At 37.6% G+C, this 72,089-nt stretch overlaps 2 protein-coding genes and 3 pseudogenes across 2 annotated transcripts; all 5 read right to left on the bottom strand.

The window, feature by feature from the left end:
- Nucleotides 1-15,014: 15,014 nt before the first annotated feature.
- LOC101138618 (interferon omega-1-like) lies at nt 15,015-15,609 on the bottom strand (annotated as a pseudogene).
- Nucleotides 15,610-19,226: 3,617 nt separating this feature from the next.
- Nucleotides 19,227-20,205, bottom strand: LOC101138981 (interferon alpha-17). The gene has a single exon (XM_004047864.5). It carries the CDS (start codon nt 20,154-20,156, stop codon nt 19,587-19,589), a length of 570 nt encoding a protein of 189 aa, XP_004047912.3. The 5' UTR covers nt 20,157-20,205; the 3' UTR covers nt 19,227-19,586.
- A 2,607-nt stretch (nt 20,206-22,812) lies between these two features.
- LOC115935814 (interferon omega-1-like) lies at nt 22,813-24,910 on the bottom strand (annotated as a pseudogene).
- Nucleotides 24,911-31,046: 6,136 nt separating this feature from the next.
- LOC101139713 (interferon alpha-14) lies at nt 31,047-32,046 on the bottom strand. Its single transcript, XM_031014700.3, has one exon. The coding sequence runs from the start codon at nt 31,974-31,976 to the stop codon at nt 31,407-31,409; it is 570 nt and encodes a 189-aa protein (XP_030870560.1). The 5' UTR covers nt 31,977-32,046; the 3' UTR covers nt 31,047-31,406.
- Nucleotides 32,047-70,823: 38,777 nt separating this feature from the next.
- On the bottom strand, nt 70,824-71,393 carry LOC101140053 (interferon alpha-5-like; annotated as a pseudogene).
- Nucleotides 71,394-72,089: the final 696 nt, after the last annotated feature.

The raw sequence follows: 72,089 nt of genomic DNA, 5'->3' as shown, positions 1-72,089 counted from the left end.
TTTTCAGCACTTGACATAAATATTGATGTGTTGAATAACTGTACTAGAAATAAATCATATGATATAAGCTATTTGCATTGAATTCTCAAAGTCTACAAAACATCCTGAAGAACTGAGGATCAAACATAAGCAATAACCATAAGATAGTCAATGGCAGCCCAAAGGTGTGCAGGTTAAAGCCACATATTATGATAAGATTTTAAGATCAAGCAAAAATGGACAGAAAGCCCTCCTATCACAGTCTTCTATTTGCCATAGGTTTGTAACACTGATCTTGCAAATATTTTGTGTATCTTCAGGAACTCAATATCAGTGCTTCTCATGTGATACAGCAGAAAATCCAATGAGAGAGATGTACACTAAGCAATGAAATTTTGTTGGACAGAGTTGTTAGAGAATCACCAACTGCTGTAATGTGTTAGGTCTGTTTATACTTCGAGAACCCTTAGGAGAAGTATCACATAGACATATGTGACTTAGAATATATTATCATGTAAAGAATTAATTTTCAGAGTGGTCCTGAACTCTGACTCTACCTTTTCTTTTGCCTAAGAAGTTAGTTTGCCTCGGCCCTATAGATACTGAGTCTTTAAATGGAATGAGGTCTGCTTTAGCAAATCAGCTATTTAGTAAGTGGAGTTTTTACTAGTTTCTCATCTTTTCTTCTACTGGAAAGTGTTCAAGAATGAAGCTATTTTGCTTCCTCATGGCCATATTTGCTGGGATAGTAATAGACAATGACAAAAGTTTCCATTCAGCTTTTACTGAGAGTCAATAATGCCCATTTAGTTTACTGCTAAAACCACTGGGATTCTAGTTTTTTTAAGGTTCATGTAGATCTGGGATTCAAGTTGCAAGAGCAGCATAATATCATCCTTTGCTAGCACTATATTAACTATTTTTGGCTTCATCTCTAATCTGTCCTCTATTTTGTGATAATAGAAAATAAGTAGCCTGGTGTCAAATACAGAGTCACATATCTAATTTCAAACTCTCCAATTCACACAGTTTATAGGAATCAGACAATTTACTATTCCCAAAAGTAGGGAATAATAGCCTCTATCCCCCAAATAATCCTACAGCTTTCCTTCCCTGGATCAAATCCCCAGAATGTGTATGTGAACAGTAGATACTTGTGACATCATTTTTCCATCATTTATAAATTTCAGCTTCAAATCACGTGATAATCTTTAGATGACACTAGTAGAAAATTAGCCTGTTTATATAAAGGTAGAGATTATGAAATGGACCAATTTTAGAAAATAACCAAACACATTTTATTATTCATTATTTTAAATGATTCACTTAAATTCTTTGTATCATTGAACAATTAAAATATTCTACATTTTGAAATGTGCGCAGGGGTTTCCAAAATAGAGGAGCTTTCATTTCAGAAATGTATATTTTGTACATTAATTTAGTAGTTGATTCAGTCAACACATTTTTATTGAATTTTGGGCTAATCCTTTGTATCAGACCTGTACAATACAGGGCAATTTTGCCCAAGTTATTATTCTTAGTCTTTGAAATACTGGGGGAGAGAGTATTTTTTCTTTGTTCACTTGAGATTGTATTGGGAATTTTTGCATATTCATTTTTTATGTAGTATTTTACTGTGAAAATTTGTTTTTCTATACTTTGATTTCTTTCATTTTCATATTCAGGTTAGTGTCAATGAAAGAATATACCCAATAGTCATTCAGGAGCAGGTTGTTCAGTTTCCATGTAGTTGAGCGGTTTTGAGTGAGTTTCTTAATCCTGAGTTCTAGTTTGATTGCACTGTGGTCTGAGAGACAGTTTGTTATAATTTCTGGTCTTTTACATTTGCTGAGTAGAGCTTTACTTCCAACTATATGGTCAATTTTTGAATAGGTGTGGTGTGGTGCTGAAAAAAATGTATATTCTGTTGATTTGGGGAGGAGAGTTCTGTAGATGTCTATTAGGTCTGCTTGGTGCAGAGCTGAGTTCAATTCCTGGGTATCCTTGTTAACTTTCTGTCTGGTTGATCTGTCTAATGTTGACAGTGTGGTGTTAAAGTCTCCCATTATTATTGTGTGGGAGTCTAAGTCTCTTTGTAGGTCACTAAGCACTACTGGGTACATAACGAAATGAAGGCAGAAATAAAGATGTACTTTGAAACCAACCAGAACAAAGACACAACATACCAGAATCTCTGGGACACATTCAAAGCAGTGTGTAGAGGGAAATTTATAGCACTAAATGCCCACAAGAGAAAGCAGGAAAGATCCAAAATTGACACTCTAACATCACAATTAAAAGAACTAGAAAAGCGAGAGCAAATGCATTCAAAAGCTAGCAGAAGGCAAGAAATAACTAAAATCAGAGCAGAACCGAAGGAAATAGAGACCAAAAAAACCCTTCAAAAAATTAACGAATCCAGGAGCTGGTTTTTCGAAAGGATCAACAAAATTGATAGACCGCTAGCAAGACTAATAAAGAGAAAAAGAGAGAAGAATCAAATAGACACATTAAAAAATGATAAAGGGGATATCACCACTGATCCCACAGAAATATAAACTACCATCAGAGAATACTACAAACACCTCTATGCAAATAAACTAGAAAATCTAGAAGAAATGGATAAATTCCTCAACACATACACTCCCAAGACTAAACCAGGAAGAAGTTGAATCTCTGAATAGACCAATAACAGGATCTGAAATTGTGGCAATAATCAATAGCTTACCAACCAAAAAGAGTCCAGGACCAGATGGATTCACAGCCGAATTCTACCAGAGGTACAAGGAGGAACTGGTACCATTCCTTCTGAAACTATTCCAATCAATAGAAAAAGAAGGAATCCCCCCTAACTCATTTTATGAGACCAGCATCATCCCGATACCAAAGCCTGGCAGAGACACAACCAAAAAAGACAATTTTAGACCAATATCCTTGATGAACATTGATGCAAAAATCCTCAATAAAATACTGGCAAACTGAATCCAGCAGCACATCAAAAAGCTTATCCACCATGATCAAGTGGGCTTCATCCCTGGGATGCAAGGCTGGTTCAATATACGCAAATCAATAAATGTAATCCAGCATATAAACAGAACCAAAGACAAAAACCACATGATTATGTCAATAATTGCAGAAAAGGCCTTTGACAAAATTCAACAACCCTTCATGCTAAAAACTCTCAATAAATTAGGTATTGATGGGACGTATCTCAAAATAATAAGAGCTATCTATGACAAACCCACAGACAATATCATACTGAATGGGCAAAAACTGGAAGCATTCCCTTTGAAAACTGGCACAAGACAGGGATACCCTCTCTCACCACTCCTATTCAACATAGTGTTGGAAGATCTGGCCAGTGCAATTAGGCAGAAGGAAATAAAGGGTATTCAATTAGGAAAAGAGGAAATCAAATTGTCCCTGTTTGCAGATGACATGATTGTATATCTAGAAAACTCCATTGTCTCAGCCCAAAATCTCCTTAAGCTGATAAGCAACTTCAGCAAAGTCTCAGGATACAAAATCAATGTACAAAAATCACAAGCATTCTTATACACCAATAACAGACAAACAGAGAGCCAAATCATGAGTGAACTGCCATTCACAATTGCTTCAAAGAGAATAAAATACTTAGGAATCCGACTTACAAGGGACGTGAAGGACCTCTTCAAGGAGAACTACAAAGCACTGCTCAATGAAATAAAAGAGGATACAAACAAATGGAAGAACATTCCATGCTCGTGGGTAGGAAGAATCAGTATCGTGAAAATGGCCATATGGCCCAAGGTAATTTATAGATTCAGTGCCATCCCCATCAAGCTACCAATGACTTTCTTCACAGAATTGGAAAAAACTACTTTAAAGTTCATATGGAACCAAAATGAGCCCGCACCGCCAAGTCAATCCTAAGCCAAAAGAACAAAGCTGGAGGCATCACGCTACCTGACCTCAAGCTATACTACAAGCCTACAGTAACCAAAACAGCATGGTACTGGTACCAAAACAGAGATATAGATCAATGGAACAGAACAGAGCCCTCAGAAATAATGCTGCATATCTACATCTATCTGATCTTTGACAAACCTGAGAAAAACAAGCAATGGGGAAAGGATTCCCTATTTCATAAATGGTGCTGGGAAAACTGGCTAGCCATATGTAGAAAGCTGAAACTGGATCCCTTCCTTACACCTTATACAAAAATTAATTCAAGATGGATTAAAGACTTAAACGTTAGACCTAAAACCATAAAAACCCTAGAAGAAAACCTAGGCATTACCATTCAGGACATAGGCATGGGCAAGGACTTCATGTCTAAAACACCAAAAGCAATGGCAACAAAAGCCAAAATTGATAAATGGGATCTAATTAAACTAAAGAGCTTCTGCACAGCAAAAGAAACTACCATCAGAGTGAACAGACAACCTACAAAATGGGAGAAAATTTTTGCAACCTACTTATCTGACAAAGGGCTAATATCCAGAATCTACAATGAACTCAAACAAATTTACAAGAAGAAAACCAACAACCCCATCAAAAAGTGGGCAAAGGATATGAACAGACACTTCTCAAAAGAAGACATTGATGCAGCCAAAAGACACATGAACAAATGCTCATCATCACTGGCCATCAGAGAAATGCAAATCAAAACCACAATGAGATACCATCTCACACCAGTTAGAATGGCAATCATTAAAAAGTCAGGAAACAACAGGTGCTGGAGAGGATGTGGAGAAATAGGAACACTTTTACACTGTTGGTGGGACTGTAAACTAGTTCAACCATTGTGGAAGTCAGTGTGGTGATTCCTCGGGGATCTAGAATTAGAAATACCATTTGACCCAGCCATCCCATTACAGGGTATATACCCAAAGGACTATAAAGCATGCTGCTATAAAGACACATGCACACGTATGTTTATTGCAGCACTATTCATAATAGCAAATGCTTGGAACCAAGCCAAATGTCCAACAATGATAGACTGGATTAAGAAAATGCGGCACATATACACCATGGAATACTATGCAGCCATAAAAAATGATGAGTTCATGTCCTTTGTAGGGACATGGATGAAATTGGAAATCATCATTCTCAGTAAACTATCGCAAGGACAAAAAACCAAACACTGCATGTTCTCACTCATAGATGGGAATTGAACAATGAGAACACATGGACACAGGAAGGGGAACATCACACTCTGGGGACTGTTGTGGGGTGGGGGGAGGGGGGAGGGATAGCATTAGGAGATATACCTAATGCTAAATGACGAGTTAATGGGTGCAGCACACCAGCATGGTACATGTATACATATGTAACTAACCTGCACATTGTGCACATGTACCCTAAAACTTAAAGTATAATAATAATAATAAATAAATAAATAAATAAATTGAAAAAAGAAAGAATATAAATATAATGTTTAAGTGGGCTATACAATGTTTTTATGTGGCATTCACAACAACAAATGTATTTATATTTCTCACTTCATTTTTCCTGGAAGGTAAAAGTGGTCTGATTTTTCATCTTAATTTATGGGAACAAAAAGAAAACAAATGTATGTCTAAATGTGATAAACATGTAAGAGGAGAAATACCTAATGTAAATGACAAGTTAATGGGTGCAGCAAACCAACATGGCACATATATACCTATGTAACAAACTTGTGCGACGTGCACATGTACCCTAGAATTTGAAGTATAATAATAAAAATAAAAAAGAATGACCAGAAGGGAACTTAGAAAATATCTTGAGACAGATGAAAATGAAAACACAACGTACCAAAACATATGTGATGCAGCGAAAACAGAGCTAAAAACGAAATTGAAATTTGTAAAAGCTTATATCAAAAAAGAAGAAAGACTAAAATCAATGAACTAACTTTACAAGTTAAGTAACTAGAAAAAGAAGAAATAAACACATAGCTAGGAAGAGGAAGAAAATAAGAAAGACTAAAGCAGAAATTTAAAAATACAGAATAGAAAAGATTAAAAAATCAGTGGAACTAAGCATTAGTCTTTTGAAAGGATCAACAAAATTGACAAACCCTTAACTATATTAAGAAATAAGTAGAGAAAAATCAAATAAAAATCAGAAATAACAGAGGACACATAACAACTGATGGCATAGAAGTAAAAAGGATTGGCAGGGCGTGGTGGCTCACGCCTGTAATCCCAGCACTTTGGGAGGCTGAGGCAGGCAGATCACCAAGTATGGAGATAGAGACCATCCTGGCTAACACAGTGAAACCCCATCTCTACTAAAAATACAAAAAGAAATCAGCCGGGCGTGGTGGCGGGCACCTGTACTCCCAGCTACTCAGGAGGCTGAGGCAGGAGAATGGTGTGAACCCCGGAGGCGGAGCTTGCAGTGAGCCGAGATCGCGCCACTGCATTCCAGCCTGGGCGACAGAGTGAGACTCTGTCTCAAAACAACACATGGACACAGGAAGGGGAACATCACACTCTGGGGACTGTTGTGGGGTGGGGGGAGGGGGGAGGGATAGCATTGGGAGATATACCTAATGCTAGATGACGAGTTAGTGGGTGCAGCGCACCAGCATGGCACACGTATACATAGGTAACTAACCTGCACATTATGCACATGTACCCTAAAACTTAAAGTATAATAATAATAATAATAAAAAAAGTGGGGAACCAGCAAAACAACAACAACAACAACAACAAAGAAGTAAAAAGAATTGTAACAGACTACTATGAACAATTATACTCCAACAAATTGATTAACCTAGAAGAAATATATAAATTCCTAGAAACAAACAACTTACCAAGACCAAATCATGAATAAACAAAACATCTGACTAGACCTATAACTAGTAAGGGGATTGAATCAGTCATCAAACTTCCCAATAACAACAACAATAAAAAACCATAATCAGATGGCTTCAATGGATAATTCTATCAAACATTTAGGGAATTAGCACCAATCTTTCTCAAAATCTTCCAAAAAATTGAAGAGGAAGGAATAGTTTCAAACTCATTTTATGAGACTAGCATTTCCCTGATAACAAAGCCAGACCAGGACACTACAAGAAAAGAAAACTACAGATCGATATCCCTGATAAATACTGTTACAGAAATCCTCACTAAAATACTTATAAACCAAATTCAACAGCACAATAAAAGGATTATACATCATGACCAAGGGGGATTTATTACTTGAATGGAAGAATGTTTCAACATATGAAAATTAATCAATGCAATACATCACATTAACAAAATGAATGAAAAGTATACATAATAATCTCTATAGATACAGAAAAAGAAATTGACAAAATGCCATATCCTTTCATGATAAAAACATTTAACAAACTTGGAATAAAAGGAAGTTACCTCCACATAATAAAGGCCATGTACGAAAAGCCCACAATTAACATTGTATTCAATGGTGAAAAACTGAAAGCTTTTCCTCTAAGATCAGGAACAAGTAGGGATGCCATTGTTACCACTTTTATACAACATAACATTTGTAGATTTAGCCATAGCAATTAACAAAAAAAGAAATAAAAAGCATTCATATTGGAAAGGAAGAAGTAAAATTATCTTTTTACAGATAGCCTGATTGTGTATGTGGAAAACTCTAAAGTTTACACACACGCACGCACTCACATACAAACTGTTAGAACTAATAAACGATTTCAGCAAAGTTGTAGAATACAAAATTAAGATGCAAAAGTGAGTAGCATTTTTATATGCTAACAATGGACAAATCTGAAAAGGAAACTTAAAAAATAACCCCATTTGCAACAGCATCAAAACAATAAAGTACTCACGAATAAACTTAAAGAAAGTGGAAAAAGATTTATATATTGAAAACTAGCAAACACTGCTGAAAGAAATTAAGGAAGAGAAATTAAAAGACATTTCTGTTCATGGATTGGGAAGCCTATCATTGTTATGACATTCAAACTATCCAAAGCAATACACAGATACAATGCAAGCCCTATCAAAATCACTAAGGCATTTTTGGCAGAAGTAGAAAAATCTGTCCTAAAACTCTTATGGAATCTTGAAGGACCAGAATCAATCTTCAGAAAGACAAGCAAAGCTAGAGGTCTCACCCTACCTGATTTTGAAACACATTGCAAGGCTACAGTAATAAAAATGGTATCATACTGACATAAAGAGGGACATATAGGCCAATGCGAGAGAATAGAAAGCCCAGAAGCAAACTCTCACGTATACAGTCAAATAAACTTTGACAAAAGTGCCAAGGCTACACAATGGTTAAAGATCAACTCTTCAAAAATCAGGTTGTGAAAACTGTATATACACACACAAAGGAATGAAGTTGCACCCTTACTTTACACTATATGCTAAAATTAACTCAAAATAGATCAAAGATTTAAACATAAGACCTGAAACTATAAAAAGTTTAGTAGAAAATCTTCAGGGGAGGCTCAGACAATGGGTTTCACAATGAAATCTTGGATATCACACCAAAACACAGGTAACTAAAGTAAAAATAGATAAATTGGAGTATACAAAGATTAAAAATCTCTGTCCATTCAAGGACAAAATCAAAAGTGAAAAGGCAACCTTCAGAATGGCAGAAAATATTTGCAAATCATGTATCTGATAAAAGGGTAACAGCCTATTCAGAATATAAAAGGAACTCCCTCATCTCAACAAAAAAAAAATACAACTTCAGTAAGGAATATGAATAGATATTTATTCAAAAAAGATATACAAATGGCCAACAGGCATATTTCTCTGGCCTGAATGTTTGTGCCCTGCCAAATTCATATGTTGAAACCCTCTTAGGGCAATGGTGTTAGGACATGGGCCTTTTTGGGATGTGACTAATTCCATTGTGGCTCATTGTGAAATAGCACACAGGCCCCAACCACACACCAAATGTGCTGGTACCTTGATTCTTGGGCTTTCCAGCCTCCAGAGCTGTGAGAAATAAATTTATGTTATTTATAAACTACCTAATTGATGATATTTCATTATAGCAGCCCGAATGAACTAAGAAACATAGGAAAAGACCCTCAACATCACTATTAGGGAAATGCAAATCAAAGTCACAATGAGATTTGAATTCACATCTATCAAGGTGGCTACCATCAAAATAAATAAAATAACAAGTGTTGGTGAAGATGTGGAGAAACTGGAACCCTTGTGCACTGTTGGTGGAAATGTAAAATGGTGCAGCGCAGCCACAATGGAAAACAGGTATCTCAAAAAATTAAAAACAGAATTACCGTGTAATCTAGCCATTCCACCTCTGGATATATATTTAGAATAATTTTTAAAAGCAAGATTCAAAGATAAATTTTTACGTCTATGTTCATAACAATAGCCAAAAGTTGGAATCACCCAAGTGTCCATTGATAGATGGATTATATGTGATATGTACATATAATGGAATATCACTCAGCCTTATATATATTCCATTAAACATATCATGGACTATTATTCACTCTTATACCATGGATGATTATTCTGCCTTATCATATTATTCAGGAAGTGGTGATATACACAGATAATGAAATATATTCAGCGTAATTCTGACATATACTACAACATGAGTACCTAATGGAAGCCAGGCACAAACAGACAAATGTAGTATGATTTCAATCATATGAGTTATCTAGGGTAGATGAATTCATAGAAACAGAAAGTAAAATGGTTGTCAGGGGTGGGGATCCAGGGGAGAGGAGATAAGGAGCTGTTGTTTAATGAGTATAGTTTTGGTTTTCCAAGATGAAAAACTGACGATTAGTTGCATGGCAATTTGAATTTACTTAACACTGCTAAACTGTACACTTATAAATGGTTAAAATGGTAGATGTTGATCAGATGTGGGCATGGGTTCGAAGAAAAGCAAGCATTCCAGGTCCACGTTTTGGCTTTCAGATTTGCTGAATCCTGTGTTCACAGAGTCAAGGCAGACATATCAACTAACTCAGAAGAGTTTATACACAAGAAAGGCAAATTTTGGGGAGTCTAGTATTTTTTTTTCTGGGTAGTGGGCAAATGTTAATTGCACTAAATTCTTCCCTAGTATATAAATAAATTAAGCAGGTAAATAATTTGCTCATCATATGTCTAACAAGAAGTAAGGAAATAGATAATTGGAGACAATACTTCCCCCAACTTAATAGAGTTCAATAACAAAAATAATGTTAACAAAAATAACGAAATAGCTAAATTGTAGAAGATATTTACTGTCAGGCATTGTTAGTACTTACAAATCAATCCTCATTTTACCCAATGAAGAATAGGCCCCATGTTGCATACATGTTGAACACCTGTTATGTGCCCTGTGACTACAGCAGGCAGTGATAAGTTCTACTATTTTCCCCGTTTTTAAGAGAACAAACCTAAGCACCGGGAGCTATTGAACTGTAGAGCCACTGTTGGAACCCAGAAAATCCGATTTGGAGTACTCAGCTCTTAGGTGTGCTCTGGTAATATGTCATAAGAATCGGAGCTCATTTCTAAACTCTGGTCCACATTTTTTTTTCCAGCACAGCCCTACCTAAATAATGACAGAGTCCTTCTCTTCTGCTCTTATTCCTCTCCTCCACTGAGAAGATTCATTTGCTCATGCCAGACATGTTTTGTTATCAAATTGCGCCCCATGTTACTTACACATATATCCTAGTTTTGTCTTCCTGAGACTGTGTTTTCATAAACTTGAATATATTTGCCACTTTGTTCACCCCAGAATATATCCATAAGCAACTCTTTGAAACCCTACATATTTCTATCCATTTATGAAAATGTCCACAAGACTTTAGATTTCTTTTCTTTTTTTTTCTTTTTTTTTCTTTTGAGACAGAGTCTCCCTGTGTCACCCAGGCTGGTGTGCAGTGGCGCGATCTCCGCTTACTGCAAGCTCCGCCCCCCGGGTTCATGCCATTCTCCTGCCTCAGCCTCCTGAGTAGCTGCGACTAAAGGCGCCCGCCACCGCGCCCGGCTGATTTGTTTTTGTATTTTTAGTAGAGATGGGGTTTCACCGTGTTAGTCAGAATGGTCTCGATCTGCCGACCTCGTGATCCTTCCGCCTCGGCCTCCCAAAGTGCTGGGATTACAGGCGTGAACCACCGCGCCCGGCCAAGGCTTTAGGTTTCTATCTGTTTGCCACACACCTTTGTGTCATCACCAGGATATAGGCATGCACTAAAATCAGAACTAAACCAACCAAATGAAGGCTCAGAGCTCAGGGAGGGCACATCTAGAGGGGCTCACTAAAGGAATTAGAGATGTGGAAATGTAAGCACTTCTGGGGAAGAGAGGATAGCCCATTGCATTAGAGGAGAAGGACTGAGATGACCAAAGACTGAATCACCTCGCTTGGCAGCTGGTTGATGCCTTTTATGCTGTAGGCCAGGGAGTTTGCTGCTGGGTTGATTGCACATTCTGACTGGAGGAACCTTAATGGCTAAGGAACAATCTTTCAAACAGTTACATTATAGATAGAATTTTCTGTCTTCTGAAAAAAAATTAGGAATTTAATGAATGATTTAAATCAATTAAATACATTAACAAATTTTAAACCAGTAAGCTCTAGAATCTTGAAAATCTATTCATTTTTAACTTTTTACTTTGCAACAATTTTAGATTTACAGAGAATTGCAAAGATACTGTAGAGATTTTGCTTATGTCCTTAACCCGGTTTCTTCTCATGCTAACAACGTACATGACCATGGTATAATGAATCAAAACAAAGAAATGAACATTGGGGCAATATTACTAACATTCAGATTTTACTAAGATTTCCTCAGATTTTTAAAAACTGATGTCTTATCTTATTTCAAGAATCAATCCAGAATCTCACATTGCATTTTGTTGTCATACCTTCAGTCTCCTCCAATCTGTAACACATGCTCAGTCTTTCTTCGGCTTTCATGACATTGAAACTTTTGAAGAATATTGTTCACTTATTTCATAGACTGTTCACCAAATTGGATTTGTCTAATGTTTACTCAGGATTATGCTGAAGTTATGTGTTTAAAGGATTAAAACCACAGAGTTTATCTTATCATCTCATCACACAATATTCAAGGTACATGATATTGATATGTTTTATTACTGCTGATGTTAACTTAATCACTTGGTTAAGATGGCGTTTGCCAGACTTCTGCCCTTTTTGCCTTTTATACACTACATGGTAGAAGCACATCACTAAATACCAGCCTACATTCAAGTCTCTAATCTAATTTCTCTCATTCATTTTTATGTTATCTTACATTCTTGGTTATATAGTATAACTAGCTGTTTTAGGATTCACAAATGCTTATGATTTCATGAAGCCAATGCTCTCTATCTTAGAACAACTCTAAATTTAATCAGGAAATAATGCAAGCAATAATATCAAAATGTATAAAGGAATTCTTGAACTTAGGTAGCTCAACCAGAAGAATTAAATGAGTTTTAAAATATCAGAAGTAATATAAGTGTAGTAGTTAGTGAGTTTAGCAACCATATTAATACAGAAAAAAACCTCAAAACATTGTATTATCAGAATTAACTAGATTGATGGTAGAGCTGCATCTATTGTTAATAAGAAAGAAAATAAGATTACAATAGAATTTTCTACAATAATTGTCACTCTAACAAAAATCAATTTGGATTCTCACAGCATACGAAAAAAAGTATAATATACTACCTAATTAAATGTAAAAGCATATTTACAAGAAAAGAAGCTGAATATGTGTAAAATCAAAAGACTTGAGGCATGTGGTTCTATGTTCTAGACAGTGCTTGGAAAAATATACAAGGAACTGTTTAGTGCTTGGTACACACATGAAATAAAGAATAAGTATGCATCAAAAGATTATGGCTACAATGTATAGGAAATGTTTTGACAATGATTAGGAATTATAAAATTATCTATCAATAATTTAAACAATCAACATCGAAACTAGAGTAAATGAAATAACAGGTAAAATAAAATCAAAATTTTATAAAATCTTGATTGTAAAAAGAATTTAAACTAGCAAGTAAATGGGTTACTTTTGAAATTTACTACCAAGTAGTATTAATCAGAATAATGATAAATTACCATTTTAGCCAAATAAAAAGCAACATTTTAAATCAAATATATAAATAATAGCTTAAATAAATCAAATATTTAAAATGTTCAGTACAGCATGGGAAAAATAGTTAATAATAGTGCATTGTATACTTGAAATTTGGTAAGGGAGTAGATATTATATGTTCTCACCATGCACAAAAAACATTATAACTATGTTAGCTGATGGATGTGTTAATTAACTTGATTGTCAGAATCATTAAACAAGGTATAATTAAAACAAAACACTATGTTGTACACCTTAAATCCATAAATTTTAATTTTTCAACAATATATCAACAAAAAATGTTTAAAAATTTTGTTCAAATTCATCTATTCTTTGAAAATGATTTTCAGAAAACACTAACAAAATATGCGTGTTTTGTTAGTGTTTTCTGAAAATCTTTTTCGAAGAATGAAATATGGAGATGTTAACTCACATTCTCCTCCAGGTATCATCTTATTTCCCAATTCCACAAACAAGCTTCCCAAGATAATTTTTTGTATATGGAACACCCAAATGTCCTTACTGTATTTCCTCTTCAACCCACTCCCATCAAGTTTCTTTCCCATCCATTCTACTAAACCAAATCAACCCAAGGTCACTGATGGCATCTGTTTTCGAGTCCGTTAGGACAGGTCAGCCTTCGTCTTCCCTGAAAACACCACACTGTCTACCCCTCGCTTGTCTCTCCCTCATTCTTTGCTATTTCTCCTTCCAGCTGCACTGACCACTCCTCCTAAGTGCTCTTTGCCCTTCACAGACACTCCTTCTCTGCCCTACCTATAACTGCTGAGGATCTGCAGGACTAAGTTTAGATCCTGTCTCATTGTTCCCTCTATTTATAACTATGTTATAAATATCCATTCTCATGCTCTCAATACCAGACATGCAATAAAGAATCCCACATTAATACCTTTGCCCATGGTATTTGTTGTTCATTCTAAACCCATGATCCCAGCTGCCAGTAAGATTCCGGAATTACTATTTCCCTTGGTATCTCTGGGATTTTGGTTCTAAGACTCCACATCTGTCCTGCAGTGACCCAAATCTGTGCAAACTCACATCCTGCAGTCCCCTTCATGTATGCAAGTTTCCCATCCCACAAATATTGTATTTTCTATCCATGTTTAGTTTTACATGCAGAAAATGCAGATATGGAAGCTGAACTGTATTTGAAAAAACAAACAAACAAAGATGTATAAGTGGAGCCATGCAGTTCAAACCCACGCTGTTCAAGGGTCAACTGTATATATACCCCAAGTACCTTAAGAAGGACATCTAATATTGTTTTTCCCTTCCTGGCATCATTTGTACCTAAAGCTTCTGGTGTGAGAACATTGTTTTCCTTTACTTCTTTTTCTAGCATTTAAAAGAATTGCAATAAAGTAAGCATTACTACTGTTTTTACATCTCTTTCTCTGTAAGACTGAGAGTGCTTCATTCAATTGTATTTCTTGAAGGGAACTCTACAATCTGCCACTTACTTAACTTATACATATAATGTGAATGGAATAAATGAACAAATACATTTTATTGTCCTTTCTTCAATTTTGTTCAAAATTGCGTGTGGATTTTGTTTTTAGAAAAAAGGATTTCAAGACATTTTCCTTAATGAATAAAACAAATGAGAATTTAATGAATAAGACAAATGCAAATTTAATAAGATGGAAAGATGAATATATTTGTAAATTTTAATACAATGTAAAGATGAACATGTTATTATATGTAAAATATCTAAATATTATAAATGAAACAGCTGCAAAAAGAATGGAAATAAGTAAGTAAATAAAACACATCAGGGCAGTCATGTCTTAGGAACCGAAGACCAGAGCTGAATGTTTTTAACATATACTTGCTTACTATTGTTAACAAGGTATTTGCTGAATTTAATTCAATAAATTCTGTGACAACGGCAGAAATAAGTGCCTATTGAAATGGCCAAAGACACATGTGCAAGTGTGATATGGCAGATTAATCAAGGAGAATTATTTCAGGATGACCCCAGGTCTTCATCCTTACTTCTCAGTCCTTCTTGCAAGTTTATTGATGAAGAGAAGGATTTCATGATTCCACTCTGACAATCTCCCAAGTACAGTCACTGTATTTCTTTTTCAGGTAGATTCCCTGGATTCCCATGCATTCCCTGGAAGTACCTCCTCAAGGCCAGTGTAGGGCCACAATCACCCCCACAGATTCTTCCTCTCCTGTTGCCTGTCCTAAGCAAGACTCCAGGCATTCCAACTGCGGATGAAGTCCAGTGTGGAGTTGGTCCAGGAGGGTCATGTTCCAGGCAGCAGAGGAGCGCTCTGTGGGGAAGAGGCTGAAGATCTGCTGAAGCATCTCATGGAGGACAAATACAGCCTGGACCTTCTGCAACTGGCTGCCATCCACATCTCCAGGGGGAAACTGAAGTCTCTTCTGTCCTTGAAGCACAAGAAAGTGGAGATTCTGCACATTTGGCCCAGAAGTGCCAAGGTGTTCCTGCTAAGTAGGCCATGGTTCTGAGGCAGGTCAAAGCCCAGAGATCCAACAGGGCCACAGTGGCAAAGCAGCAGGGCCACCAGTAGAAGAAGCAGGAGGACCATTGGGAAACGAGGGTGCTGCTGGCCTAGCTGAGCTGGGGTCTGGATGAACCTTGGACTCCAGGTTCTCAGAAGGCATTCTTTGTATGCATGGCTTTTAGTTGGAAACAAATAGTTTTCAGGGTTGGCCAAGATGGCCATCTAGAAGCTGCTAGTGTGTGCCAGTCTCATGAAGAGAAATGGAAGGGGCAAGTAAATACAGCACCTTCAACTGAAACATCCAGGTACACACATTGGGACTCAAGAAAACAACTTGACCCATGGAGAACAGAGCAAAGCAAGGCAGGACGACTGCCTACCCAGGAGTGACACAGAGCCAAGGGAGCCTCCCCCTCCCAGGGAAGTGGTGAGTAAGTGAGCACCCCTGGGGACCCACACTTCTCCCACGGATCTTTGCAACCCTCAGGTCAGGAGATCTCCTAGTGAACCCACTCTACCAGGGCCTTCAGTCTAACATGTAGGGCTACATAGGCTTTCAGCAGAGCAGCCGCTCAGGAATGCGTGGGGACCCTGGAGCCTTAGATACCCAGGCTTCCCCACAAAAGAAGCTATAACTCCAGCTAAGCAGGAGGCTAGACCCCTATACATAACCCTATGAAAGGGGTTTCATCCAGGGGGCTGAGCAGTGATAAGTTGCAGGCCCCGCCTTCCATGGCCTGTCACAGGGTAAGAATTCTGTTTTTTTAGGCTAAATCATCATTCTCAGTAAACTATCGCAAGAACAAAAAACCAAACACTGCATATTCTCACTCATAGGTGGGAATTGAACAATGAGAACACATGGACACAGGAAGGGGAACATCACACTCTGGGGACTGTTGTGGAGTGGGGGGAGGGGGGAGGGATAGCATTGGGAGATATACCTAATGCTAGATGATGAGTTAGTAGGTGCAGCGCACCAGCATGGCACATGTATACATATGTAACTAACCTGCACATTGTGCACATGTACCCTAAAACTTAAAGTATAATAATAATAAATAAATAAAAATATATATATGCAAGCAGAATGGAATTTCAATGTAAAATAACTTATTGTTATTTATACATGATGTGTAAATTTTGTATTGGGATTTCCTTTAATTATTAATCTCCTTTTTTCCTCAATTATACACAACGATCTCCTGCTCTCTGAATTTCCTTGGTTCATGTTGTATTTTCAGCTGATTTTGACCAACTTTCTTTTTTCTTTCTTTCTTTCTTTCTTTCTTTCTTTCTTTCTTTCTTTCTTTCTTTCTTTCTTCCTTTTTCTTTCTTTCTTTCGTTCTTTCTTTCTTTCCTTCCTTCTTTCTTTCTTTTTGATTTTGCTTTAAGTTCTGGAATACACGTGCAGAACATGCAGATTTGTTACATAGGTATACGTGTGACATGGTGATTTGCTGCACCTATCAACTCGTCACCTAGGTTTTAAGCACAATTTTTTAAATCCAGTCTATCATTGATGGGCATTTGGGTTGGTTTCCTGTCTTTGCTATTGTAAATAATGCTGCAATAAACATACACATGCATGTATTTTTATAAGAGAATGATTTATATTTCTTTGGGTATATACTCAGGAATGGGATTGCTGGGTCAAATGGTATTTCTGGTTCTAGATCCTTGATGAATCGCCACACTGTCTTCCACAATGGTTGAACTAATTTGTGTTCCCACCAAAAGTGTAAAAACTTTCCTATTTCTCCACAGCTTCACCAGCATCTGATGTTTCCTGACTTTTTAATAATCACCATTCTGAGTGGCATGAGACGGTATCTCATTGTGTTTTTGATTTGCATTTCTCTAATAATCAGTGATGTTGAGCTTTTTTCATGTTTATTGGCCGCATAAATGTCTGCTTTTGAGAAGTGTCTGTTCATGTCCTTTGCCCACTTTTTGATGGGGCTTTTTTTTTCTTTGTAAATTTGTTTAAGTTCTTTGTACATTCTGGATATTAGACTTCTGTCAATTGGGTAGACTGTAAAAATTTTCTCCCATTCTGTAAGTTGCCTGTTCACCATGATGATTGATAGTTTCTTTTGCTGTGCAGAAGCTCTTTAATTAGATGCCATTTGTCAATTTTAGCTTTGGTTGCAGTTGCTTTTGGCAATTTCATCATAAAATCTTTGCCCGTGCCGATGTCCTCAATGCTATTGCCTACATTTTCTTCTAGGGTTTTTCTGCTTTTGAACTTTACATTTAAGTGTTTAATCCATCTTGAGTTAATTTTTGTATAAGGTGTAAGGAAAGGGTCCAGTTTCAGTTTTCTGCATATGGCCATCCAGTTTTCCCAGCACCACTTATTAAATAGGGAATCCTTTCCCCATTCCTAAAGTATTGAGAAAGAGATTCTCTTTTCCAGTTTCCAATTTTATTTTATGAAAGAAATGTGTCAGTTTTTACTGACATTTAACAGAGTATTAATCACAATAATGATCAATTACTATTGTAAATAATTTTATATTTTATGCTTTAAATATATAAAATATTAAATGTATTTATATGATTTACCAATGCATCACATTTATGAAATTTATTCATTGACATGTATTTTCAAAAAGGAAACACTATGCAGATAAAAGATAATCCACAGTTTTGGGGGTTCCAGCTTATTACTTCCCTCCTTTGCAAAGGCAGATCTCTCACAATTTTCTGTATGTGTTATCTTGATTTTTCTTTTCTGATTCACTCTTCTACCTACCCCAATATGGCTTCTGCTGATTAATTCTATCAATCCAGCTCTCAGTAAGCTCTGCATTGCCATCTATTTTCTTGCTGTAGTGCTCAGTTTTAATTCACATTTTCCATAAGTTTATTGATTCCTTTTCTAAGCACATTTATTTTCTAAATACACTTTTTTAATTTTTTAAATTTAATTTAATTTTATTATTATTATACTATAAGTTTTAGGGCACATGTGCACAATGTGCAGGTTAGTTACATATGTATACATGTGCCATGCTGGTGTGCTGCACCCATTAACTCGTCATTTAGCATTAGGTGTATCTTTTATCATCATTCCCTCTCGTCCTTCTAATGTTAAGGTTTTCCACCTCTGTTTTCTTTGTGACCCTTCTGTTCCCCCACTTTAATGGTGGAAGATCCTCAGAATCCAGTTTAAGTCTTTTTTTCCCTCTCCACTTGCTCCCCACATGACAGCCTTCATTTTCAGGCTTTCCATTGCCAGTTATGAACTTCCAGATTTCGTATGCCTTGGAAACTGCAAATTCACATATCTGACTTGCAATGTACATCTTCGATTACATGTTGAAGTCAGTTTACAGAGAATATCTCTGCTTTTATTTCCAGATATGTCTCAATCTACATTCTGCTAAGAGGAATTCATTGTATTTTACTTCCTCACATTATAGCAGTTAGCATCACTGATATTAATTCAGCATTATTATTGTTTTTAGACTTCTTTCCTGACAAAAATCAAAGATACAAGAGAACAGGGACTGTATATTTTCTGTTCACGTTTATATCCTGAAGGCAACATATAACCAGGTACAGAAAAATGTTTTTTTTTAACAACTTGAATAAAATTATGATAGGTAACTTAATTAAATCATCTATTTTTAAGTCAGGTTGTAAAGTCATCCTTGGCATTTTATCTTAAAGAATAAACAAACACAAGAAATTCTGTATAGTAAAAATTTAATGAAAAAGGAAATTAATATATTGGCTAAATATGAAGAACATATACTGTTACATTCACCACAATGTAAAGGTACACATGATATTACATAAAAAATAATTTAAATCTTAAAAATAATTAAATAAATATTTAAATAAATAGATGGATGGAGACATCAGCTTGGTCATCTGTAAAGGACTAGTGCCTGCACAGGTATACACAATGCTTCTTTACACTGCTGAAAACATTTGAAAATTTTGACTCAACTCGTGGTGGTTATAGAAGTGAGTGTTTGAAATGGAGGAACTCATGAAAGTGTGAGATAATGTGTTAGTCAATCAGGATCATTGCCATGTTGAACCAGTTTTCAATCCTTCCTCCTTAATCTTTTTTGCAAGTTTGTTGAAAAAGAGAAGGATCTCATGATTTCTGCTCTGACAACCTCCCAGGCACAAGGGCTGTATTTCTTCTCTGTCAGATAAAGAATGATTCTTTGGAAGTATTTCCTCACAGCCAGGATGGAGTCCTCATTCATCAGGGGAGTCTCTTCCACCCCAACCTCCTGTATCACACATGCTTCCAGGTTATTCAGTTGCTGGTAAAGTTCAGTGGAAAATTTTTCTAGGAGGCTCTGTTCCCAAGCAGCAGATGAGTCCTCTGTGCTGAAGAGATTGAAGGTCTGCTGGATCATCTCATGGAGGACAGAGATGGCTTGAGTCTTCTGGAACTGGTTGCCATCAAACTCCTCCTGGGGAAGTCCAAAGTCATGTCTGTCCTTCAGGCAGGAGAAAGGAGAGATTCTTCGCATTTGTGCCAGGAGTATCAAGGCCCTCCTATTACCCAGGCTGTGGGTCTGAGGCAGATCACAGGCCAGAGAACAGATGGATTTGTAGCTGAGCACCAGCACAGCCATCAGTAAAGAAAAGGACAGGGCCATTGGGATGTTGCAAATATTGCTAGGCTACTTGAGATGGGTAACCTTGAACTTTGGCCTCTAGGTTTTCTGAAGACTTTGCTCTGTGCATAGGTCTTAAATAGTGAACATACTAATTTCCATTTTCTAAATGCCCTAGTTTTACTTTCTATGTCTGTTTTTGCTTTCTTTATGCACTCTCTACATGTGTTTAAGAATGTTTTTCATTTTTTTTCATCATTGCCTATTTTTCACCTGCACTCAAAGGCTTTTATGGTATTTTTTTGTAATTGAAATCTTCATGAAGTTTTAATAACACAGATTTGGCATATGTATTTATGTATACTACGTATACCTCTACTTCACAGATAAAAACTATAAAGTTTGCTTTTTTTATTTAAAGTAAAGAATGACAGAAAAGTTAAACTAAAATCTAAGTTTAAAAGCTATTGACATTTAACTTAACTTGATAAGTATATTTGTGAAATAACTTTTAGTGTAATTTGTTCATGTAAATTTTGTATCAAAGTACCTATGCAAAATAAAAATCTATATAAATACACATTAATAATATGAATATAATTACATACCTAATCATTCAAAACTCCTAAAAATATGAATCAATAATTTTTTAAAATTTTTCTCTTAGTGTATGAAGCTTTGAATTTTACTTTATATGAGAAAATAATTTGTAAACTTCACCAGCTGCAGTATTCATCCACATATTGCCAACACTTTTTTCTTTTCAGCACTTGACATAAATATTGATGTGTTGAATAACTTTAGTAGAAATAAATCATATAGCATAAGCTATTTGCATTGAATTCTCAAAGTCTACAAAACATCCTGAAGAACTGAGGATCAAACATAAGTAATAACCATAAGATAGTCAATGGCAGCCCAAAGATATGCAGGTTAAAGCCACATACTGTGATAAGACTTTAAGATCCAGCAAAAAATGGACAAAAAGTCCTTCAATCACAGTCATCTATTTGCCATAGGTTTGTAACACTGATCTTACAAATATTTTGTTTATCTTCATGAACTCAATACCAGTGCTTCTCATATCGTACACAAGAAAACCCAATGAGAAAGATGTATATTAAGCAATGAAATTTTGTTGGATAGAGTTGTTGGAGAGTCACAAACTATTGTAATATGTCAGATTTGTTTACATACACTACGAGAACTAATTTTTGTACTCTTTGAAGAAGTATCATTCCAATAAACATATGTGAATTAGGAAATATTATAAGTTAAATCATTTTTGGCATTTTTCATTGAAGTTCATATTCCCTAAAGATTTTCAGAAGTTCCTATCCAAGTCAATTCTTATCAAATAAAAAAGATCATCTTTGTTCTAAATTCATAAATTTATAAATATTGAATATTATTATGCAAAGAATTAACTTTCAGAGTGGTCCTGAACTCTGGATCTACCTTTTTTTTTCTTTTTTTTGCATAAGTAGGCCCTATAGATACTGAACCCTTAAATGGAATGAGGTCTGCTTTAGCAAATCAGCTATTTAGTAAGTGGAGTTTTTACTAGTTTCTCATTTTTTCTCCTACTGGAAAGGGTTCAAGAATGAAGCCATTTTGCTTCCTCATGCGCATATTTTCTGGGATTATAATAGATAATGACAAAAATTTCCATTCAGCTTTTACTGAGAGTCAATAATGCCCATTTAGTTTACTGCTAAAACCACTGGGATTCCAGTTTTTTTAAAGTGCATGTAGATCTGGGGATTCAAGTTGCAAGAGCAGCATAATATCATCCTTTGCCTAGCACTATATTAACTATTTATGACTTCATCTCTAATCTGTCCTCTACTTTGTTATAATGGAAAATAACTAGCCTGGTGTCAAATACAGAGTCACACGTCAAAATTCAAACTCTCCAATTCACACAGTTTATAGGAGTCAGACAATTTACTATTCCCAAAAGTATGGAATAATAGCCTCTCTCCCCCAAATAATCCTACAGCTTTCCTTCCCTGGATCAAATCCCAAGAATGTGTATGTGAACTATAAAGACTTGTGACATCATTTTTCCATCATTTATAAATTTCAGATTCAAATCACGTGATAATCTTGAGATGACACTGGTAGAAAATGAGCTGGTTTATATGAAGGTAGAAAGTATGAAATGGATCAATTTTAGAAAATAACCACATTTTATTATTCATTATTTTAAATGATTCACTTAAATTCTTTGTATCATTGACCAATTAAAATATTCTACATTATGAAATGTGCACAGGGGTTTCCATACTAGAGGAGCCTTCATTTCAGGAATGTATATTTTGTACATTGATTTAGTAGTTGATCCAGTCAACACATTTTTATTGAATTTTGGGCTCATCCTTTTATTAGACCCTGAGAATACAGGGCAATTTTGCCCAAGTTATTATTCTTAGTCTTTGAAACACTGGGGGAGAGAGTATTTTTTCTTTGTTCACTTGAGATTGTATTGGGAATTTTTGCATATTCATTTTTTATGTTGTATTCTACCGTGAAAATTGGTTTTTCTATACTTTGATTTCTTTCATTTTCACATTCAGGTTAGTGTCAATGAAAGAATACAAATATAATTTTTAAATGGACTATACAATGATTCTATGTGGTGTTCTATGTGTCATTCACAACAGCAAATATATTTATATTTCTCACTTCACTTTTCCTAGGAGGTAAAAGTGGTCTGATTTTTCATCTTAATTTATGGGAACAAAAAGAAAACAAATGTAGGTCTAAATGTGATAAACATGTAAGAGGAGAAATACCTAATGTAAATGACAAGTTAAAGGGTGCAGCAAACCAACATGGCACATGAATACCTATGTAACAAACTTGCACGTTGAGCACATTTACCCTAGAACTTAAAGTATAGTAAAAAGAAAAAAAAAGACCAGAAGGGAACTTAGAAAATATCTTGAGACAGATGAAAATGAAAACACAACATACCAAGACGTATGTGATGCAGTGAAAACAGAGCTAAAGGGGAAAATGAAAGCTGTAAAAGCTTATATTAAAAAAGAAGAAAGACCTCAAACCAATGAACTAACTTTACAAGTTAAGGAACTAGAAAAAGAAGGAATAAACACATAGCAAGGAAGAGGAAGAAAATAAGAAAGACTAAAGCAGACCCCAGGTCTTCATCCTTACTTCTCAGTCCTTGCAAGTTTGTTGATGAAGAGAAGGATTTCACGATTCCACTCTGACAACCTCCCAAGCACAGTCACTGTATTTCTTCTCTTTCAGGTAGATTCTCTGGATTCCCATGGATTCCCTGGAAGTACCTCCTCAAGGCCAGTGTAGGGCCACAATCACCCCCACAGATTCTTCCTTTCCTATTGCCTGCCCTAAGCAAGACTCCAGGCATTTTAGCTGCTGATGAAATCCAATGTGGAGCTGGTCCAGGAGGGTCATGTTCCAGGCAGCAGAGGAGCGCTCTGTGGGGAAGAGGCTGAAGATCTGCTGAAGCATCTTATGGAGGACAGACAGGGCCTGGGCCTTCTGCAAATGACTGCCATCCACATCTCCAGGGGGAACCTGAAGTCTCTTCTGTCCTTGAGACACAAGAAAGTGGAGATTCTCTGCATTTGGCCCAGAAGTGCCAAGGTGTTCCTGCTAAGTAGGCCATGGTTCTGAGGCAGGTCAAAGCCCAGAGATCCAACAGGACCATAGTGGCAAAGCAGCAGGGACACCAGTAGAAGCAGTAGGACCGTTGGGAAACGAGGGTGCTGCTGGCCTAGCTGAGCTGGGGTCTGGATGAACCTTGGACTCCAGGATCTCCCAAGGCATTCTTTTTATGCATGGCTTATGGTTGGAAACAAATAGTTTTCAGGGTTGGCCAAGACGGCCCTCTAGAAGCTGCTAGTGTGTGCCACTCTCATGGAGAGAAATGGAAGGGGCAAGTAAATACAGCACCTTCAACTGAAACATCCAGGTACACACATTGGGATTCAACAACTTGACCCATGGAGAACAGAGCAAAGCAAGGCAGGACGACTGCCCACCCAGGAGTGTCACAGAGCCAGGGGAGCCTCTCCTGCCCAGGGAAGTGGTAAGTCAGCAGCCCTGGGGACCCATGCTTCTCTCACGGATCTTTGCAATCCTCAGATCAGGAGATCTCCTAGTGAACCCACTCTACCAGAGCCTTCAGTCTGACATGCAGGGCTACGTAGGGTTTCAGCAGAGCAGCTGCTCAGGCATGCATGGGTACCCTGGAGCCTTAGATGCTCAGGCATGCATGGGTACCCTGGAGCCTTAGATACCCAGGCTTCCCCACGAAAGAAGCTATAACTCCAGCCAAGCAGGACGCTAGACCCCTGTACATACCCCTAGGAAAGGGGTTTCATTCAGGGTGCTGGGCAGTGACAAGAGGCAGGCCCACCTTCCATGGCCTGTCTCAGGGTAAGACCCACTGGCTTGGGAATCCAGCCAGACACTGGTAGCAGCCTTACACCTCCCTGACATGGAGCTCCCAGCGGCAGGGTGTGGGCTGCTATCTTTGCTGTTTCACAGCCTTAGCTATTGGAGCCTTTGGGTTCTAGGGAGTCCAAGGCAGCTAGGGACTGGAGCAGTCACCCAGCACAGCCCAGCAGCTCTACAGAGAAGCAGTCAGATTGCTTATTCACATCGATCCCAAATCCTGTTTCTTTTCTGTAGGTGGAATCTCCCCACTGGGGTCTCCAGTCACCTCCACCACTGTTTTCTAGCGGACCGCAGTTTCGAATATCCCTGGGATGGCGCTCCCAAAGGGAAGGGTATGTTGCCATTGTTGCCATTTATCAGCCTTAGCCATTCTTGCAAATGCCGTTCTTCGTGCTGGCAGTGGTAGCAGACCCCCAGCACAGCACAGCTGCTCTACCAAAAAGTGGACAGACTGTTTCTTCACCTGAGTCCCTGATACTGTTTCTCCTCAGTGGGTGGGATATCCCCACCGGGGTCTCCAGCCACCTCCTGCATGTATGTTGCAGGAGGCAACAGGTTGTACCTCTCTGGAACAGAGCTCCCAGAGGGAGGGGCAGGCCCCCATCTTCACTGTTTCATAGCCTTCACTGTTGATATCTTCAGGTACTGAAAAATGTGAAGTGACTATGGTCTGGATTGGACCCCCAGCATATTGCAGCAGCCGTATGGAAAAGTGGCCAGACTATGTGTTATGTCAATCCGTGATACCCTCTCTCCTCACTGGGTGGGTCTGCCAGGCTTGGGTCTGCAGCCACCAGCTGGGGCTATTGAGCCAGTGGCAGCTCTGCAACTCCCTGGAACAGAGCTCCCAGTGAGAAGGGTGGGTTGCCATCTTTGCTTTCTCACAGCTCTTGCCCTTGCTGTCTCCAGGCTCTGGAGAGTCTGTAGGGAACAGTGGCTGCTCCAGATCCCCAAAACAGAGCAACTGCCTCACAGAAGAGTGGCCATACTGTTCTCCATACAGTTCCTTGTTGTCACCTCTCCTCTGTGGGCAGATCCACCTGACCAGAGACTCCAGCACAGGCACCCTTCCCCTGCCTCATCTCCTCAATCAGGCAGCCCAGCATTTCTCAAAGGAAGAAATCCTACAGTCAACCCACAACCCATCCACCACTACTGTTACAGTGGGACAGCCCCAGCAGTCCTCTGGCTGGGGAAGGAACAAAGGGCCTAGTCACTACACTCTCACCTCCAGCACACCATAGCCACCCTACGAAGAGGAGTCCAGCCCTTCTCCCCTGAGAATCTGCATCCCTATTCTTCAGGAGGCAGGGCCCCCAGCCCATGACTGCAAAACAGTCACCCTACCCATAGCTGAGCATATCCACTGGTAGTTGCCTGGAGTTTCCCTGGGGAGAGGCTCCCAGAGCCATCCTTCCTCTGCCACTGCCACAGCAGCAGTTTTATCCCTGCTGCCTTGGGTCTGGGGAAGAGACAAAGAGTCTGAAGCTCTTTGTTTACGAGCTTGCAGCACGCCACTGTCACATGAACTTACAGCACACTGCAGTTACCATATGGTGAGAACAGTCTCTCCTCCTGGTAAGATTGCCACCTTCTGTTACCCAAAAAGTGAAGCCCCAAGCTTACACCAGTAGTGCAGCCACCGAACCCCTCTGGCTAAACACTGCCATTAACATGGCTTCACATTTCTTGGAGGTGGAGACCCCAGGGACAACAGAAAGCCTGTCTACCACTGCCTCTGCAGTGGTACTACCCCAGCTACCTTGGAACTAATGAAGGAGCAGAGACCTCAAGTACCTTATGCATACCTCCAACAAGCTGCCATCAACCCAAGAGAGGAGGCCAGTCTGTGTGCCATTGGTCAATCACCCACCCCTCACATCACCAGGCAGGGAACCCCTCGCTTGGGCCCACAGCACAGACACCCCCATCCCACGCTGATTGCACTGAGTGAGTGCTGACCTGCTTCTCTGTGGTGGAGCCCCCAGGAGACAAGCAAAAGACCCTCAGTTACAACTACTACTAAGGTCCCTTCCTTTGATGCCTCCAAGTTGGGGAGAAAACATTAACCCTGAGATCACCCCAGAGCTGTCGTGGGCAGCCTGGGAGTGCCAAGATAGAAGCTAGAGTCAGCACTCAAGTGGGAGAGGAGCCTAAACTTTCAAAGCATTGAGATGGAGCACGTCTGCAACCGTGAGGAAATGTACAGGAGCCACATGACTGAGCAAGAGCCTGACAACTGACCACTGCACCTAAGAGTCACCTACTAGGTCATGCCCAAAGCTTCAACACTAAAAAATCTCACTAACACACCCTCATTCAACCAAAGACATGTCAGCTACAAATAGAGACCCTGCACAAAGCTACAGCCCTGTGAACACAGCCAGAAAATAAGTCTATTTATTGATTGAACTCAAGCTACACTCCCATATGCAGAGATGAGAAAGAACCAATGGAAGAACTACAGTATCTCAAATGGACAGAGTATCTGATGTCCTCCAGATAATCTCACTAGTTCTCCAACAAGGGTTCTTAACCAAAATGAGTTAGCTAAAATGACAGAAATATAATCCAGAATAGGGATAGAAAGGAATTCCATTGAGATTCAGGAAAACGGTAAAACCTAAACCAAGGAAACTAAGAATCACAATCAAAAGAGAGAAGAGTTGACAGCCAAATAGCCAGTATGAAAAAGAACCTAACGGACCTAGTAGATGTACACACTACAAGAATTTCACAATGCAATCACAAGTATTAACAGCAGAATAGACCAAGCTGAGGACAGAATCTCAGGACTTGAAGACTGGCTCTCTGAAATAAGACAATCAGACAAAAATAAAGAAAAAAGAATGAAGAGCAATGAACAAAACCTCCAAGAAATAGGGGACTCTATAATAAAGAGGCCAAATCTAGGAATCACTTGCATCCTTAAAAGAGACAGGGAGAAAACAAACAACTTGGAAAATATATTTCAGGATATAGTCTATGAAACCTTCCACAATCTTGATAGGGAGACCACAAATCAAATTCCCTTGAAGTTCTACACCCAGATTGGCAGGCTGTTCTAATTCCTAGTCTAGCACAATCCATAGAGGAAGGGATAAGTTCGGAGGCCCCGGGGAGGCTGGGCAGGCTGGAGGAAAGGGACATATCCAGACCCTTTCTCTTTCCCCATAGCTGTCCATTGCCCCGAGAGGACATGTCAGGCCTGAAGCTGGGAGTATTTTCTCTAAGACACGAAAGTTAAGGAAATGGGCTAATTCCAGTACCATGATAGTTCTTTCTTGGGAAGAGCCTCTTTTTAGCTATGAAGATAAATCTCCTGCCAGGAGGCCTACTTCTGCATTCACAGCCTGCTCTCCACAGACTTGGCTGCTGTGTTGGTGCACTTTGACCAGTTGGTGGCTCTCTTTCCCTGTAAATCTTGTAACAGTCTCAAAGTAAAATGGAACCTGCCTTTTATTTCCTTTTTTGCTAAGCTACTATTATGTCATTGCAACAGCGACATTCCGTGTTTTACAGAAATATTCATCATAAGAAAGGAAAAAGAGTATTTTATAAAAAGAGCTTCTGAAAAACGTAGAACTTTCACTGACCTTCTGCTTTAATTTTTGATTTTGTGCTCTTAAGGGGAAAGTGATGGGTAAAACCCACAAGAGAATTGAAAACAGCTGTATGAAGAGGCAGTGCAGGCTAATGATGAGTGAAGAAGAGAGCACAGTGCGCATTTCTAGAGGAAGAAGTAGGAAACTAATGTGATATGGGAGTGAAAAAATGGGATACAGAAAAGCATGGAGGAAAGGGAAAAGTGTGTCAGCTCTCAGAACCAGCAAAGATCTATATTTTACTTAAGTTTAGGAGAGTAACTTCATATGGGAGTGTACTCTGGGATTCTGAGAGCCAGGAAACAAATGTGCCAGGTGCCAGAATCAGTTAATTATCGACACGTGTATTCTGCACTTCAATCTAGATGCTGCTCCTCTGTCAGGTATTTATACAAGCCACCATTCCTGACTGAGTGTAAGTAGGACTTTGAAATGAGGTGAGACAATTTTTCAGCCTCTCTAGAATTCATGATAGAATCCTGTTGTTTTACGCTGCCAAAAAAATATATATGCAACCAGAATGGAATTTCAATGTAAAATAAGTTATTGTTATTTATACCTGATGTGTAAATTTTGTGTGAGGATTTCCTTAATAATTATTAATCTCCTTTTTTCCTCATTTATACACAACCATCTCCTGCTCTCTGAATTTCCTTGGTTCATGTTGTATTTTCAGCTGATTTTGACCAACTTGCTCTCTCTTTCTTTTTTTGTTTTTTTTTTTTTGATTTTGCTTTAAGTTCTGGAATACCTGTGCGGAACGTGTAGATTTGTTACATAGGTATATGTGTGCCATGGTGGTTTGCTGCACCTATCGACTTGTCATCTAGGTTTTAAGCACAATTTTTAAAAATCCGATCTATCATTGATGGGCATTTGTGTTGGTTTTGTGTCTTTGCTATTGCAAATAGGGCTGCAGTAAACATACACGTGCATGTATTTTCATAATAGAATGACATATTCCTTTGGGTATTACTCAGGAATGGGATTGCTGGGTGAAATGCTATTTCTGGTTGTAGATCCTTGATGAATTGCCACACTGTCTTCCACAATGGTTGAACTAATTTACATTCCCACCAACAGTGTAAAAGCTTTCCTGTTTTTCCACTGCTTCACCAGCATCTGTTGTTTCCTGACTTTTTAATAATCAGCATTCTGAGGGGTATGAGATGGTATCTCATTGGTGTTTTGATTTTCCTTTCTCTAATGATCAGTGATGTTGAGCTTTTTTCATCTTTATGGGCCACATAAATGTCTCCTTTTGAGAAATGTCTGTTCATGTTTTGCCACTTTTTGATGGTTTTTTTTTTTCTAAATTTGTTTAAGTTCTTTTTACATTCTGGATATTAGACCTCTGTCAATTGGGTAGACTGCAAAAATTTTCTCCCATTCTGTAGGTTGCCTGTTCGCTGTGATGATTGATAATTTCATTTGCTGTGCAGAAGCTCTTTAATTAGATGCCATTTGTCAATTTTAGCTGTAGATGCAGTTGCTTTTGGCAATTTCATCATAAAATCTTTGCCCATGCTTATGTCCTGAATGCTATTGCCTATGTTTTCTTCTAGGGTTTTTATGGTTTTGGGTTTTACATTTAAGTCTTATATCCATCTTGAGTTAATTTTTGTATAACATGTAAGGAAGGGTCCAGTTTCAGTTTTCTGCATATAGCTATCCAGTTTTCCCAGCACCATTTATTAAATAGGGAATCCTTTCCCTATTCCTAAAGTATTGAGAAAGAGATTCTCTTTTCCAGTTTCCAATTTTATTTTATGAAAGAAATGTGTCAGTTTTTACTGACGTTTAACAGAGTATTAATCAAAATAATGATCAATTACTATTGTAAATAATTTTACATTTTATGCTTTAAATATATAAAATATTAAATGTATTAATATGATTTATCAGTGCATCACCTTTATGAAATTTATTCATTGACATGTATTTTCAAAAAGGAAACACTATGCAGATAAAAGATAATCCACATTTTTGGCGGGTCCAACTTATTACTTCCCTCCATTGCAAAGGCAGATCTTTCACAATTTTCTGTATGTGTTATCCTGATTTTTCTTTTCTCATTGATTCTTCTACCTACCCCAATATGGCTTCTGCTGATTAATTCTGTCAATCCAGCTCTCAGTAAGCTCTGCATTGCCATCTATTTTCTTGCTGTAGTGCTCAGTTTTAATTCACATTTTCCATAAGTCTATTGATTCTTTTTCTAAGCATGTTTGTTTTCTAAATACACTTTTATCATCATTCCCTCTTCTCCTTTTAATGTTGAGGTATTCCACCTCTGTTTTCTTTGTGTCTCTTCTGTTCCCACACTTTAATGGTGGAAGGTCCTCAGAATCCAGTTTAAGTCTTTTTTCCCTCTCCACTTCCTCCCCACATGACAGCCTTCATTTTTGGCCTTTACATTGCCAGTTATGAGCTTCCAGATATCGTATTCCTTGGAAACTGCAAACTCATATATCTGACTGGCAATGTACATTTTCAATTACATGTTTGAAAGTCAGTTTATCTCTACTTTTTTTTCCAGACATGTCTCAATCTATCTTGTGCTAAGAAGAATTCATTGTTTTTTTACTTTGTTACCATACAGCAGTTTGTATAACTGATATTAATTCAGCATTATTATTGTTTTTAGATTCCTTTCCTGACAAAAATCAAAGATACAAGAGAACAGGAGCTGTATTTTTTATATTCATGTTTACATCCTTAAGACAACATATAACCTGGTATAGAAAATGTATTTTTCTATTACTTGAATAAAATTATGATAGGTAACTTGATTAAATCATCTATTTTGAAATCAGGTTGTGCAGTCAGGCTTGACATTTTATCTTAAAAAATAACCAAACACAAGAAATTTTGTATAGTAAAAATTTAATGAAAAAGGAAATTAATATATTGGCTACATATGAAGAACATATTTGTTACATTAACCACAATGTAAAGGTACTCATGATATTACATAAAAAATAATTTAAATATAAAAATAGTTAAATAAATAAATATTTAAATAAATAGATGAAAGGAGACATCAGCATGGTCATCTGTAAAGGACTAGTGCCTGCACAGGTAAACACGATGCTTCTTTACACTCCTGAAAACATTTGAAAATTTTGATTCAACTTGTGGTGGTTATAGAAGTGAGTCTTTGAAATGGAAGAACTCATGAAAGTGTGAGATGATGTATTAGTCAATGAGGATCATTTCCATGATGAACCAGTTTTCAATCCTTCCTCCTTAATCTTTTTTGCAAGTTTGTTGAAAAAGAGAGGGACCTCATGATTTCTGCTCTGACAACCTCCCAGGCACAAGGGCTGTATTTCTTCTCCATCAGATAAAGAGTGATTCTTTGGAAGTATTTCTTCACAGCCAGGATGGAGTCCTCATTCATCAGGGGAGTCTCTTCCACCCCAACCTCCTGTATCACGCAGGCTTCCAGGTCATTCATTTGCTGGAAAAGTTCAATGTAGAATTTTTCTAGGAGGGTCTCATCCCAAGCAGCAGATGAGTTCTTTGTGCTGAAGAGATTGAAGGTCTGCTGGATCATCTCATGGAGGACAGAGATGGCTTGAGCCTTCTGGAACTGGTTGCCATCAAATTCCTCCTGGGGAAATTCAAAATCATGTCTGTCCTTCAGGCAGGAGAAAGGAGAGATTCTCCTCATTTGTGCCATGAGCATCAAAGTCCTCCTGTTATTCAGGCTGTGGGTTTGAGACAGATTACAGCCCAGAGAGCAGCTTGACTTGCAGCTGAGCACCACCAGGGCCATCATTAAAGCAAAGGGCAATGCCATTGGGAATCCCGAAGATGCTGCTGGGCTGGTTGATGAGGGGTAACACTGAACCTTGGGTTGTAGGTTTTCTGAAGACCTTGCTCTGTGCATAGGTCTTAAATAAGGAACATACTAGTTCCAGTTTCTGAACGTCTTCATGTTTTTTTCTACTTCTCTTTTGGCTTTCCTTTATGTCCTGTCTACATGGGTGTAGAGCAGTTTCTCAACCACTTTTATTTTCAGTATTACCTCATCTTTCCCTGCCCCATGGGCTTTTTAGAAATTTCTTTCTAATTCAAAGTCCCATTAAATTTTAATAACACAGACATACCATATATTTGTTGATATAGTGTACATATCTATTTATAAGGAGTGTAAAGTTTAATCTTTTTATTCAACATAGTGTTAAGAATGACCAAATGGGTTGGGCCCGGTGGCACACACTTGTAATTCCAGCACTTTGGGAGACCAAGGCAGGTGGATCAAGAGGTCAGCAGTTCAAGACCAGACTTGCCAACATGGTGAAACCCCGTCTCTACTAAAAATACAAAAATTAGTCGGGCATGGTGGCAGGTGCCTGTAATCCTAGCTACTCAGGTGGCTGGAGCAGGAGAATTGCTTGAACCCGGGACGCAGTGGTTGCAGTGAGCCAAGATTGCAACATTGCACTCCAGCCTGGGTGACAGAGCGAGTCTCCATCTCAAAAAAAAAGAAAGAAAGAAAAAAAGAAGACCAAATGAAATTTTTAAGCTAAAAGTTAATAGTTAAGTTTAAAACCCATGGACATTTAACTCAATTTGTTTGTGTCTTTAAAATGATTTATTTACCTATATAAATTGTAATGTGTCCAATTCCATCAGCAAATTAACAAATTATAAAAACACATAATAATACCTAATACCATAAAATACTTAAAAATCATTCAAAACTGCTAAAGACTACTAAAATTTAATTTTTTAACATTTACTTTTAGTCTAACTTAATTTTCTGTCATGTTAGAAAATGTTTAACTTCACTAGCTGCTAGATATTCATCCAGATATTGTCTAGATTTTTTCTCTTCAGTGCTTGACATAATTATTGATGTATTGAACACCTTTAGTAGAATTAAATAATAAAATATAAAGTATTTGCATTTAATTCTGAAAGCCCACAACACAGTCAGAAATGCTAAGGATTAAACATAAGCAACATTCACAAGATGGCTAATGACAGCCCATATGTATACAGAGGTCACCTCAGATGTTATGACTTTGACGTCTAGTAAACCTTAGAAATTCCTCCAATCACAGCACCCATTTGACATAGGTTTGTAACGCTGATCTTATATACCTTGTGTGTATCTTCCATGAACTCAGTGTCAGTACTTTTCATGTGATACACAAGAAAACCCAATGGAAAAAAAAGTACTAAGGAATAAGGTTTTGTCGGATAGAGTTGAGTTTTAGAGTGCTACCAATCACCGAAATACCTAAGATTTGTTAACACACTCAAAAATAACTTTTACACTTTTGGGAGCAATATCATACTGAATGAGTATATGTAGTTAAGAAAAAGCCATTAATTTGATTAAACACATTTTTGGCCCTAAAATTCAAATTTCCAAAGGACCTGCAGATGTTCCAATTCTAGTTGATTTTTATCAAACTAAAGGAAACCCTTTTTGTCCTAAATGTCCATAATGGGATGTAAATGTGATAACATAAATGTGTTGTACAATTGTTTCACATGCAGGACACCAGAAACCTTTATTTCTCATTTTCATTTTCATTTTTATTGAAAACAAAGGTTGTCACTTTTTGCATCCTAAAGAACTGGGACAAAAGAAAGCCCAAAACAAATGTATATCTAAATGTGATAAAAATGTAAAAAGGAAGCAATATATTAATGGGAAAAAAACAAGGACAAAAAGCAACTTACCTACATTCAGCCCAGCCAAGATGGAGATTAAGGAATGGAGAAGAACAGAAGCAGGAAAGTAGAACGGATGTAGATCAAAGGCAGCAAATGGGCATGGGCTAGAAGAAAAGTAATCATTCCTGATCAAGGGTGTGTTTTCTGCTTTGCTGAATACAGCCTTCACAGAGTCATGGGACACACACCAACCGCTAGAGTTTATACATAAAAAAGGCAAATTTTAAAGACTACAGTATATTATCCACATAATGGGTAAGTGTTATTTCCCAAGCTCTCCCTTAATGTATACATAAACTCAAGAGGTCAATGTTTTTCTTATCATGTCTCTTAGAAGAAAGAAGGGAATCAATAATTTCAAAGGACACTTCTCTCAACTTAATAACGTGTGTGTTGTCAAATTTTTGGATTTTAGCCATTCTAATATGTATGTAGTGGTATCTCATTATTGTTTTAATGTGCAATTCCCTAATAATGTATGATGCTGAGCATATTTTCATATGTTATTTCCCATCTTTGTATCTAGTTTGATTAGGAGTATATTCAGAGGTTTTGCCTAATTTCTAATTGGGTTGTTTGTTTTCTTATTGCTGAGTTTTAAGTATTCTTTGAATATATATCTATGTGTGTGTGTGTGTGTGTGTGTGTGTGTGTTTGTGTTTTAATTTTTAATTTTTGTGGGTATATAGTAGATGTATATATTTAAGGGGTACATGAGATATTTTGGTACAGGCATACAATGAGTAATAATTTCATCAGAGTAAATGGGGTACCCATCACCTGAAGCTTTTATCCTTCGTGTTACAAATAATCCAATTATACTCTTTTAGTTATTTTTAAATGTACAATAAATTATTGTTGACTATAGTCACAATGTTATGCTATCAAACTAGATCTTATTCATTTCTATATAATGGTATTTTTGTATCCCTTAGCCTTTCCCTCTTTCCTCCTCCACTACCCTTCTCAGACTCTGGTGACTATCCTTCTACTCACTATCTCCATGAGTTCAATTGTTTTAATTTTTAGCTCCTACAAGTAAGTGAGAACATGCGAAGTTTGTCTTTCTATGCCTGGCTTATTTCACTTAACACAATGACTTCCAGTTCCATCCATGTTATTGCAAATGATAGGATATCTTTTTTTAATGTGTCAATTGTACTCCATTGTATATGTGTATGTATTATTTGTATATTTTGGATAACAGCCATTTATCAGATGTCTTTGCAAATATATTCTCCCAGTATGTGGCTTTTCAAATTCTCATGACAGTGTCTTTTGCAAAGCAGGAGTTTTAATTGTAATAAAATCCAATGTATCATTTTTTTAAATGAATCATGCTTTTGGTATTTTATCTAAAGTTATCACCAAACACTAGGTCATCTAGATTTCCGTGTTTTCAAAAGGACACATTTTTGAAAAACATATCTTCTTTTCTTACTAGGTATGACTCTTTCAGTTGGTGCCAATATTCGTAATGCAAATCCTAGTTATATTCAGGTATAATGGGTGTGGGAATTTAAATTACAAAACCAACATTATCTTCATCCTTTTCACAGTACCATCTCACCTCAGAATACTGAGGTTTCACATCTCTAGTGACGCCCTCTGTTCTGAAGTGACAAAGTGTAGCTTGATTAATATGCATATAGCCATGTGTCCTGACCTCCAACTCTCCCTGACTCAACCCCCTTTGGTAGGGCATGGGTTACTTCTGTCAGTAAGATATTCCTTTATTGGGTAGTCTCAAGTGTCCCCAAAATAATCCCCCAACATTCTTCTCATTGCCTAAGCACTACCCCTATTTACCAAGTGTGAATATAACTGAGAAAGTAGCGAGTTGTAACCTTCTCTCCTCCTGACCCAGGTGTCAAATAGTCTGACAGCCTACACATGATTCCAGCAAACATTTTTTGTATTCCCATGCTCCCATTACCAGATATGCAATAAAGAATCTCAATTTATACCTCCACCCATGGCATTTATCATTAAATCTTGACCCACATACCCAACTGTCAATATGATTTCTGTACTTTCATGTTTTCCAGGCACCTTAGAAAGGAAATTTATTATTTTTTTTCAGCATGATTCATACCTAAAATTTTTGTTGTATAAACATCATTGTCCTTTACTTCTTTTTGTAGTATTTCATATAAGTGAAATTAAGTAAATATTAGTACAGCTTTTATATTTCTTTCTCTGTAATAATTCAAGTTTCCACAAAGAAGGAAGTGTATTACCTTTATTCACCTGTGTTTCCTGACAGCAATTCCATAATATATCACTTTGCTGACAAATTTTTACATATGATATAAAGGGAATGAAAGAAAAAGTAAATGAATATTGTCATTCATTCTTCATTTGGGTTTAGAAAACCAGAATTTGGAATTTATTTTTAGAACAAAAAATCCAAAACTTTTCTTTACTAAGAATGTACTAAATAATACTTTTTTTAATCAAATGAAAAGTTGAACATGTATTACACACTTTAGTACAATGTAAAAGTGAATATCTATTATAGGAAATAGATAAACATTAGAAATATGACAAGTTGCAAGAGTAAATAAATATAAATAATATAGCAAAAATTTGTTCTAAGTAGGTGGGGGAAGTATTCAATTGCCATAATTTTAACTTTAGTAAGCAAATAATTTTTATTTTGAAAATTATAGATTTTATCGGTCAACTCTTACTTTCATTCTTCAATACTTAAAACTATTGAACACTTGCTTGATTTCACCTTTCTGAGCTGGCCACAGGGGTGTTAATAATGATGATAATTGGCAACTAATACGACAGAAACTAGGACTTTCAGTTGTTCATCCAGTTAGTGTTTTTCTTGGGGTTGTTTACCTGGATCTCTGCCTTACTCTGACAGTACAGGGCAAGTTAGGCTCCAGACTATTCTGTCAGGAAGAAATAGGCTTCTTTCCTTTATTGGTTTGTGGTTTTTTGTTTTAAATTTGCTTCTTTGCACATAGTGATTTTCTGGACAAGGTTTGTCTTGCTGTTTCTGCATTACATTATAATTCATGACGAAGTAACAAAAATTAAGAGAAGTAAAAGTCAGGCAAAGGGGCCACATTGTTTTTTTCTATAATTTCCATGATTTCATTTTTTTTTCTCATTTCCACTTTCCTAGAAAGCAAAACTTGATAGTAGTTTGTGGTTTACAAAAAAGTACAATGTCATGAAAGTGGAAGAAGAGAAGTGACTTTCTGATGACACAATCACCAAGTATAAGTTAGCAAAATATAACGCAGCAAAATTGGAGACTGGGGTTCTGGCAGAGGGCACGAATGAAGGCCCATATTGAGGTACACAAAGGCAGGGAAATTGCTGCTTCTCCAAGAGGCTCAGAGAAGAGCAACTTCTGAAGCCATGAACTGCTCTCAGCTTTGCAAGACCAGCCACCTGACTTTTCTGTGAATTAATACACATTTAAAAACATTTCTTGCATTGTATTATAGTACACATTTAAAATTTTTATTGATACATAATAGTTGTACATATATATGGGGTACATGTGCTATTATGATAATGCATAGGATATACAATGATTAAGTCAGGGTATTTAGGATATCCATCACCTTGAGAATTTATCATTTTTTGTGTGTGTTGGGAACATTTCAAATCCTCTCTTCTAGCTATTTAGAAATGTATAATACATTGTTGTTAACTTTAAATACTGTACCATTGAATGCTAGAACTTGTCCTTTTCCTCTAACTATGTGTCCACATATAATCAGCTCTGAGGAGAAAAGGGAAGAGTGACACCAACCACCTCCTAAGAGACGGGCAACAAGACCTCAGTTGCTGCAACACCAATCCTCTTAGGCAGGATAATGGATATTAGTCTCACCTGAGCACTCTACCTAGTTACTAAATCTGCTCAGGCAACGAAAAGATTACTTGTGGAAATGCAGAATTAAAAGAGAGAGAATTAGATGCACCCAAAGGATTCTGCACTTAATCTGGATTGTAATAATAATCATGATTTGAAAATATGACATTTAGTTTTATTGTGTGCTTAGTATGGATCATCCACTGTTGTAAGGTCTTTAAAAATACTAACTCAGGCCTAGGACGTGGGCACAAAGCTGCTTTGCTAGCCTGGGGATGAGCCTGAGAGAGGCAGCCCGAGGGGTGTTTTTCAGGCCCAAGGCCCAGGTGCAGGTCATTCACCCTGGTATGAAGGAAGTCAAATTGTCTCTGTTTGCAGACTGCATGATCTTATATATAGCAAAACCTGAAGATTGTACCAAAGAATCCTTAGAACTGATAAATTAAGTACGTTTGCAAGATATAAAATTAATGTACAAAAATCAGTAGTGTTTCTACACATGAAAAACCAGTTCAAAGAGAAATCAAGAAGCCATTCCATTTTCAGTAGCTACAAAAAAAAAAGAGTAATAAAATGGCTAGGAATAAATTTACCAAGGAGGTGAAAGACCTCTACAAGGAAAACTACAAAATACAAACGAAAAAAATGGAAGAGGATACAAACAAATAGAAATACATCCCATGCTCGTGGATTGAAATAATTGATATTGTTAAAATGAGAATACTACACAAAGCAATCAACAGATTCAGTGTAATCCCTACCCAAATACCAATGACATCTTCACAGAAATAGAAAAAAAGTTCTAAAATTTGTATAGAACCAGAAAAGACCCCAAATAGCCGAAACAGTCAAAAAAAAAAAAAAAAAAAAGAAAGAAAGAAACAAAACAAAACAAAAAAACCAAGCTGGAACTATCACACTATCACACACTACTGGGCCTCAAAATAGACTAAAAAGCTGTAGTAACCAAAGCAGCATGGTACTAGCATTAAGAACTGACACATAGACCGATGGAACAGAATCAAGAAAACATAAATTAATTCACGTATCTACAACAACTAATTTCTTTTTTTTTTCTTTTATTATTATACTTTAAGTTTTAGGGTACATGTGCACATTGTGCAGGTTAGTTACATATGTATACATGTGCCACGCTGGTGCGCTGCACCCACTAACTCGTCATCTAGCATTAGGTATATCTCCCAATGCTATCCCTCCCCCCTCCCCCCACCCCACAACAGTCCCCAGAGTGGGATGTTCCCCTTCCTGTGTCCATGTGATCTCATTGTTCAATTCCCACCTATGAGTGAGAATATGCGGTGTTTGGTTTTTTGTTCTTGCAATAGTTTACTGAGAATGTTGATTTCCAATTTCATCCATGTCCCTACAAAGGACATGAACTCATCATTTTTTATGGCTGCATAGTATTCCATGGTGTATATGTGCCACATTTTCTTAATCCAGTCTATCATTGATGGACATTTGGGTTGGTTCCAAGTCTTTGCTATTGTGAATAGTGCCGCAATAAACATACGTGTGCATGTGTCTTTATAGCAGCATGATTTATAGTCCTTTGGGTATATACCCAGTAATAGGATGGCTGGGTCAAATGGTATTTCTAGTTCTAGATCCCTGAGGAATCGCCACACTGACTTCCACACTGGTTGAACTAGTTTACAGTCCCACCAACAGTGTAAAAGTGTTCCTATTTCTCCACATCCTCTCCAGCACCTGTTGTTTCCTGACTTTTTAATGATTGCCATTCTAACTGGTGTGAGATGGTATCTCATTGTGGTTTTGATTTGCATATTTGCATTTCTCTGATGGCCAGTGATGATGAGCATTTCTTCATGTGTTTTTTGGCTGCATAAATGTCTTCTTTTGAGAAGTGTCTGTTCATGTCCTTCGCCCACTTTTTGATGGGGTTGTTTGTTTTTTTCTTGTAAATTTGTTTGAGTTCATTGTAGATTCTGGATATTAGCCCTTTGTCAGATGAGTAGGTTGCAAAAATTTTCTCCCATTTTGTAGGTTGCCTGTTCACTCTGATGGTAGTTTCTTTTGCTGTACAGAAGCTCTTTAGTTTAATTAGATCCCATTTGTCAATTTTGTCTTTTGTTGCCATTGCTTTAATTTCTAACTAAGGTGCCAGAAACATTCACTAGGGAAAAGATAATATTTTCAATAAATGGTGCTGGGAAAACTGGATATCCATATGCAAAAGAATGAAACTAGGCCCCTGCTTCTCACCCTATACAAAAATCAACTCAAAATAGAACAGAGACATAAATCCAATACCTGAAACTTTATTTATTTATTTAGTTAGTTTGAGGCCGAGTCTCACTCTGTTGCCAAGCTGGAGTGCAGTGGTGCAATCTCAGCTCACTGCAAGCTCCGCCTCCCAGGTTCACGCCATTCTCCTGCCTCAGCCTCCCGAGTAGCTGGGACTACAGGCGCCTGCCACCACGCCTGGCTAATTTTTGTAGTTTTAGTAGAGACAGGGTTTCATTTTGTTAGCCAGGGTGGTCTCAGTCTCCTGACCTCGTGACCTGCCCACCTTGGCCTCCTAAAGTGCTGGGATTACAGGCATGAGCCACCGTGCCCAGCCCAATACCTGAAACTTTAAAAGTACTAGAAGAAAACATAAGAGAAGTCTGGGAAAAAGTTTTATGAATAAGACCACAATAGTACAGGAAACAAATACAAAACTAAACAAATCACAACAAAAACAAAAATAAACAAACTGCAACAAAAACAAAAATAAACAAATTGGATTATATCAAACTAAGTTTTTTAACAACAAAAGAAATAATAGAGTGAAAACAATCTATAGAATGGGAGAAAATATTTTGAAACTACTCAACCAACAGGGAATTAGTATACAGAATATGCAAGGAACTCAAACAACTCAAGAGCAAAAACGTAATAATAATGTGATTAGAAAATGGGCAAATGATCTGAACAGACATTTCTCAAAAAGAGATATAGATATGGCCAACAAATATATGAAAAACTGCTCAACATCACTATCATCAGGGAAATGGAAATCAAAACCACACTGAGTTATCATTGCATCTTAGTTAGAATGCCCATTATTCAAAAGACAATGTTAAAAATGCTGGTGTGGATATAGAGAAAAGAGAACTCTAAACTACCTCAGCCAATGTGGAGAACAGTATGGAGGTTTCTCAAAAAGCGAGAAATAGAACAACCATATGATCCAGCAATCCCAGTACTGGCCATTTATCCAAAGGAAAGAGAATTATTATATCTAAGAGACATCTGCACCCCCGTATTTATTGTAACATTATTCACGATAGCCAAGATAGAGAATCACCTGAGTTCTCCAACAAGAGATGACTGGATAAACAAAATGTGGTATACATACACAATGACATACTATTCAGCCATAAAAAAAATAAAATCCTATCACTTGTGGCAACATGGATGAAACTGGAGAATATGGATGGAACTAAGAGAAATAAGCCAGAAACGGAAAGTTAAATACTGCATGTTTTCACTCATATCTGGAAGCTAAAATAAAAGTTGATCTCATAAAAGTAAAAAGTAGAACAGAGGATACTTGATGGTAGGAAGGGTTGGAGGAAGAGATGAATTGGAGAGATTTATTAAAAGATACTAAATTATAGCTATGTAGGAGGTTAAGGTCTAGTTTTATATACCATTGTAGGATATAGTTAACAATAATATATTATATAGTTGTTAATAGCTAGAAGGAGGACAGTGACTCTTCCCTTCACAAAGAAATAATAAATGTTTGAGATCATGAATAAGCCAATTAACAAAATCTAATTATTTCACATTATGAATATGGAAATCTCACCGTGTATTTCATGAATATATACTATTGTTATTTATCAATTCAAATATAAAAAAACAAAAAAGTTCAATACTTTCAACAAACCTATTTGTATTATGCTCCTTATATAACTCTTTGGAGAGGAATAAAAATCTGGAAGGATGAACTATTCTGAACGTACCAATGATCCAAGGTCAAAACCTTATGGAGAGTTGAGCTAATTGGTTTGTATGAAAGGGCATGTTACATAAGTGAAGAATAGATATGGGACCAACATACAGGATCAACAGTGGTGTTTTATACGTGAATTTAACTGATTGACTTTAAATTCTAGGTAGGCAAAATACTGTTTAAATAGCTATAAGCAAGGATTTTTTTCTCCCAATTGAAAGACAAAGTCTAAGGTTTAATGTGTGGTTTCATCAAAGAAATACAGAAAAATAACTGTTAACTTACCAATTGTAGACTCTTGAAAGCCTATTTATTTTTAATTCTCGAGATTTTTTGTGAGTTTAAGAATAAACAAAAAGCACCGAACAATTTTCGGTTTGCTGCTAGTGGAGCCTTATGGGATCTTTCTTATCTCCTTCAGGACCTCACTAAATCTACAGGAGAGCTTCTTCAGACTAGCGTACTGTTCTCATTCCTAAAGGTGACAGCACTGTTTCTTACCTCCAGCCCAGACTGAACTTCATCTTGTGTACTGATAGAGTCTTATGAAGAATCTCTTATCCTCTGTCTTTCCAACAAGTGGTTGAGTTTTGAGTGCTGAAAAAACATTTTGTCAGATGGAAGAATATTATGCACTTCCTGTACAGAAGTGAGGGCTTTTGAAGAGCTGATTACCAAAGACAGTCTGGCTGTAACTCCAAACTTAGTTCAGCTGCCCAACATAGTTGATTCTATTTAATTTCTAGCCTGATCCAATTAAAAGGCATGAAATACAACTTAGCAATGAAATAAATATATCATTAAAATCAGCAGTAATTGACAAAGTGATAAAAGCATTAGTATTTTTTATCAGAAATAAAGGATGATCTTTGTTTGTCTTTTGGACTTGAATCCTCAGAAAGTGTACAAATCCTAACTTTGAATGTGCCTATTGAGTATAGAATACACTGACTGGAAAAAAGAAAAAAGAAGAAAGAGAACTGACCCACCAATGCCTCTTTTCAATTAATGAAGTTAAATAAATACAATTCGGCAAAGATCTTTGCTGCCTTTAGAAGCTGTGATTCTTCAGCCGGGTGCAGTGCCTCACGCCTGTAATTCCAGCACTTTGGGAGGCCGAGGCAGGTGGATCACGAGGTCAGGAGATCAAGATCTTCATGGCCAATATGGTGAAACCCTGTCTCTACTAAAAATACAAAAATTAGCTGGGTGTGGTGGTGCATGCTTGTAATCCCACTTACTCGGGAGGCTGAGGCAGGAGAATCGCTTGAACCTGGGAGGAGGAGATTGCAGTGAGCTGAGATCGCGCCACTGCACTCCAGCCTGGTGACAGAGCAAGACTCCGTCTCAAACAAACAAACAAAAAAACAAACAAAAGAATACAAAAAAAGAGAAGAAATTGTGATTCTTCAATACACACATTATTGATATCTGTCCTGCTGGGAAGTCTCTGGCCCAATTGAAATGTACTCAAATACCTGCTGTGTCCCTTCTGTTCAGGCATTGTTTCATTTTTTACTGCCTTTAAGGAGGCTGCATTATGACTAGAATTTAAGAGATGCTTTGAATTGCATTGGCCCCATAAATAAGTTTGCCTGTAGTGTGAGAACTTGATGGGTACCAGGGAGGAAACAGGAGTTTGCAGCTGACACTGAAGTAACCCTGTCCCTTCCAATACTCTACAGGCTGCTGTAGTATCAGTGTCACCCATGCAGGGGACAGTGTTGGCCATGTCTCCACGGGAGCACTCTATGCTCTCAGCATCCACTTCAATCTTCTCTCCCTCTGATTTGAATATTCTGAACAGTTGACTCAGTGCTTCCATTGCTACTCCATTTTCTGAGGACCTGCCGCTTTTCCAGTCTTCTCTCCTCCTTCCAAATTCTAAAGCTGCTGCTGGCTCTGTCTTCATGTTTCATAATGTGGGCTTTGCTTTTTTCAACAAATGAGAGTCCTGAGCCTGGTGGAGTCTCTTCCTAGGGGAATCAGAATGTTGGAAGTCCCTAAAAAGAGGCACAAATGAGCTCCTGCATTCTTTACCCGCTCATTGGGTGTAGTGTTGTGGGCAGGACTCTCTCTATTTACTGTGTTTCTGTTCCCAGCAAAACATCCTTGACGTCTGCAGTGCTGAGCTTGCCAGGTAAGGGAAATCTAGGGGTGGTTACATTCTTCGGCCTCGTGAGCTCACAAAGCCCCGTTGTCTCCAGGTGGTACTGTATCATGATCTCTTATGTCTGTTCCAATGGAGTCAGGGCAGGGTCTAAGCTTCCATGTGTTCCTCACCAGAGGAACTGTCCAGGGACTTGTATGAGGCAGGCTATAATAGGGCTCCTCTCTGCCAGCTCTGCCACTTCCTTTCATTGGGTCTCCAATACTTTAGAATATATAAAAAATTAACTTCTAGATATGTTCAGGATATAGTTACAGACATTTTTCAGGATAAGGTGACAATATGCAGCCACATCATACAATTTTTGCCCACTGAAATGATAAGCAACAAAAAACAAAAATAACATTAAAGAAATAAGAAGCTTAAAAATAGTCAGGAGTAAAAGGGTTTTTAATATATGAAAGGTGTTAAACCATCAAAGAGACAGAGGAGAGAGAACCAGGTATATTCAAAAGTGTTAATGTTTTCTTTCTGATCCTAAACTGGGCCCTCCACACTCAGTAGCTAATGAAAGAGAGGCGAAGAACAAATATATTGTAAAATATAACTTTGACTTTCCCAATTTCTCTTCTCTTCCATTTCAAAAGAGCCATATAAGGGTTGGGTATGTAATTTGAGCAAAGAATTGAGAAATCCGTCCTAAGTTGAAGCCTCTTCCTACTAACCTAGGCAATTCACACATGCTTCCTGGTTAACTTCTTCAAATACACCATTTCACAGATCACTTTAATGTTTCTCCAATTCTACCCAAATTGATACTTCTACTGGGTATCATTTGGCAAGAATTGTATCTTCTGATCCCTTTACAGATCTCTGTTCTCTCTCTTACTACTGAGTGAAAATAGAAGGGATGCAAGTTGAGTCATTATTGAAAATAACAGAGAATGTTCTCCTTATTATGAATGTAAGTGACATGATCTAAGGAATGAATTTGTAAAATTAGCAACTTACTATTAAGAAAGAGCTAATGTACCTTCAACAGGAGATTTTAATGGATGTCCCTTACAGTTCTACACCCACATTGGTAGGCTGTACTGAATCCTAGTGCAGCTCAATACATAAAGGAGGGATGAGTCAGGGGGCTGAAGTCAAGGGACACATTCTTACCCTTTCTCTCTCTACATAGCTGTCCACTGCCCAAAGGACATGTCCTGCTTGAAGCTGGGAGTACTTTCCTTCTCTATGATAAAAAAAATGAAGGAAATGGGCTTCTTCCAATATAAGGTTCAGCTCTTTCTGAGAAAGAGTCCTTTTTACCTGTGAAGAAAATTCTGCAAAGGGACAGAATTCTTTATAGAAAAGAAAAGCGGACTCTCCACAGACTTGGTGTATGTCTTTGTCATCATGGCCAGTAGGTGGCTGTCCTCCTCTGTAGATAACTAAACAGCCTCCAGAGTAGAATAAATCTTGACATTTCCTTTTTCTTTAGAGACAGTTACATCATTTTAACAAAAGTATTCATTCATTTCCAAAATTTGTCACCAGGAGCGAAAAAAAAGACCTCTGATATGGATGTTTATGAAAAACCTAGAACTCTCACTTAACTTTTGCTTTTATTTGATGACTTTGTGCTCTTAGGGGAAAACTGACAGCCAAAAACCACAATGGAACAGGAAGCAGCTGTATGAGTGGCAGTGCGGATTGCTGGTGAGTGAATGAGGAGAGCACGCTGGGATTTCTACACTGGAGAGGGAGGAAGCTATTGTGAGATGGGAGTGAAAGAACTGAATCCTGTAAGCAGAGAGGAAGGGAGAGTGTGGCAGGCATCAGAATCAGCAAAGAATGCTATAAATATAGATAGCTATAAAGCCCATGCTATTTATATATTATATAATATATAGTATCTGAAACAAGGATCAGTCTCTTAGACTGATATTCAATCTCCCAGACTTATATATATTTAGTTTAGGAGGAGACTATATATATATATATATATATCAGGCTACATTTCCCACTACCATTATCAAGAACTGCCAAAAAATGTATAGAGTACCAATTTACAGATATATTTATAATACATTAGTCTAGGAGACTAATTCCTTTATCAGATATTTACAAGCCATCACATTCTTATTGAATAAAAAATCAGTCAGACTTATCTTTAATGTCAAGTGTATCTAATATTCATACTTCTCTAAGACTGTCTTCAATTCTCTTTTTAGGCTCTCAGCATTTTCCAATCAGTTATAGAGAGGGATGGGAGAGTTGACTATTCTCAGATAGATCTATATGAATGAATGAGAAAATATCCACCATCTGTTAAGCCGTGACTCAGTGGAAGATAATCTGTTAAGTTCTTTTACATGTTTTAGTTTGTTTGATATTCACAACTCCTCTAGAAATCTTTCTACCTTACTTTACATTTTTAAAATTTGAGGCTCAGAGGAGTTAAGTAAGTTACCCAGGATCACAGACATGTCCTGGCAAAATATAGATTCAATGCAGAATCTTAAATTCCATGTTACAAGTAATTACTTAAGTTTTATATTTTGAAATTCAGATACAAATTAATCAGAAAATTGCACACTATTTTGCTTTCTGTTTTTTAGTCATAGATGCTATTTTAGTATTATTTTTGACTGATTTCCATCCAAGTTTGCTCCATACTTCAGATATTGGGGATGAGAAATGTTCTGATCTAGTTTCACTTTTCTATCTTATGGAGATTCCAAGACTGTTATATTCATTACAAATTGATTATTTATTACTCCCTAAGAGTTTATAATTTTTATGAAATATCACCATACCTATAGTTTAATCTAATATCATCATACCTATAGTTTAATATCACCATACCTATAGTTTAATATCACCATACCTATAGTTTAATAACACCATACCTATAATTTAATCAGGATTAAAGGACGCAGTGGAGAGGAATAACTCTTGGCATTTCTATCTCTACCAGAAATGGAGGAGTGTTTTATAATAACAGTGAAAGCAATTTGACAAAGGGTAAGATTAGGCAACCAGATTGTTAAAATATATAATATCTGAAATTATTTTACTATCATGGTAATAGGATTTAGGAGAAAGTTTGTATCCATTTTCAATAAAATGTTTATAGGGTGATAATCAGGCAATCTAGGTAGATATTAATATAAACTCTCATATAATAAAGTAAAATCTTGATGGAATACAGGATTGATTTAAGATTTGGTTATAAAAAGAAAATTAACACTGTACAGGTTTCAGGTATGATGCATTAAGAAGGCTGGACCATGTCCCACTACCTTTAACAAGTACAGAACTGTCAAAAAATGTATAAAGTACCAATTTACAGATATTGGATAATAGTCTACTCAGGGCTGTGACCCAGGGGTAAAGAATAAAATAACTCCTTCAGTTCAAAAATTAACCTTTCTTTCTTCCTGAAAGTTTGGGCAAGGGAAAAAATGGAAGCATCAGGGCTTCTAGATAACCAGTCCATGGGTCTGAGGCAGGTCAGAGCCCAGAGATCAGAGGTGGCAGCACCTATCCACCACTAGGTCCATGAGAGGGAGTGTGCAGTTGAGGATCTTGGGATGCTGACAGCCTGGGTCAAGTGTGTGTCTGTGAGATTCTTGGCCCTAATTTGTCTGAAGACATTTCCATGCTTGCCTCTTTGATACAGAATATGATAGTTTTAATTTTCTGACTGTTCCTCCATCCTTTTATTTGCTTGACTTTATGTATTCTCTAAATAGATTAGATAACATAGTAATTTAAATTATTTTATTTAATTTATTGATTTAAGTTTAATTTGCCTTAAGAAATGTCATATATGTCAACATAAATGGATTCAAATCTTTCAAATGAATAAAGTCTTTTTGTTAAAGTCAAACCACTGTAAGTACTGTATTTCTTGTTGCTAGCAATAAAATTTTACCTCTGATTTGGGCTTTGTTTTAACCTTCTTTAATTTGCATGTCAGTGCTGGATTGGTCTTCTTGAGACAGGATCTATTAGATCTATTTGACAAGTAACCTCATTAGGAGAAAGGGATATGTCTTGTTCTCTACTTTATCATTATCACAGGGCTCATAGTAATTGTTATAGTAGGTAGCTCATCAAACAAGTAATTTAACAAGCAAGGCAGTAGAGTGCCCCTCTTACCCTACCAAGAATGTTAAGGGAGAAGGGACACAAGACCCCAGAAGTATGCCAACATATATAAGGCCCAAAGTGAAAAGGTCAAACCATGCACTTGATCTCTCAAGTCACCTTCTCAGCCCTCTTCTAAGTGTACTTTATTTCCTTTCATTCCTGCTTTAGAGCTTTTAAATAAACTTTTACTCCTGCTCTAAAACTTGCCTCAGTCTCTCATTCTGCCGTATGCCCCTCAGTTGAATTGTTTATTCCGAGGAGGCAAGAAATGAGTTTGCTACAGACTCATGTGGATTTGCTGCTGGTAACATACTTTGGTGCCGTGACTTGGATACATTCTGCTAATAACATAATTTGTTGCTGCGTGATTCAGATATGTTCCCCAGTTGTAAGATACTGCGATGGCTCACCTTCTTTGGCTGGAGGTGTTCAACCCCAGTACATGGTTTTCTTCTCCCTTTTTGCTCTAATGCTCACTAACCAACCCCTAGAATTACTTTTCTCAGCCACAAGTGGCTGTTCCTCTGTTCCTCCAGCTGATCTCTAAGCTCAACCTGATGGGTGGCTCGCAGGGGTGTGAAGGACCTTGGGGTTCACACCAAGTAGACCTGAGACACTAAACATCTTCCTGGACAGGAGGCTTATGAGAGTGGTACGGTGAAAACCTGAGACCATGCAATGTCTGGGGTTTCCTCTGCTTTTTCACCTAAAATCAGCTCTTTCCCCCAAACCCTTAATGGCCTATTCTCCTGTTTTCTCTGTGTATATTCCGAAATGACCTTGCATATCTCTGACCATCTGCCTTGGGGGAAGTCTGACTTTTTGCTTTCACTTTGCATGCCACGTAACTTCTTAAACACACACTCCTTGTTATTTGGGCACCTATGGCTCTTGCTGCATTTGCGTGGGAGCAAAAACATGGGCTACCTTGTGGATATCCTCTGAGATTTATGTTTGTTTTTACCCTACCAGCCCAGATGACCTCCAACCCTTCCCCTGTCTGCTGGCACATTGCTGGGACAGACACTAATTGGAACTCTGGCTCTGTCAGCTACTTATGACTTACCATATGCTTTTGGTTCCTGTTATGCCCCTGGGACAAGTTTTCCAGTGGCCCTTGAAGCAATCTGTCCACCTGCATAAGGCCTCACTCTGTGGCCCCACTTGCTTTTTTTTGAGTTAGCACCCCTTTGGGAGGAGGAGATAGTCTTTCTTTGTCATTTGTGAGTTCTTACCCCAAGCTCCAACTCTTCTAGAGGTTACTACTTTATGTCAAGAGGGCAAATAGACATTGCCCTCTTGAATCCAAGGGCTTTTGGTTTGGGGAACATATGAAGGCTTTCCATGAGTGTTCCTCTTTCTTCCTCCTATTTCTTCCTGTAGCCTCCATTTCTCAAATCACTTTCACACCCTTCTCAGTATGCTTCAAGACCTTTATGGTCTTATTTGAAGGGTGGGGGAAGTCTAGCTCCCTTGTGGCAGTTAGCTGAAAAGCAGGCTTCTTGTCTACTTGAACATGAGAAATGGGAATCTGAGAAAAGTAGTAATCATTTTGTTGATAAAATGCTCTGAGCAAAAGTTACTATAACATCATGGAGACAAGGATAGGTCAGCCCAAGAGCCCAGGCACAAGAGACCCATAGGACAGAGATAAAAGTTTGCCCCAGGCTAATAGATTACCATCAGAACAGAGATGAAGGCAAGGTTAGGGGTACATGGTAAGACTGGTTTATTCTGGAACCCCAAGGATGAACAGGGGAGGGTCCTCTCTTCACTCTGGTATCTCCTCTGTTCTCAAGTGGGTCATTGTAATGAGATGGGACCAGGATTAAGGGCACACGGTAAGACCAGTTTATTCCAGAACCCTAAGGACAAATGGGGGACACCCCATTCAGTATAATAGGAAAGTAATAGGGGACAACTTCTTGTTCCTTTTTCCTTTTTTTCTCCTCTGTTCTCTCTCTGCAAATGGGTAATCACATCTCCATACCACAGAACACACCCTTAGGATGCATCCTTAAGAACTGGAAAAAGTTTAATTCCCTGAAACTTTGAAACCAAAATCCTAGTTTTCCATTGTAATACTGTTTGGCTAAAAATGAACTCAGAGAAAATTACAAAAGTCAGCCTTGGAACCCAGTGCCTCTGTGCAGGAGATCCTCAAATCAGCCTCCTCAGTCTTTTATAACTGAGATCAGGACAAGGAAGACAAGCCTAAGGAAAAAGAGAAATGCAGGGAGAAAAGGCAGGCTGAACTATTGGCTGCTCTTCAATAGAGGCTGGAGCTCTCCAACTCCCTCCAGGTTGCCCTAAGGACATTCCTTCGTGTAACTGCCACTGGTGTGGCAATCCAGGCCACTAGAAGACAAACTGCCCCGGTGGGATAAATGGGAAAAAGCCATGTGCAGCTTGCCCTCTCTGCCACAAGCTTGGCCACTGGAATGAGACTGCCCCAAGGGCTGAAGGGTCCGAGGAAGGGATCCCAACCTTTGATGGCCTTGAGCCAAAGGGGCTCTCTGCTATGACTGGCTTCCAAATCAGAAAGCATCATCAACAGAACAAAGCCAAGGGCAACTCTGGAGGCAGAAAGTAACATTGTACATTTCCCTTTTGGGTTCAAGAGCTGCCTACTCTGTGCTAATATTCTTCTCTGAGCAACTCTCCTCCAAATGCTACTGAGTAATGGGAAAAAATGGCACCTCCTTCATCCAAAAGAAAAGATTCGCACCCCTTTGGGGAAAAATATACTTTCAAGTTGGATGCCTACTTTGTATGTACACAACTTTTGAATTCATCTTTCCTTCTAATAGCACTATTTCTTCCAGGAAAGCTACCTAAAACATGAACAAATTAACTTCAACCTGGACCGTCTTACCTCAGGGTTTAGAATAGCCCACACTTAGGTTGACGAGCCCTAGCAAAAATTGAACTGAACAATCTCTTGAGTGGAGATAACTTCTACAGTATGTAAATAACCTCCTCATTTACTCCCCCTTCACAGAACTTGCACAACAACATGCAGTAAAATCCTTAACTTTCTAACGGAAGGAAAATGACTTGTCTAATTCAAAGTTTATAAAGGTAAAGAGGTATTTCTGGGAAGGAAGGTTATAAAGAAAATAGATTTTGTATGAGAAAGAATTTTGTTTGGTAAATTCTTGTCCCAGAGTAAAATAACTGGTTGTTTAAAAAGAAAGATATTTAGGACAACTCAGAAAGTCCAAGTATGTCATAAGTGGCCCACGTTGTGAAAAGATTAGTGAAAGGGAATTTATGAAAGAAATCTTGTACAATTTAAAGGTTAATAGGCCTACTAATTAACTGTTACTATGACTGTTAACTATACAACTACTTGTCTGCTTTAAAGCTAGGTAAGGCCTGGTGACAGAGTTAGCCATGCACCCTAGCTATACTGGAGTCAGACCTTATCTGCATTTCTTTCTGGTATCCTAGGCTCAAAACCTCATATATAATTAGAAATACTTACTTACCAGCTGGTAAGATTTGGCTGTGTCCCCACTAAAATATCATCTTGAATTGTAGTTCCCATAATCCCCACATGTTGTGGAAGGGACCCAGTGGGAGTTAATTGAATCAAGGGGGCGATTACCCGCATGTTGCTGTTCTTGTGATAGTGAGTTTTCATGAGATCTGATGGTTTTATAAGGGGCTTTTCCCCCTTTGCTCGGCAATTCTCTTCCTGCTGCCATGTAAAGAAGGACATGTTTGCTTCCCCTTCCACCATGATTGTAAGTTTCCTGAGGCCTCTCAAGCCATGGTGAACTGTGAGTCGATTAAACCTCTTTCCTGTATAAATTACTCAGTCTCAGGTAGGTCTTTATTAGCAGCGTGTGAACAGAGTGATACACCAGGTTTTCATAAAAAGTTTCTAAGAGTTAAACAGTGTAACATGTATTTCAGACTACTTGAAAAACAGTTTTACGTGCAAGGTACGTAAGGAAAGTCAAATGTGCTTTTGGTAAAAGATTATAAAAAGGCATGGGAATGTGGATTTTTGTCTTGTTTAGAGGATTTAAGGATTGTTTTAATTTAGATAGGTTAAAGCTAAAAGTTTAACCAAGTTGTGGAAGGTTTGTGAAATATTAATCTTGCAGAAGAAATTCTGTGTGTAATCATATTGGCTAAAGTTAAGGGGGTATTATTCAATTTTCATTTAAATTGAGCACTGAAATAAAAGCACAACAGTTTTATTAAAGCATTAATCTGCCCTTTATCAATGTGCTATTGGTGTGTGTTCCAAAATTACGTAAAACTCCTAATCCCATTTTTTTCTTTTTTTTTTTTTTTTTTTTTCTGAGATAGAGTCTTACTCTGTCACCCAGGCTGGAGGGCAGTGGTGCGACCTCGGCTCACTGCAATCTCTGCCTCAAGCAGATTATTCCACTTCAGCCTCCCAAGTAGCTGGGACTACAGGTGTATGCCACCACACCCAGCTAATTTTTTGTTGTTATTGTACTTTTTTAGCAGAGAATGGGTTTCACCATGTTTGCCAGGCTGGTCTCAAATTTCTGACCTCAAGTGATCTGACCACCTCAGTCTCCCAAAGAGCTGGGATTACAGGTATGAACCATCATGCCCATCCTGAAACTCCTAATTTTTATATACTTTAGTATACATTATCAGTAATTTTTTCCCTCTCGTTATAAAGAATAAAAGTAATTTTATTTTGCCAAATGTTGATGTCTATGTTGAGATTAATTCATTAAATCATTGAACATTTCTTATGCTTCAAGTTGCTGAGCTGGTCACAGGGGATTCAATGAAGATTGAAGGTGTTTGTTAGTCACACATTATTAACACTTACAAATTAATCTTCATTTCATCTGATGAGGGATATCTGCATTTTTCAGATGACAGGGTCTCATTATTTTTTATGGTTGAATATTACTGCATTGTGTGTATGAACTACATTTCCTTTACCATTCATCTGTTAATGGACACTTAGGTTATTTCCAAATCTTAGCTGTTGTAACCAGTGCTGCAACATAGTAGTGTAGATATCTCTTGGACATACTGATTTCCTTTCTTTTGTGTACATATACAGCTGTGGGATTGCTGGATCATAAGGTAGCCTGATTTTTAGTTTTCTGAGGAATGTTCAAATTGTTCTCCATAGTGGTTGTACTAATTTAAATTCCAATCAACAGTGTACGAGATTTCCCTTTTCTCCACATCCTCATCATCACAAATTAAAAATTTATAAATACATATTTATAACACTGATACAATGGTAGACTTAAAAGTCATTCAAAACCTTTTTTAAAAATTGAAAAATTATTTTCTGAACATGGATAAATGAAACTACATCAAAATTAAAAACTTCTGTGTCTCAAAGATACAATCAAAAGAGTTAAAAGGGCAATCTTAAAAATGGAAGAAAATATTTGCAAATAATATATCTAATAAGGGGTAATGGCCAGAATCTATAAGGAACTTCTACAATTAACAACAAAAAGCATTTAACTTAATTTAAAAAGGGAAAAGATTTGAATAGACATTTATTTAAAGAAGACATACAAATGTTCAACTAGTATATTTCTATGGTCTGAATGTTCCTCCTAAATTCTTATGCTGAAATCCTAACACTGAGGTGATGGTATTAGAAGGTGGGCATTTTGGCAGCAGATTAAACCATGAGGGCAGATCCCTCATTAATGGGATCAGCGCCCTTACAAAAGAGACCCCAGAGAGCCAACTTTCCTTCCAGCATGTGAGGATACCACAAGAAGACACCATCATTTGAGCCAAGAAATGGGCCCTCAGTGGATTCAGAATCTGCAGGGGCCTTGATGTTGGACTTTCCAGCTACCAGAACTGTAAGAAATAAATTTCTCTTATTTGTGAATTACCAAGTTGATGGTACTTGTTATAGCAGCTCTAACAGACTAAGGCACATATGGAAAGATGCTCAACCTCGCTAACTGTTAGGGGATACAAATCAAAATCACAATGAGATATCACTTCACATCCATCAGGGTGGTTAGTACTTTAAAAAACACCCCAAATAACAAGAGTTGGCATGATGTAGAGAAATGGAAAGACTTGTGCCCTGTTTGTGGGAATATAAAATGATGTAGCATAGTTGTAATGGAAAACAGTGTGATGTTCCTCAAAAACTTAAAAATAGAATTACTATATAATCCAAAAATTCCACTTCTGGGTATATATCCCAAACAATTTTTCAAAGCAGGGTTTGAAGAAATATTTATATACCATGTTTATAAAAGCTTTCTTCACTGTAGCCAAAAGGTAGAAGGAAGCCAAGTGCTCATCAACGGATGGATGAATAGATAAATAAAATGTAGTGTATACATGTAATGGAATATTATTCAGCCTTATATGCATTCCATTAAACATATCATGGAATATTATTCAGCTTTTTACAATGGAGTATTATTTTTCATGATATTATTCAGTAAAATGTGGTATATACATATAATGAAATGTTATTCAATCTTATTCTGACACATGCTGTGACATGGATGAACCTTGAGTACATTATGCTAAGTGAAATAAGCCAGTCACAAAATAGCAAATACTGTATGATTCCACCTATATGAAGTATCTAGAGTAGTCAAATTCATAAAAACAGGTAGTAGAATAGTGGTTGCCAGAGGCTTAGGGATGGCAGGAGATGGAAGGAGTGGAGAGATGTTATTTAAGGAGCATAGAATTTCAGTTTTGCAAGATGGAAAAGTCTGGAGATTAGTTCCATAATGCTGTGAATGCAGTTAATACTACTGAACTGTATACCAAAAAATGGTTAAGGTGGTAAATTTTCTGCTAACTGTACTTTATCTTAATTTTAAAAATAGGTAACAAGGGCAACATTATTCCTTGGAAAACAATGATAAAATATAACTTAGCTAAATTCAGCCCAGCCAAGCAGTGATTAAAGGATGAGGTAGAGGGGAATCAACATTGGAGAAGGGATGTAGACCAAAAGCAGCAGATGGTCATGGGCTCAAGGAAAAGTCATCATTCCTGGTCTAGGGGTTGGCTTTCAGATTCGATTATTCTAGGCTTCAGAGTTAAGAAGGACATAACCAAGTCACAAGAGTTTATATATAAAAAGGTAAATTTTTGAAAGTACAATATTCTCTGTGGACAATAGTTAAGTGTTAATTGCACTAAGTTCTTTCCTAGTGGATTAATATATCCAGAAGATCAACAATTTCCTTGTTGTGACTGTCACAAAAAGCAAGGAAATACATGATTTCAAACAATGCTTCTCCCACATTGTTTAACTTAACAGAGTTAAATAACGAGAATAGTGTTAATACGAAGAATGAAATAGCTAAATTCTAGAAAATGTTTATTGTCAGTCGCACATTGTTAACACTTACAAATTAATCCTCATTTCACCTCATGAGGAATACCTGCATTTTTCATATTTATTGAATGTGTACCAGTGGCCAATTCCATTTAGTCCCTATAGATATCAGTGTCTCTGATGGTTAATTTTAGGTGTAAACTTGATTGCATTAGGAATACCTAGCAATTTTGGTCAAGCATTATTTTGGGGTGTATCCCAGGGTGTTTCCAGAGGAGATTAGCATATGTGTCTTAATGGGCTAAGTGGGGAAGATCCACCTTCAATGTGGGTGGGCACCATATGATCTGCTGAGAATCTAGAGAGAACAAAACTGATAAAAGACAGATGCATGGATCTATCCACTGAAACCATGATGTACTCTTTCTCCCCTGTCCTTCAACAACAAGTCCAAGCTCCCTGATCTTTGGACTCCAGGGCTTAAACCAGAAGCCCTTCGGTTCTCAGGACTTTGGCCTGTGACTGAGAATTTCATTATCCACTTCCCTTATTCTGAGGCCTTCAGACTTGAACTGAGCCACACGACCAGCATCCCAGGGTCTCCATATTTATTATATGTAATTATTATATATATTTATTACATCTATATACATATATATATACTGATTTTGTCTTGCTGGAGAACCTTGAGTAGCACAGTGACCAAAGCGGACAGTGGTAAGTTATATTATTATTCCTATTTACAGAAGAAAATACAGAAGTATAGGGAGTTATTGAATTGTGGAGCCACTGTTGGAATGCAGAAAATCTGACTCTGAATCCTCAGCTCTTACATGCTCTTGGGAAATGTTTTGGTCAAAAGAACCAGAGGTGATTTCTAGACTGATCAATGCTTTTCCAGTAGAGTCCTGCCTAAGGAATAAAAAAGTCATTCTCTTCAGCTGTTATGCTTCTTCACTGTAAAGTCCCATTTGCTTATGCCAGATGTGTTTCATAATGAATATATTGGGCCCTATTTTACTTACACATGTTCTATCCTAGTTTTGTCTCCTTGAGAATTTATTTTTATAAATTCAAATACATTTGAAAAATAATTTGTTCATCCCAGTAATATACACAACATAAGCATGGTGCAATTATTCAAACAAAGAAATTAACATTGATATTATATTACTATCTAAACTTTAGATTTCATCCGTTTTTTTCATTAACATTATTTTTCTGTTTCAAGAATCAATCCAGGATCCCACACTGCATTTATTTGTTTTATTTCTTTAGTCTCCTCCAATCTATAACACATGCTCAGTCTTTCCTAGTCTTTCATTATCTTGAGGCTTTTAAATAAAATTGATCAGCTGTTTTGTAGAATGTCCATCAATTTGGGTATGGGTGGTATTTTCTCATGATAACAATGAATTTACAGATTTAAGAGAAGCATACCCCATCATTGCCAAGATCTTGGCCTGCCTGCCTATGTGCACAAACATGTATGACCTACCCAGGCACAGAGACAAAAGAAGCTCTTTCCCCTGGTCCCAGAGTGCACATTCAGTTCATTTGTGCATATACCCATGTCCAGGTGTCTTGATGGCTATTGAGGGAGTTGGTGTGGTACCCTAGTGCTATTAGTGCAGGGCACAGCTTGCTTAACATGGAATCACAGCTACCCTTTTAAAAGGCATAGGTCGAATTTCCATTCACATAAGGTTTGTGTTTGCATGTGTTTTTGACTTTTTAAAGACTTAATTGTCACAAGTTTCATGATTAACTGTCACAGGCTGCTATATAACAAAACTTTAGCTACTCACATTCATGCCTAATAGTTCTAATATATTATTTATCTAGGTTTGATATCCTTGTTTCATGGACCCTGTTAGAGCAAACTAAATATAGCCTGAGAAGGACTCCATACTTCTATATTTAAGTCCTTGTGGATGAACTGCAACCTAATTTAATAGGTAGACAAGATTGAAAACCTAACTTAAGAATATGAGTCTGTATCAATAGCTGAGTCTTGACCAATCCCAGCAGCCATACCTCAACCAGTCATACACTGCTGAGTGTTCAAACTGTGTTCAAATAAGGCAAATGCCAAGCTGTAACCAATCTAGCTGTTTTTGTAGCTCACTTCTGATTTCTGTACGTCATTTTACTTTTTTTGTCTATAAATTTGTTCTGACTACAAGGCAACCCTGGTGTCTTTCTGAATCTGCTGTGATTCTGCGGGCTACCCATTTCGTGAATCGTTCGTTGCTCAATTAAACTCCTTTCAATTTAATTTGGCTGAAGTTTTTCTTTTAACAACCTTAATCCTCAGGAAGGGTTTCTAATTCTAAATGTAACTACTTAGTGCAAAGTGCACCAACTGGAAAGAAAATAAAGACAATTAAAGTGTCATTGTCTTCTCAACTAAGTTAAATGAATGAATTTTGCAAAGGTCTTTGCTGCATTCGAAATTGTGATCTTGCAATGTCTACATTAATCACATCTTTCCTTATGGGAGATACCTGCCTTTGTGTCTTCTGTTCAGGTGTTGTTTCATTTTGTTTTGTTTTTAAACGAAGTCTCCATTGTGACCAGAATTCATGAGATGTCTTGGATTTCATTGGCCCTATGAATAATTTTTCCTGCACTGTGATAACTTACTGAGTCCTAGGGAGGAAACAGAATTTTACAGCTGGCACTGGAATAACCCTTGCCCCTTTCAATACTCTCAGTCTGCTGTGGTATCAGGATAACCTATGCTGAAGACACTGATGTTGGCCACATCTCCATGAGGAAACTCTGTGCTCTTAGCAACCACTTTAATCTTCTCTCCTAATTGCAATGATCTGAACAGTTGACTTAGTGCTCCCACTGGAATTGCTCCAGCTCTTGAGTACCTTCTTCAAGTTAATGTTGTGAGCTTTAGATTTTTAAACAAATGAGAGCCCTGTGTCTTCTGCAGTCTCTTCAAGTGGAATTAGAATTTGGAAACTTTTGAACAGAAGCGCAGATGAGTTTTTGCATTCCTACCAGCTCTTTGGGTGCAGATCTGTGGGCAGGGTGCTTTCCACTAACCATGGTTGTGCTGAATTGGACTTCCTTGGGTTGCAACCCTTGTAGCTCATGAATTACCTGGCAGGAAGGAGAAGCAAAGCCATGCTCACCCCTTGCCCTGAGGCTTCAGAAACTTGGCTGTCTCCAGCTGGTGCTGCATAGTGATTGATCCTTAGCCAAGTCTTCCTGTGCACCAGGGGGCTCTCCATGCCCTTTTTAGGTTTACTAGATGCACTTTACCTGGGGTGGGGGTGGAGGAAGTAAAGTCAAGTTCGCAGCAGGACCTGGGGGCAAGGGTCAGCCACCTCAGTGCTCATGCACTCCATTGCACTCCCTGCCCAGGTCCCTCCAGATTTGCCACTCAGTTCCCCAATACTGTAGCATATGTAACATGTAAATTATAAACATAAAATTATAAGGCCCCCAAACCACCTGAATGAACTTCCTCCTCTGACAGGGTATTCTTAAAATTTAACCTGAAAGACTGGTTCAGGCATGACAGTTGGACATGCTTCATTGGAACTCTCCCTGGCATTAACATCAACACCGAACTTAAGTCTGATAAGAAGCATTTACAATCTATTCTCTCTGAAGCCTGCTACCTGGAAGCTTCATCTGCATAAAATTGTGGTCTCTACAACTTATTGCCACCCAGGCTTTCCTTTCTATTAATAATAACTCTTTCAACCAATTACCAGTCAGAAAAATTTTAAATCTACCTATAACCTGGAAGCCCCCATTCTTCGACCTGTCCCACCTTTCTGGACTGAACCAATGTATTTCTTAAATGTATTTGATTAAAGTCTTATGTCTCCTTAAAGTATATAAAACCAAGCTGCACCCCAACCTCCTCGGGTATATGTTCTTGGGATCTCCTGAGCCCAGTGTCACAGGCAATGGTCACTCATATTTGGCTCAGAATAAATCTCTTCAAATATTTTATGAAATTTGACTCTTTTCATTGACAATAGCTCCAGGATATAAAAAATATATGGCTGTAGGTTACTGTTCCAGGACAAGGTATCAGTGTGAAGCCAAGTCATAAAAAATTTGCATCCAGAAAATATAATGAAAATAAGTTACATTAAAAAAAAACAGCAACCAAATAATGGAAGGGGTTATCACATTTGAAATGTGTTAGGGAATCACAATTGAAAGGTGTTAGGGAATCACAAAGACAGAGTCAGGTTTATCAAAAAATATGCATGTCACCCTGCTCCTATCCTGGTTTCCCAACAAGTGATTGAAGAGGAAAGAAAAGATAGGAACAAACATTGTTTAATATGTAAATCAGAGCCCTCTAACCCATCAATAGGAGAAAAGGAATTTAAAATTGGGTCTCTAATCTGAGGTAGAGATTTGAGCGATCTCTGCGAAGTTGAAACCCTGCCTTACTGTCTGGGGAATTCACACCTGGGCAATTTACACACACTTACTGATTAACTTCTTCAGTTAACAATTTTGAGCAGATTACCTCAGTATGCTTCAATTCTACCCAAATAGGTAGCAAACAGGTGTCAATTGGGAGTCATTATAGTCTCTGAAATCCCTTTACTTATGGCAGTGCTCTAACTCAGAGTCAAGGTGGAACTGATCCAAGCTCATTTGTTATTCAAAGTGAGAGTGAGAATTTTCTCCTGATAGTAAAGTCAAGGGACAGAATCTGAGAATAGGAAAGAATTTCTAAAACTGACAACTTACTTGTAAGAAAGAGCTAATGTGCCTTCAAATGAGATTTTTTTTCCTGATTTCCATTGGAGTTCTGCACCCAGATTGGCTGGCTGTACTGATTCCTAATATAACAGAATACATAGAGGGAGGGATGGAACAGGAGACCCTTGGAGGCTGGCCAGGCTGGAGGTAAGGAACACATCCTGACCCTTTTTTCCCCACATAGCCATCCATTGCCAAAAAAAGTTAAAATGTGCCTGAGGCTGGGAGTATTTTCTCTAAGATATGAACATTAAGAAAAAGTGCTTATTCCCATACTGGGGTCAGTTCCTGACAGGAAAGAGCCTCTTTTTAACTCTGAAATCTCCTGCCAGGGACACACTTCTGCATAAGCAGAAAAGCTGCTCCTCACAGACTTGGTCGCTGTCTTGGTGCATTTTGGTCATTGGTGGCTCTCTTTTCCTGTAAATGTTTTAACAGCCTCAGAGTAAAATGGAGCCTATTGTGGAAGACTGAGTGTTGGTGGCATGGGGCTCAAAGGATTTACCAAGACAGTTGTAGGTAAAGGAAGGCAGAAAATTTATTAGGAAAATACGTTGCCAGAGAGACAACAGGCAGCCAGCGGAAGAGAAGCTGACTGCCAGGAGACAAAGGCTTGCTGGAGATTTTATAGGATAAAATCTATGCTGTCTGTTGAAGAGGGCTTTGTGTGGTATTGATAACACAAAAGTTGCAGTGAGCTAACTTGCAGATGTCTACTGATAGCTGGGTACAGAAATATTATGAATTATTTGAGCAGGAGGACTGTGTGTCCCGGACTATAAAGAAAAGCAAGCTTGTTTTCTACCTGCTTCCTCTTTTTGCTTTCTCGTGCTCCCACCAGCCCTACTCTTTTTTCCCAATTAAGACTCCACAGAACCTGCCTTTTATTTCCCCTTTGCAAAGCTACTGTTACATCATTATAAAAGGGACATTCCCTCTTTTTCCAGAAATATTCCTAAGAAAAGAAAAACAGCCCGTTATATAAGAGTGTCTGAAAAAACTAGAACTTTCACTCTAGGTCGGCTTTAATTTGCAGTTTTGTATTCATAAGGGGAAAGTGATGGGCAAACCCCACAAGAGAACAGAAATCAGCTGTGCGAATAGGCACTGCAGGCTAATGAGGAGTGAAGAGGAGAGCACAGTGGGAATTTCTAGAGGAAGAGAAAGGAACCTAATGTGATATGGGAGTGAAAAATGGGATCCAGAAAAGCAGAGCGGAAAGGGGGAAGTGGACCAGGTCTCAGAACCAGCAACTATGTATATTTCACTTAGTTTAGGAGACTAACTTCATATGGGAGCGTATGCTGGAATTCTGAGAGCCAGAAAAGGAACGTGCCAGGTGCCAGAATCAGTTAATAGGCATTATGTGTTTTCTGTGTTTCAATCTAAATGCTGCTTCTTTTCTTTCAGCTATTCATACAAACCAACATTTCCTGACTGAATACAAATAGGACACTTCTTTGAAATGAGGAGCGACAAATTTTTAACCTCTCTAGAATTCATGACAGAATACTGTTTTTTTTTTTTTAAATGCTGTCTCCATTGAAGGTCAGTTACTGAATGGTAGGACACAATTCTTATGAATTTTGTAGAAAGACAAATAATATTCTCATCTACAACTGTGTGAAGAAAAATAGAAAAATACTTGCCATGTGTTAAATCGTTACTCTACGGAGAATACTATGCAAACTGCTTTCAACTGCATGCGTTCATTTAAGAATCACAACAACTATGTAAGTATTTTTAATCCTTTCTATTTATAAGAAACTGAGGCTCAGAGATATTAAGTGCTTTTTTTCAACATCACACATACATGCAAACAGAGTGAAATTTCAATGTTAAATTTTTTATTGTTATTTACAACTAATGTGTAAGCTTTGTATTGGGAATTTCTGCAATAATTTTAACTCTCTTTTGATTCCTGGATTATAAACAAGTCTCTCCTGCTCTCTGTATATCCTTGGTTCATGTTGTATTTTCGGCTGATTTTGACCAATCTTTTATTTTATTTTGTATTTTTATTTATTATTTACTTATTTTTGAGGCAGAGTCTTGCTCTGTCTCCCAGGCTGGAGTGCAGTAAGACTATCTGGGCTCACTGCAAGCTCCGCCTCCAGGGTTCACGCCATTCTCCTGCCTCAGCCTCCCAAGTAGCTGGGACTACAGGCACCCGCCACTACGCCCGGCTAATTTTTTGTATTTTTAGTAGAGAAGGGGTTTCACTGCGTTAGCCAGGATGGTCTCGATCTCCTGACCTCATGATCCGCCCGCTTCGGCCTCCCAAAATGCTGGGATTACAGGCGTGAGCCACCGCGCCTGGACCCTATGTTTTTTGTTTGTTTGTTTGTTTGTTTGTTTGTTTGTTTGTTTTTTATTATACTTTAAGTTCTGGGATACATGTGCAGAACGTGCAGGTTTGTTACATAGGTATACATGGGCCACGGTGATTTGCTGCACCCATCAACTCGTCGTCTCCATTAGGTATTTCTCCTAATGCTATCCTTCCCCTAGCCCCACCCCCAACAGGCTCCAGTGTGTGATGTTTCCCTCCCTGCGTCCACGTGTTCTCATTGTTCAACTCCTATTTATGAGTGACAACATGTGGTGTTTGGTTTTCTGTTCCTGTGTTAATTTGCTGAGAATGATGGTTTCCAGCTTCATCCATGTCCCTGTAAAAGACATGAACTCATCCTTTTTATGGGTGCATAGTATTCCATGGTGTATAGGTGCCACATTTTCTTTATCCAGTCTATCATTGATGGGCGTTTGGGTTGGTTCCAAGCCTTTGCTATTGTGAACAGTGCTGCAATAAACGTATGTGTGCATGTGTCTTTACAGTAGAATGATTTATAATCCTTTGGGTATATACCCAGTAATGGGATTGCTGGGTCAAATGGTATTTCTGGTTCTAGGTCCTTGAGGAATCGCCACACTGTCTTCCACAATGGTTGACCTAATTTACACTCCCACCAACAGTGTAAAAGTGTTCCTATTTCTCCACACCCTCTCCAGCATCTGTTGTTTCCTGACTTTTTAATGATTGACATTCTAACTCGCGTGAGATTGTATCTCACTGTGGTTTTGATACGCATTTCTCTACTGACCAGTGCTGATGAGCTTTTTTTTCATATGTCTGTTGGCTGCATAAATGTCTTCTTTTGAGAAGTGTGTGTTCATATCCTTCACCCACTTTTTGGTGTTTTTTTTTTTTTGTAAATTTGTTTAAGTTCCTTGTAGATTCTGGATATTGGACCTTTGTCAGATGCATGGATTGCAACATTTTTCTCCCATTCTGTAGGTTGCCTGTTCACTCTGACGATAGTTTCTTTTGCTGTGCAGAAGCTCTTTAGTTTAATTAGATCCCATTTGTCAGTTTTGGCCTTTGTTGCCATTGCTTTTGATGTTTTAGTCTTGAAGTCTTTGCCCATGCCTATGTCCTGAATGGTATCGCCTAGGTTTTCTTCTAGGGTTTTTTTGATTTTAGGTCTTACATTTAAGTCTTTAATCCATCTTGAGTTAATTTTTGTACAAGGTGTAAAGAAGGGGTCCAGTTTCAGTTTTCTGCATATGGCTAGCAAGTTTTCCCAACACAATGTATTAAATAGGGAATCCTTTCCCCATTTCTTGTTTTTGTCAGGTTTGTCAAAGATCAGATGGTTGTAGATGTGTGGTATTATTTCTGAGACCTCTGTTCTGTTCCATGGGTCTATATATCTGTTTCGGTACCAGTACCATGCTGTTTTGGTTACTGTAGCCTTGAAGTATAGTTTGAAGTTAGGTAGTGTGGTGCCTCCAGATGTGTTCTTTTTGCTTAGGATTGTCTTGACTATGTGGGCTCTTTTTTGGTTCCATAAGAAATTTAAAGTAGTTTTTTCTAATTGTGCGAACAAAGTCAAAGGTAGCTTGATGGGGACAGCATCCATAAATTACCTTGGGCAGTATGGCCATTTTCACACTATTGATTCTTCCTATCCATGAGCATGGAATGTTTTTCCACTTGTTTGTTTCCTGTCTTATTTCCTTGAGCAGTGGTTTGTAGTTCTTGACGAGGTCCTTTCCACTTGTTTGTTTCCTCTCCGATTTCCCTGAGCAGTGGTTTGTAGTTCTCCTTGAAGAGGTCCTTCACATCCTTTGTAAGTTGTATTCCTAGGCATTTGATTCTCTTTGTAGCAATTGTGAATGAGAGTTCACTCATGATTTGGCTCCCTATTATTGGTGTATAGGAGTGCTTGTAATTTTTGCACATTGATTTTGTATCCTGTGACTTTGCTGAAGTTGCTTATCAGCTTAAGGAGATTTTGGACTGAGACAATAGGGTTTTCTAAATATATACTCATGTCGTCTGCAAATAGAGACAATTTGACTTCCTCTCTTCCTATTTGAACACACTTTATTTCTTTCTCTTGCCTGATTGCCCTGGACAGAACTTCCAATACTATGTTGAATAGGAGTGATGAGAGAGAGCATTCTTGTCTTGTGCCAGTTTTCAAAAGGAATGCTTCCAGCTTTTGCCCATTCCATATGATATTGACTGTGGGTTTGTCATGAATAGCTCTCATTATTTTGAGATGCATTCCACCAATACCTAGTTTATTGAGAGTTTTTAGCATGAAGGGGTGTTGAATTTTATCGAAGGCCTTTTCTGCATCTATTGAGATAATCATGTGGTTTTTGTCGTTGGTTCTGTTTATGTGATGGATTACATTTATTGATTTACGTATATTGAACCAGCCTTGCATCCCAGGAATGAAGCCGACTTCGTCTTGGTGGATAAGCTTTTTGATGTGTTGCTGGATTTGGTTTCCCAGTATTTTATTGAGGATTTTTGCATCGATGTTCATCAGAGATATTAACCTGACATTTTCTTTTTTTTTGATGTGTCTCTGCCAGTTTTTGGTATTAGGATGATGCTGGCCTCATAAAACGAGTTAGGGAGGAGCCCTTCTTTTTCTATTGTTTGGCATAGTTTCAGAAGGAATGGTACCAGCTCCTCTTTGTACCTCTGGTACAATTCGGCTGTGAATCCATCTTGTCCTGGACTTTTTTTGTTGGTAATCTATTAATTACTGCCTCAATTTCAGAAGTTGTTATTGGTCTACTCAGGGATTCGACTTCTTTTTTTTTCAATTTTTTTTTTATTATACTTTAAGTTCTAGGGTACATGTGCACAATGTGCAGGTTTGTTACATATGTATACATGTGCTATGTTGGTGTGCTGCACCCATTAACTCGTCATTTACATTAGGTATATCTCCTAATGCTATCCCTCCCCACTCCCCCAACCCCACAACAGGCCCCGGTATGTGATGTTCCCCTTCCTGTGTCCAAGTGTTCTCATTGTTCAATTCCCACCTATGAGTGAGAACATGCAGAGTTTGGTTTTCTGTCCTTGCGATAGTTTGCTAAGAATGATGGTTTACAGCGTCATCTATGTCCCTACAAATGACATGAACTCATCCTTTTTTATGACTGCATAGTATTCCATGGTGTATATATGCCACATTTTCTTAATCCAGTCTATCACTGATGGACATTTGGGTTGGCTCTAAGTCTTTGCTATTGTGAATAGTGCCGCAATAAACATACATGTGCATGTGTCTTTGAAACAGCATGATTTATAATCCTTTGGGTATATACCCAGTAATGGGATGGCTGGTTCAAATGGTATTTCTAGTTCTGATCGCCACACTGCCTTCCACAATGGTTGAACTAGTTTACAGCCCCACCAACAGTATAAAAGTATTCCTATTTCTCCAAATCCTCACCAGCACCTGTTGCTTCCTGACTTTTTAATGATCGCCATTCTAACTGGTGTGAGACGGTATCTCATTTTGGTTTTGATTTGCATTTCTCTGATGGCCAGTGATGATGAGCATTTTGTCACGTGTTTGTTGGCTGCATAAATGTCTTTTTTTGAGAAGTGTCTGTTCATATCCTTTGCCCACTTTTTGATGGGGTTGTTTGATTTTTTTCTTGTAAATTTGCTTAAGTTCTTTGTAGATTCTTGATATTAGCTCTTTGTCAGATGAGTAGATTGCAAAAATCTTCTCCCATTCTGTAGGTTGCCTGTTCACTCTGATGGTAGTTTCTTTTGCTGTGCAGAAGCTCTTTAGTTTAATTAGATCCCATTTGTCAATTTTGACTTGTGTTGCCATTGCTTTTGGTGTTTTAGTCATGAAGTCCTTGCCCATGCCTATGTCCTGTATGGTATTGCCTAGGTTTTATTCTAGGGTTTTTATGGTTTTAGGTCTAACATTTAAGTCTTTAATCCATCTTGAATTAATTTTTGTTCTGCCCTCTCTCACCACTTCTATTCAACGTAATATTGGAAGTTCTGGCCAGGGCAATCAGGCAGGAGAAAGAAGTAAAGGGTATTCAATTAGGAAAAGAGGAAGTCAAATTGTCCCTGTTTGCAGGAGACATGATTGTATATTTAGAAAACCCAAACACCTCAGCCCAAAATCTACTTAAGCTGATAAGCAACTTAAGCAAAGTCTCAGGATACAAAATCAATGTGCAAAAATCACAAGCATTCCTATACACCAATAACAGACAGAGAGCCAAATCATGAGTGAAGTCCCATTCACAATTGCTTCAAAGAGAATAAAATACCTAGGAATCCAACTTACAAGGGATGTGAAGGACCTCTTCAAGGAGAACTACAAACCACTGCTTAATGAAATAAAAGAGGATACAAACAAATGGAAGAACATTCCATGCTCATGGGTAGGAAGAATCAATATCGTGAAAATGGCCATACTGCCCAAGGTAATTTACAGATTCAATGCCATCCCCATCAAGCTACCAATGACTTTCTTCACAGAACTGGAAAAAACTACTTTAAAGTTCATATGGAACCAGAAAAGAGCCCGCATTGCGAAGACAATCCTAAGTCAAAAGAACAAAGCTGGAGGCATCATGCTACCTGACTTCAAACTATACTTCAAGGCTACAGTAACCAAAACAGCATGGTACTGATACCAAAACAGAGATATAGACCAATGGAACAGAACGGAGCCCTCAGAAGTAATACCACACATCTACAACCATCTGATCTTTGACAAACCTGACAAAAACAAGAAATGGGGAAAGGATTCCCTATTTAATAAATGGTGCTAGGAAAACTGGCTAGCCGTATGTAGAAAGCTGAAATGGGATTCGACTCCTTCCTAGCTTAGTCTTGGGAGGGTGTATGTGTCCAGGAATTTATCCATTGCTTCTAGATTTTCTAGTTTATTTGCATAGAGGCATTTATAGTATTCTCTGATGGTAGTTTGTATTTCTGTGGGATCAGTGGTGATATCGTCTTTATCATTTTTTATTGTGTCTATTTGATTCTTCTCTCTTTTCTTCTTTATTAGTCTGGCCAGACGTCTATCTATTTTGTTAATCTGTCCAACAAGCCAGCTCCTGGATTCACTGATTCCTTGAAGGGTTTTTCGTGTCTCTATCTCCTTCAGTTACACTCTGATCTTAGTTATTTGTTGTTTTCTGCTAGCATTTGAATTTGTTTTCTCCTGTTCTCTAGTTCTTTTAATTGTGATGTTAGGGTATTGATTTTAGATCCTTCCTGCTTTCTCCTGTGGGCATTTAGTGCTATAAATTTCCCTCTAAACACTGTTTTAGCCGTGTTTCAGAGATTCTGGTACACTGTGTCTTTGTTCTAATTGGTTTCAAAGAACTTATGTATTTCTGCCTTAATTTCATTATTTATCCAGTAGTCATTCAGGAGCAGGTTGTTCAGTTTCCATGTAGTTGTGGGGTTTTGAGTGAGTTTCTTAATCCTGAGTTCTAACTTGATTGCATTGTGGTCTGAGAGACTGTTTGTTTTGATTTCCATTCTTTTGCATTTGCTGAGGAGTGTTTTATTTCCAATTATGTGGTCAATTTTAGAATAAGTGTGATGTGATGCTGAGAAGAATGTATATTCTGTTAATTTGGGGTGGAAAGTTCTGCATATGTCTATTAGGTCTGCTTGGTCCAGAGCTGAGTTCAAGTCCTGAATATCCTTGTTAATTTTCTGTCATGTTGATCTGTCTAATATTGACAGTGGGGTGTTAAATTCTCCCACTATTATTGTGTGGGAGTCTAAACGTCTTTGTAGGTCTCTAAGAACTTGCTTGATGAATCTGGGTGCTCCAGTATTGGGTGCATATATAGTTAGAATAGTTAGCTCTTCTTGTTGCATTGATCCCTTTACCATTATGTAAAGCCCTTCTTTGTCTTCTTTTTCTTTTTGATCTTTGTTGGTTTAAAGTCTGTTTTATCAGAGACCAGAATTGCAACCCCAGCTTTTTTTTTTTTTTTTTGCTTTCCATTTGCTTGGTAAATATTCCTCCATCCCTTTATTTTGAGCTTATGTGTCTTTGCATGTGAGATGGGTCTCCTGAATACAGCACACTGATGGGTCTTGACTCTTTATCCAATTTGCCAGTCTGTGTCTTTTAATTGGGGCATTTAGCCCATTTACATTTAAGGTTAGTATTGTTATGTGTGCATTTGATCCTGTCATAATGATGCTAGCTGGTTATTTTGCCCATTAGTTGATGCAGTTTCTTCATAGTTTCGATGGTCTTCACAATTTGATATGTTTTTGTAGTGACTGGTACCGGTTTTTCCTTTTCATATTTAGTGCTTCCTTCAGGAGCTCTTGTAGGGCAGGCCTAGTGGTGACAAAATCTCTTAGCATTTGCTTGTCTGTAATGAATTTTATTTCTCCTTTGCTTATGAAGCTTAGATTGACTGAATATGAAATTCTGGGTTGAAAATTCTTTTAAGAATGTTGAATATTGGGCCCCAGTCTTTTCTGGCTTGTAGAGTTTCTGCAGAGAGATGCACTGTTCATCTGATGGGCTTCTCTTTTTGGGTAATCCGACCTTTCTCTCTGGCTGCCCTCAACATTTTTTCTTTCATTTCAACCTTGGTGAATCTGACAATTATGTGTATTGGGTTTGCTCTTCTCAAGGAGTACCTTTGTGGTGTTCTCTGTGTTTCCTGAATTTGAATGTTGACCTGTCTTGCTAGGTTGGGGAAGTTCTCCTGGGTAATATCCTGAAGAGTGTTTCCCAACTTGGTTCCATTCTCCCTGTCACTTTTAGGTACACGAATCAAACGTACGTTTGGTCTTTTCACATAGTCCCATATTTCTTAGAGTCTGTTCATTCCTTTTCATTGTTTTTCTCTAATCTTGCCTTCACACTTTATTTCATTAAGTTGATCTTCAGTCTCTGATATCGTTTCTTCCACTTGATTGATTTGGCTATTGATACTTGTGACCAATCTTTTTTTGTTTTCTTAAAGCATTGAGAAAGCGATTCTTTCATCCAGTTTTCCATTTTATTTTATGAAGGAAGTTTGTCAGGTTTTACTGACATTTAACATAGTACTAATCAAAATTATAATTATTGCAACTTTATATGTTATAATTTGATATTATAAAATATTAAGTATATTAACACAGCTTTTCAATGCATGAAATCAATCTGCAGACATATTTATTTTCAAACGGATAAACTATGCAGGTAAAATGAAATGTGATCCACATTTTTTTTCATGTCTAACCTTATTTCTTTCCTTTATTTTAAAGGGAAACCTCTCACAACTATTTCTTATCTATTTTGTCACAGATTTCCCTTCTTTGATTCATGCTTCCACCTACTGCAATATGGTTTATAGTGATTAATTCTACCAATGCAGCTCTCACTAAGATCTCCACTGCCATTTATTTTTCTGATGTAGTGGACAGTTTTAATCCATATTTCCCCTAAGTCTATCGATTCTTCTTCTAAATACATTTATTTTCAAGACACACATTTATCACCATATGTCTTTCCTTCACTAATGTACAGTTTTCCACCTTTGCTTCTTTTGTGTATCTTATATCCCCTCTCTTTAAAGGTGGAAGGTCCTCAGAATCAATTTTAAGTTCTTTTTTCCTTTCCTTTTCTTTTTCCTCCCCACATGACTGCATCTATTTTTGGGCTTTCCATTGCCAGTTATGAACCTTCAGGCACTGTATTTCTTGAAAATTGCAAATTCATATATCTGACTGGAAATACACATTTGCAATTATATGTTTAGAAGTCAATTTATAGAGGATATTGCTTCTTTTATTTTTATTTCTGGGCATGCCTAAATCCATCCTCTTCTATGAGAAATTCATTGCTTTTTTTCCTATCTCACATTATAGCATTTAACATAACTGATATCAATTGAGAATGATTATTGTTTATAAGTTTCTTTCCTCACAAAAATCAAAGGTACATGAGAACAGGAAACGTATTTGTTTTTTCAATTTTATATCCTGAAGGCAACATACAACATACAATCTGGTATAGAAGAATCTATTTTGACTTATAACCAATAATAGGTAACTGAATTGTATAATCTATTTTTTAATCAGGTTAAATAATCAGGCTTGGAGTTTCATTTTAAAGAATAAACAAATACAAGGAGTTTTCCATAGTAAAAATTTAATGAAAAAAGCAAAGTAATCTATTGACTAAATATAAAGAAGATGTATTGTTATATTAACCACAAAGTAAAAATACATGATACATGAAAAGAAGATTTTAAATATTATAAATAGTTAAATAATTATTTAGATAAATAGATAAATAAATCCATCACCGTGATCATCCATAAGGAACTAGTGCCTGTACAGCTGAACATGATGTTGCTTAACATTCCTGAAAACATTTTAAAATTTTGATTCAACTCATGTTATGGATATAGCAAAAATGAGAAATGGCAGAATTCATGAAAGTGTGAGATGATGTATTAATCACGGAAATGATTCTCATTTCCATGTTGAACCAGTTTTCATTCCTTCCTCCTTAATCTTTCCTGCAAGTTCGTTCATAAAGAGAAGGATCTCATGATTTCTGCTCTGACAACCTCCCAGGAACAAGGGCTATACTTCTTCTTTGTCAGATAAAGAGTGATTCTTTGAAAGTATTTTCTCACAGCCAGGATGGAGTCCACATTCATCAGGGGAGTCTCTTCCACTCCAACTCTCTACATCACACAGGCTTCCAGGTCATTCAACTGCTGGTAAAGTTCAGTGTAGAATTTGTCTAAAAGGGTCACATCCCAAGTATCAGATGAGTCCTTTGTGCTGAAGAGGTTGAAGGTCTGCTGCATCATCTCATGGAAGAGGAAGATAGCTTGAACCTTCTGGAAGTGGTTGCCATCAAACACCTGATGATGGAAAATCAAAGTCATGTCTGTCCTTCAGGCAAGAAAAAGGAGAGATTCTCCTCATTTGTGTCAGGAGTATGAAGGCCCTCCTGTTACCCACGCTGTGGGCCTGAGGCAGATCACAGCCCAGAGGCAGATGGACTTGCAGCTGAGCACCATCATAGCCATCAGTAAACTAAAGGGCAAGTCCATTGGGGATGTTTCAGATGCTACTGGGCTGGCTGAGAGAGTGACTCTGAACTCTGGATTTTAGGTTATCTGAAGACCTTATTTTGTACGTAACCTTAAATAGGGAACACACTAGTTTCTATATTCTGAATGCCCCTCTCTTACTTTCTATTTCTGTTTTTGTTTTCCTTTATGCTCTCTCTACAGGGCTGTAGAGCAGTTTCTTAACTACTTCTTTTTCATTATTACCTCCTCTTTGCCTTCCCCATAGTCTTTTTAGAAATGTCTCTGTAATTCAAATTCCCACTAATATTTAATAACATAGATATACTATATATCTGCTGATGTTCTATGCACACATCTTTATATATAAGCAGTATAAAGTTTAATGTTTTTATTCAATGGAGGGTTAAGAATGACCAAACATTTTAAGCTAAAAGTTAATAGTTAAATTTAAAACCCATGAATATTTAACTTAACTCCATAGCTAAATTTTAAAGTGATTTTTATATAATTTATTCACTTATATAAATTGTAATGTGTCAAATTACATGACCAAATTAACAAGTTATAAAAACAAATAATAATACCTAATATAATAAAATACTTAAAAGTCATTCAAACCTGCTAAAGACTTAAAATTTAAATTATTTTTTAACATTAACTGTTAGTGCACTTAACTTTTAATTTTGCTTCTTAGGGGAAAACTTTTGACTTCAG

This window comes from Gorilla gorilla, chromosome 13 (genome assembly GCF_029281585.2).
Source record: "Gorilla gorilla gorilla isolate KB3781 chromosome 13, NHGRI_mGorGor1-v2.1_pri, whole genome shotgun sequence".
NCBI lineage: Eukaryota > Metazoa > Chordata > Mammalia > Primates > Hominidae > Gorilla > Gorilla gorilla.
The sequence above is the reverse complement of the archived record's forward strand: the minus strand, read 5'-3'. Positions and strand labels throughout refer to the sequence as shown.

What these genes read in the sequence shown, in the direction of transcription:
- LOC101139713 (XM_031014700.3), bottom strand. Translation starts at nt 31,976, where the DNA reads ATGGCATTGCCCTTTGCTTTAATGATGGCCCTGGTGGTGCTCAGCTGC.
- LOC101138981 (XM_004047864.5), bottom strand. Translation starts at nt 20,156, where the DNA reads ATGGCCCTGTCCTTTTCTTTACTGATGGCTGTGCTGGTGCTCAGCTAC.